This window comes from Diceros bicornis, chromosome 31, assembly GCF_020826845.1.
Source record: "Diceros bicornis minor isolate mBicDic1 chromosome 31, mDicBic1.mat.cur, whole genome shotgun sequence".
Lineage (NCBI taxonomy): Eukaryota > Metazoa > Chordata > Mammalia > Perissodactyla > Rhinocerotidae > Diceros > Diceros bicornis.
This window is the reverse complement of record NC_080770.1, coordinates 11,094,446-11,166,534: the sequence shown is the minus strand read 5'-3', so window position 1 is coordinate 11,166,534 and position 72,089 is coordinate 11,094,446. Positions and strand designations below refer to the sequence as shown.

The 72,089-nt window shown below is 40.7% G+C and overlaps 1 pseudogene; it reads right to left on the bottom strand.

The window, feature by feature from the left end:
• Positions 1-32,665: 32,665 nt before the first annotated feature.
• Positions 32,666-56,491, bottom strand: LOC131395291 (secretoglobin family 1D member 2-like; annotated as a pseudogene).
• Positions 56,492-72,089: the final 15,598 nt, after the last annotated feature.

Genomic DNA, 72,089 nt, shown 5'->3' with positions numbered 1-72,089 from the left:
AGAGAAAAATGAGAGAGCCAATGAGATCAATATTTATATCCTGAGATAACATTCTTCTTTGTAAGAAGTTCACTTAGAAACTCAAATTCAGTGCAGAAACTAGAATCTGGATTCTAGTCAAAAGACTAAAATGAACTTCAATGATATTAGTTTGTTTAAAATATATATAATGAGCATCTATTATCAACAAAGCATGACATTGGATACTTTGTTGGCTGTGAAAGTAAATCATTAATTTAGCCCATGACCTCTGAGTGACATTTTAGTTTCTATGGTTATGTACCAGTGGATACATGCTTTCTCGTCCCAGACTCAGAACCCGTTAGTTTTCTCCTTACCATATCCAGTATCATCTCTGACATTGGTTGAGCTGTCTTATCTCTTAGTAATTAGAAAAACATTTTTTTGTTGATTTTTAAGTATCCTTATTTATTTCTATGCTTTCTTTTCTTCATTCGTTTTAATGAGTATGAAGTTGTCCCAAAATGCATGCAACTTAATAATTGACATATAATTTTATTTTTCTTCACATTTTATCCACATTTTTCTCTCCTTCTGTCCTTTATAATCCAACCCTGGGAGGAAAGTCAGTCTCAGTCAAGGGTGAAGACCATCCACTTCTTGAGCCATTGGAGGCTCCAGGACCATCAATAGCCCCTAATCTTGGGGAAGCACTCTGGTCTTTACGACACTGTTACTACCTAACCTCTCCTTTGTCCAAGCTAGAGGAGTTCATTCAAGGGTATGTTTGTATAAGGGAAATGTGATGGTGGAAATGTTGAAGATGGTTGGAGGGAGACAGCAGGACTTTCAGAAACAGTACAAATTGTCTGTTTTTCTTCAGTGCCAGTGGGGATAGTAGGTCTTCATTCTTCTCTGCTAAATCTATGGCAGCTGACAACTACCAATTATTGATCCCAATCTCACAACTGTCTCCTTTATGCCTCACGATTAAATGACACACAATAGACCTCTAAGAATTCTAATTCTTATTGACCACATACCAATCTCTCAGGATTTCTAGTCTAGAATGTGTACATAGTGCTGTCTGACACACTTTCTTTCCCACACTGCTGTAATACTGTCTCAACCCCCAAGATGGAGCCTGTCTGCGTGTCTGTATAAATCCAGAGATTTCTGCTAGGACTTTAGCCCTCTCTTGCACTTAGGATCTATGGAGTATTTATATCATGAGTAAGATTTGTTGACTTCCCTTCACCCTTTGCACCCCACTCACATAGCCTCCCCTGAATGTCCCCTGGTTTAGGTGGTCATTTTCTGTGCTCCCAAGATTCCTTATACACGTCTCTAGCCAAGCCCTTCAGCATGTCTAAATCCAAGTCCTTGTTTGATATTCAATTGTATTCAATACAATGGTTATGAAGGAACATATTTATGGGTCTGCTTTCACCACAGATCGGGAGAACCTTGGGTGCACGAATTTTAAATCTTTCAATTACAAGTCTAGCATAGTAATGGAATGAGTTTTTCTTAAACTGAACATAAATTTGAACTTCCAGGTGGCATCATTTCATGTAGAATCTGGACTCTCCCTGGATACTTGTAGTATACCATAGACCCCATGATGGAGCCCTTAAGTGAGTGGCATTCCTGGATTCAGGGCTCAAAATGATGAAAATGAAATGAAAAACTCACTAAGGCTTGCATGACTTCAAACCAGTTCACCAGCTATTCTCTTCTTCACAAAACAAGGCTCAGCATTCACGGCAGACGTATAAAATGGCTGTCTCCTTCGATTTTATAGCCAAAGAGCAAGAGATGAAAAATCATGGACAACATTGGATTATGAAACTATGAGACTGAAGGCAATTAAAGCCGAGATTACCAGTGTCCATAGTGGGCGGAGGAATAAAGGGGGGGATGTGTGGTTATGCTGGTAGTTTGTAGGAGGAAAAGGTAGTAACATTTGAAGGAGATAAAGGTAGAGAGAAAATGAAGATGACTCAAAAATGGTTTATTTGGAGAAAATGAGACTCTTGATGGTTCATGGTAAAAGTATCATCTAAATAAAGGACAGTGCTGGGTGTTTAACACACATACTATTATTTGATCTCTATGACTTTCAGATAAGAAGTGTGGTCTCCATTTACTGAGACATAAAATGATGAATTGTCTCTCCCAGGCTGACCTAGTCCATATAGCCCAGAGCTTGAAAATTGTCTACACTTCAAATTCTTTATTTTACTGATTGACTTCTTTGCCCCTCCCTAATGATCTTGGGTAGCCATCAGGCCCCCATAATGGTGTCCTACAGACTGACAAATTCTCCACTGGATATAGAAAGCTGGACTAGGTTTTTGCCTTAAACAATACTGGAATATCTATCTCTGGTGTTGCTACAACTGTCTAATCTCGAATCATCTCCTTCACATCACTATCATCAAATCGAGGCAGCTTTGGGTTACTCAGTACAAAACCAAACGTCAAAAAGAGATTTAGCGGGAGTTACACTTACTTAAAAAGCAAACAAACTGCCTTTCAAAACCACAAGCCCACGATATCACAGTTGCCTGTCAGTCAAAGCACCTGACCACAAAGGAAATCAACACATAAAACACCTGACCTGAGGTTGGATCAAGAACACAGGCTGGGCATGAATTTAATCTCTGTCCATCTTCCTTTAAATCCCAAAATATATAAACAATGATTTTAAAGAACTACAAAAGAACAAAGCAGTATACTTGTGGTGGAGAAAAGTGGTGAAGAAAAGAAAGTGACAACCTTGGATGCGAGTGTTGAAGATTTTCTGACGGAGAACAGAAATGATGAAACCTGCAAAAACAAAACTAAAGAAAACTGAATTCCAAACATGTGCTAGACACATTCTTTAGAGTTAGGAGATTTTGTAGGAAAGAGCAATTGAGGTTTAGAGTAGGACTTGTATATTTATTAACGCTGAAAAGAGGAAAGGATGAGAGTAGAAATGCACAACCACATGCTGGGCGGCTACGTCACTCCATCGGTCCTTCCTCAATTTGCGGTTTTACATCTCCTGAAGACAGCAGTAAAAAATGAGACAAATGATTTTCTGTAGGTGCAATAAGAGAGATGATCAACTGATTAGGCTGAAATAATACAGCATTAAAATCATTATATAGGTCAACTACCATATAAACAAGAGATTAGCCAAATTCCTGAACTATTGGTAAACAGTGCTGATCACATACTTTTGAAGTTGTCAGAATATTTGTCCAGAGAGTGTAAAACAATGAAGTCTTGAAGCTTGTTGATACTTTAATTTTTTCTCTAACAGGCAGTTGATGTGACCCATAGCTCTGTCACTATTGAGCTTTTCTCTTCCTTTTGTAATTCTGCAAACTACACATTATCATATATTTATATATATATTCATTTATGCTATAAATATATTTTTCTAGTGTTTATCCGTTAGTGTCCAATAAAAAAATAGAATATATTCTATATTGAACAGAGTAAATTTCTTACAGGAATTGTTTGAAGGGCTGGAAAAGAAAAAAAGAGAAAATGAAGGATGCCCAACAATTGATAATTGCAGAAAGACACTCCACCACTGGAACTGGAACAGAAAAAAAATAGTGTTGCTCAGACCCCATGACTACAGGTGAGGCTGAGGCTGCTGTTGTTGGAACCGAGCTGCCTGAGCAGGAACCCAGGAGCCCATACATGAGTGCCACTGTGGACACTGCTGTTGCTGGGTTGCTGGTCTACTAGACACACTGTTTCCACAACCACTGCAAGAGGTGATGTCAAAGCTGAGAAAACACGACTTCTGCCCTGTTCCCACTTTCAGTCTCCCATCAGTGCCTTCCATTGGAGAACCCAACAAGGCAGCTGGTGAGAGAGTCTGTGGTATACAAACCGCAGGCTTTCAGTTCTAACAAGTGACAGATGAGTAGGACAAAGCGCCTCTGGAACTAAGAAAATACAGAGCCTATTTGGCACAGCAGTTGTAATCTACAGAGTCTTGGTCTTTTGTTTTAGACATATGAAGGCCATTTGTCTGACCTATAGAAGAGTTAATAGCTGGTCAGCTTGTTGCCTGCAACGCGATAAGACTGAATTAACATAATAAATATATCAACTAAGCAACACACAATGATATTGGTCAATATCTGTGTACAAGAGAAAGCTGGGATGAGAAAAAATCCTGTCAGGCCTCATGCCTTATGCCTGTCATTCAATGAGTGGCAGATGTACAATGAAAGAGATTTCAGGGAAGATGTTTAGACATTGTGTATATAAATATTAGATGGTAACAGACTAAAGAGGGCCAACAACTCAAGAAGCAAAGGCTTTTACTGTCCTCTTCACTACAACAGACTGTGGGGGAAGGAAAGGCTTCCCAATGAGCAAAGTATAGAATTAAACAAAGTAAATATTCTTGAAGATCCTGCAGTGAGGATTGGCTGAGTAGTTTTGTGGTCAATCTCACAAGTCCTGAGGTTATTTGGCCTCCTTCTCCATGCAGTTCTTCCAGAATTCATTAAAACAAAACAAAACAAAACAAAACAAAACTACACTTAACCTCTTGTGAATGCCAAACATAACCCTTTCCTTCTCTAAAGGAAAGATGGAGAAAATCTGCTTATTTTCGTCATTGTAAGTGGCACTTGTGTTTGCAGAAGACACAAATTCCTCCTGTACCAGAGGTACCTTTGACAGGGTTGTGTTTTGCTGTCCTCAATTGTCTTATTCACTTCTGGGGCTTACTTACAATTTGAGGCACATGCCTCCAGGATGCTCCAGCCCACCTGATGGACCGTGAGGATGGTCAAGAAGAGTTGTTAGGATGTGGCCTTCCCTGCTATAAGGAAGGTCTCCCTCTGGAATTGCTTTACGTATGATCAGTTCCCCACGGAGAACAGATATATTGGAACACAGCCTCTCATTGGTCTGTCAGTCTTGACTCCTGCTGAAAAGGAACTTAGGAGGGAGGGAGAAGCCTTGACATTCTGGTGTCTTCTACGTGGTGAAGAAACCCTCCGGAACACTGCCTGGAGATCTCATGGGCCCATGACAGTCTCATATGGGCAATGCTCCTCATTTCATTTGAATGCAGCTTCATCTTTATCTTGACATGGGAGGGCTTGAGGCCACTTAAGACCTGTTTGTTGTAGTTTATTTATTCCCTACATTGTCACTGGCTTTATGTATGAACTTGCCAGAGCTCTAGGGGGGTGGGGGAGTGGGATACATGAGTGTAATTTGATGTTTAAGGCTTTGCATTCCTGTTGGAAAATTCGTTCCATATATTGAAATCTTTGGCCTGAGTCTTTGGGAGTAGAATTGTCCAAAAGAATGTATACTACCGTAAATTCAGTTAAGAGGTTAATGACTACATCTGGGGAAATATATACAGATCTTCTTCTACTATACATATTATCGCAATGTTTCCATAAGTCAATGTTAATTCCAAATACAAAGTTAAAAAGTGTATTAGTGAAGCAAAAAGTATTATGATGAACATATCTTCTGCTTTTTCTGGAGAGAGGGCCTTAGGCCATCTAGAGAGTATACATGGTATAACTGGGTCATGGGAGTACCCATTGCTGGGAGATGTTGTATGAGGTAGATTTGCAGGTAGATTAAGGATCCTCGAAGTCTGTGCTGTGTCTCAACTGGTAACTGGACTGGACTTGAGCATTATGAACAGCACAAATAGGACAGTGCAATGAGAAACTATTATGGAAAATTCAGGAGCAAACCAAGCATTACTGATATATTCCCACCTTCTTCTTCATAGGTTATGACACAGAAAAGTGATTTAGATATCACATGACCATCACTTCATTGCAAGACTGTGAAGGAAACAATCTCTGATGCCCAATGGCCTTTTCCGTATCATAGGCCTCCATCTTCAGCTAAGAGCTTGTAGCAAACACTCTGAGTGTGCATTAGGTGTGGAGCGTTGCTGGCAGGTGGTATTTGGAAGTAGTAAGGAGTGGTTTCATGAGCTCCCATATTTCCCAGAGGAACCTCAGGGCGTAAATCCCATAGGCTCACAGTGCACATAGGCAGGGGAAGAAGCAATGAAATGGCTCGAGAAGTTTGTAAGATGAGGTACATCAGTGATTTGGGTACCAGCAGAGATGCTTGCAGCTTTGGATCAAGACCAGACATATGTATATCAAATTTTGATACTTCTTAAATAAGTGAAGAAAAATGTTATTGATACATCCATCTCTTAGTGACTGGAATGAGGACTTTTTGATTTTACATATGCCTGTATAGTGTGATTTATTGCTAAAATGAGGAAATTTTATTCATAATTTTCATTTTTTTTTTTTTTTTTTGTGAGGAGATCAGCCCTGAGCTAACATCCGCCAATCCTCCTCTTTTTTTGCTGAGGAAGACGGCCCTGGGCTAACATCGGTGCCTATCTTCCTCCACTTTATATGGGACGCTGCCACAGCATGGCTTACCAAGCAGTACTTCGGTGCGTGCCCGGGATCCGAACCAGCGAACCCCGGGCCGCCGCAGCGGAGCACGCGCACTTAACCGCTTGCGCCACCGGGCCGGCCCCACATAATTTTCATTTTTATAGTTATGAACTCTGAAAACACTTGTCATTTGAATTTGTAGTTACAGAAAGAATGAGATTTGTGATAGCAGTGTCACTCAATTCTTTTAATTCCTCTGAGCTGTAGGCTAAAAATGACATGATAATTTATCACTCAAAATTATTTTTAACAATTTATCAGCCATGGATAAATTAGGTCTTCCTTTGACTTTATTCAAAGGAAAGCACTAGAAACCACTTTCTACAGAAAAAAATTTTTGTACCACAAAATAAGACCTTAAATTGTTTCTTTGAAGTCAAGAGATTTCTAAATGCAGGGTGAATGCTCTGTATGTATTAAGATTCTGATGCATAAATCAGATGCCTTCTGTCTTTTGTAAATTGCAAAGAGGGGTTCTGAATTGGGAGGTGGATACAGTTTCATCAGATTCAAGGCTTGAACCCTAGAGAATCCCTGGGATTTCCTCATTTCCTTTGAATGCAGCCTCATATTCATCTTGACATGGGAGGGTTTGAGGCCACTAAAGACCCATTCATTATAGTTTATTTATTCCCTACATTGTCACTGTCACTGGCTTGTCAGGTTCAAGGCTTGAACCCTAGAGAATCCCTGGGATTTCAACCTCAGCCAAAAGGACACAAGTGACCAACACATCCTGTGGGGGCCTGAGTCTAGAGACCCTATGTGCCTTGAGATAAATAATATCTACCCCCACCCACCACCCTCCTATACCCTTAGTTCCAAGAGTCAGTATTCATGATATTAAAACCACAATAACAGTCATGTAGACATGACCAGAAAACAATTAATTGAGTGAAATGTAGTGATCTCACCTTAACTCAGAGAGATATCAATGGAAACAGAGCCAAATTCTGAGGCACACTTTGTTAGCATTTAGGATAAATAAACATTCCTTATTGGCAGAGACAGTTAGATTTACTTTAATACTCTACTTTGAGAATGAGTTGATTAATTTTGTTTGACTTGTTCCTTTTTGTTACATAAGTGTAAGAGCTGACATTTACTGCCAGACACTGTGCTGAGCATTTTCCTGTATCCTTTGATCATTTCACAAATCCTATGAGTAGGTACTATTGTATCACCCTAATTTGACCGATGAACAAACTGAGGCTGAGAGGTAAGCAAGTTGCTGATGTCCCCACAATAGAAAGTTCCACAGCTGAATATGAAATGTGTTTCACAAAACAAGGACTAATTTAAGCCTACGTGTTTCTTGATTTGATGAAAAATACACATTTATTGTAAAAGCATTGCTGATAATGATAATAACAGATAACTGTTATCTTCTATTTCTCAATGAAGAGGATGTATAAAAATACCTACTATGAATAATTGAGAGTGAGTTTAGGATTAATAATATCCTCTTACTTGAAACATGTGCCCACTAGTATTTCACGGTTATTGAGGTGAGATCAGGATCACATTTTGATTTTAGGAGGATTGCTTTGGTGTCACTGAAGATGATGTATTGCAGGAAGATATCCCAGAGCCCAGGAGAACATTTAGGAGACTTTTGAGCAAGCCAGGAAGGACTAGGTCTGGACTGTGATGATGGCTGTGGGGATGGAAAGGAGGGGATGCTCAGAAGTGATGCTGTGGCAGTGGAGGGACAGGATTTAGTGTACTCTTGGATGTCAGGAGGAAAATGACCTGTTGTAAACTCATAAAACACCCCAAGATATACACATCATAATCTCTGAAACTTGTAACGTTATCCTTCCTTGGCAAAAAAGGACTTTGCAGATGTGATAAAGTTGTAGATTTAGAGATGGGTAGATTATCCTGAATTTTCTGGTGTCCTCTAAATGCAACCCCATTATTTTATATGAAGGAGGCAGAGGGAGATTAGACACACTCATAAAAGGAGGAGGCAATGTGACCTCATGGGGCAGAGATTGGAAGGATGTGGGCACAAGACTAAGAATATCATCTGCCATCAAAGCTGAAAGCAGCTATGAGATTTTTCACCTCTACTTTCCACAGGGAGCATAGCCCTCCTGACACAATAATTTTGGTACAGTGGTACAGATTTTGGACTTCTGTCCTCCAAACTTTGAGAAAATAAGCTGATTTAACCCACCAGGTGTGTGGTACTGTGTTACATTAGCCACTGGAAACTAACTGATTATGATGTATCCAAATTTTCTGAGTTAGGTGCCTCATTTGGTGGTGGGTCCATTAGCCAGGATGGAGAGTTAATGGAAGAGGAGTAGGTTGCAGGCTGACAGTGTGTTCAGTTTTATATATTCATTCAGAAATAACTGTGGAGCACTGGAATGAGGTTGTTCAGACTGCAACTGGATGCTTGTTACTGGAGCTCTTGGGAGAATTAGAGGGAGTTAGTGTGAGGTGTTGGTGAGTGGTGTAGACATTGATGAACCATGTGAGTGAGTGTGTAGAGTAAAAAAGCGTTAACTGAAGGTTGAACTCTAGGGATTCACTAAAGCTGAGAGGTGGATGAAAATGAATTACTCTGGACAGTTCATAAGATTGAAACCAAGGTGAAGGGTTGAGAACCCAGCAGGTTGGTTGTGGTTGTGATGAGGACAAATTATGAGTGAGGCTGCCGATTGGGAACCACTTGACTGGCTGGACAGTTAGGTTACAAGTATCACTCAGTAAAGACCAGTAGCAGGAACGTTTTAATTGCTTTTTACCCTCACAATCGTTTTCACTCCTGGCCACATGTGTGGGAAATCTGTAAAGCAGTGCAGGATGATTTGTGACAAATATTTCCTCTTGTGATCCCTGCACCTCAGGTTGCCATGGGTAACTGGATGTTGAGTCTCTGAAATTTACTAGTGACAACACCCAATGGCCACTTCATGATGAAAACCAGCCCAACTCGAAGCCAGAGACTGTTGGATAATGACAAGACAGGTAGAGAAGTGCAGGGCAAGTAGTTTATTGAAGCAAGATATTGAAACCTTTACATTTTCCGGGAAAGAGTAGGTGGCCATTGATTGACAAAGGTACTACTATATAAGATTTGGGAAATCTGTGAAATCTGTGAAACCACACTCAACAAAATTTTCCCCTGAAAAAGAAAAAGAAAGAAAGAAATGGGAGGTCAGTCATGCTGTTCCTGGAGATGACACCTTGACATAGACTGTTCTTCACACCAAGATGTCAATGAAATTTCAACCAACAAAAGCCAAATGGAAGATACCAGTCAGGACCTCAGTGTGCAGTAACTAACCAGACCTGGTACAGTTACAACCAAACACGCAAGTCAGGGAAGAACCATTTCCATAGTCCAGTGAATAAACCCTGAGTTGACCTAAGAGTAGGACTCAGGTTTCTATGGAAAGAGGTGGGTGAAGGGATGGAGAGAGCAGCCCAGGATTTCTTTTCTCTGACGTTGCGGGACAGACTACTCTATTCTTTCACTTCAAAGGGGACACAGGATTGAGACATGGGAAAGGGGTGGGAGAGGACATGGGAAGTACTGCTTTCAGGAGATTCCCAGCCTCAGGGTGTGAAAATTCAACCTGATGGCACATGGACTTCTCAGCACTGAGAATACAGCATCTATGGGCATTTGCAGCTGAACCTCATGACCTAAACCTCATGACCTAAACCCAGTGTAGATGGGTTAAGAGACACCATTAAACATGTAATTTTTTGACACAGACAAAATTTATGTGTTTTACCTTCACGTGTGGCTGCAGGAGACATAACAAGAGGGGTCTCTGCCCATTGGTCATGATGAGGAGTCGTAGGTGAGGAGTAGAAAATTGGATGGAGGTGCAAGGAGTGGGCCTCAGCTCTGCAGAAGCTGACAGAGAACCCAGCCAGCCCGCTCCATCCTGACGGAGGGCAGGGGCTATTTCCCTTTTTCTTACCTGTCTTATCATTTGACACACTCAACACTCCCCATGAGATTCCACAGGGACTGTGTCCACTGGGTGAGGGAACTCGCCCTCAGGAAAGCTCCCAGGCAGGGAGGCAGCAGTGCTTTGGCTCTTCAACATCACTGCATGGGGCCCTCGTGTCTTCCTCCTCAGGACACAATGGTGAACCTGGTGCCCAGAGAGGTGATCTGAGAAAGAGGAACATGCTCAGACACCCTGTGCAGCCTCCGTGTATCTCAGCAATGTTATTATCCACCCTGTGGCCATGGGTTACCCTATCAGAAGTGAACAGAGAGGCAGGTGCCTTCACCATATGTGCCCCCCCCCAAGAGCAGCACCCTGACTTCCTTCCTGGCTTTTTACCTCAGCAGAAGTCTCTATGCACAAAGAAGAAAGCCTTACCAAAGTCTTTGCAATTAGTAGTCTGTCCCCAAAGGAAATCTCATCCATACGTTGCTTCACCTGCAATGTGGCCTCAGCAGCTTCTTGCAGTACCTTATATTTCTGAAGTTGTAACTTGTAGACAGGGTCGATAATGAATAAGAAGGCTAAGATCAGTAGCAAGGAATGGACAGATGGTCACATTGGCTGGAGCAGAAGAAAAAGAAATACAATTAATGTGAGGAAAGACAATTTTTCCTATGGCTCCTGTTACTTGAATTGGATGGGAAATGCAGAGTTTTATGCTCCCATCTCATTATTGTGCTGATGACAATGTGAGACCCTCAAGATCATGATTTCCTCACAGTCACACTGCAAGCAGCAGAGCTAGGACTGGACCAAGTTTCCTGATGTCTAATTCTCTTTTTTTTTCCAGGCTTACATCACTACTTTGCAAAACTCATCTGGTTTCCTGAAATTCACTTTCCCTAGACTTGAAAAACATTGTTTTGCCTGCTAATAGAGTGAAACCTTATTTGTCTTAGATATGGGGCAAGAGAGATTTTTGGTAATAAGATTTCAAATAAATTCTAGATCCAGAATCTTACCAGAGATCGTAGAAGGGAGAATAAATCTGGAGAAGAGTAAGTAAACTATTTATATGATGGAAGATGCTATTTTGAGACCAAATTAAAGAATAAGATTATGTCATTGGATGCAGACATAGCTAAAAAGATAAAAAAAGATAAATCTAATCACTTTGAACACATTTGAAATTTATGCACAAGGTTATGATTGGCTCTTTAATTCTGCAGTGATATACAGAATTCATTAGAGCAGGTGAGAGGTGGGAAAGGTGGTTCATTCCTGATCCCACTGGAATTGTGCTGAGACTTGAAGTAACTACTTCTCCTGATCCGGGATCTCCACTGCCCCAAGTCTTTGCAACCAGTCTGTAGCCTGGGGAATGCCCTACCCTGCCCAGGCATCAAGCTATATAGAGGATAGAGAGAGGGTAAAATCAGAGGCCACACAGGGAAAGAGAAGGAGGTTTAGAAAGCCAGGTGAAAGAGAAAGATGCCAGAAGAATGGGTGAGTATCGAGGACATGAAGATATGCTAGAATTAATCTAGAAAACTAGAAATGGTAGCCTAATGACTGTCTTAGTTCTACTCCAATTCCTGGTAGTACCCCTAGAAAACTAGTAGTACTTGTAGACACACTGAGTGCTGCTTGTTCACAGAGCTCACTTGAAGATTTATTATTCAGAGATTCAGAGAGCACTGGCTCTTCTTGAACTAAGAACTCTCCAAAACTTCTACCATCTGTAACACTTTTGAATCTGAATCTACGAGTTAAAAAGCTGTGGACTCACCTGGCACCTAAAAATCTCTGGAGGGAGGACATCTGATAACTATGAGGTGTCTGCTCAATACCTAGAACTGCACTCCTGACACACTCTATGCCACTCCACTGTCATAGCTACTCTTGATGGTAGGTGTAAAACCCAGTGAGAGGAGGAGACTTGGAGACATTAAGCATTTTGTTCAAGGTCAAAGCACTGGGAAGTGGCAGAGCCACGATTCACAACCAAATCTTTTAAGGTCATGCTGCTTCTCACACAGAGGTCACAGACAAGGAGTGAGGCTTCAGGTGGAAAACTCTTCCATTCTGCTTTCAATGATTTTTTTGTAAAGGTTCCAGAGTATTGTGATTTAATAAAATGAGCCCTGGGCTTTTGGGGGGCTAGTTCACAAGTGGAGGAAAAGGTTTGGAATTTGATTTGCTCATACCCAGAATTAAGTTCATGTAGGTCAGGGAAGGTTACTTTCCAGGGCTGGTGCTGGACTGATTAAAAATGATACTCACCCTCATAGCAGCAAAGGGCCAGAGTGACCAGCAAGACAGACGGGGACAGTCTCATTGTGGTTTATTTGCTCTGAACTTTCAGCTTTAGCAAATGAGGAGCAAATAGGAGCTGGATTCAAGAGCCTGGGGAGCCCAGGGCTGATTGTACGTAGAGAGCCTCGCTGATCCTGCTCACATGGCAGGTGGCAGGTCACAAGGTCTGGCTTCCAGCCCTCCCTTCCTCTCTCAAGGCTGATGCCATCCATTTGTGTCACTTTCCCAGTGCCTCCCTCCTTCCTTAGTGGGGCAGGCTCCAGAAGAGCAGCCCCAAGGGATTCTGCTCTATCTTCCAGAACAGTGTTCAGTCATCTCTGGAAATGTGTCCTGTTTGCCTCTGAGACTTTGATCATTGTATCATTGTTCCTTGTGTCAGTGCAGAGGCACAGGTGGGTTCTGACATCAGGAGGGCAGATCAGGGGACTAGGAATCTAGAGGATCCACTTTGGTTATAGAGACAGGCTGTAGGGAAACGCAATTTGACCCCTCCTCTGCTTGCTGATAGCTGACCATGCCTGGTTCGGGTGCACATTGATCAAGTCTGAACAAGAATTATCCTCTCCCTCAGTTCCCCTTCCATCACCATCATCTTCATACAGAGTTACCTCCAAACACTGTGGAACACATCCCACCCTTGGAAATTTCCTTGGGGAAAACCTTCTCTATCTGTTCTCTCCCTGGCTCATCCCAAGGCCAGAGTCTTTTTTTGGTGGAGTTGACAACAATGCAGAGGTTCACATTCTCAGTCCATGAAGAGCAAGGCTACCATGATGACTAGCCACCCACCTGTCATCTTCGGTTGATGTGATGATTAAATGAACTCAATGCTTTTTTCCCATGGAATCCTGGGGTGTCAGGAGCCAGGCAAGTATTATAGGTATTGAGAGTTTCTCTGCTCTTGGGCTCCAGGCAGGGAAGATGATGGAATGAAGAGACAAGTGAGAAGAGTGGGTGCTCATTTCCCCTCCCCATGAACTGAAGACTTCCATCCAAACCTAGCTTTGCTACCTAGGTCAATTTCATTTTTAACAGAGGTGAAGGAGGCCCCCAGTGAAAGAAATACACTCAGCACCCGCCATTCCACTCTGTGTCATCCTGCTCTGTGTGAGTAGGAAGCATTTTCTTTCATCAGAAATTATCCGCTTAAATGAAAGCATATTTGAGAGGGCTCACAGTCCTGTCCAGAGGTTTTCAGTCTCAATTGTACATTCAAATCACTTGAGAGCTTTAAAAAACATATATTCCCTGGATCCTCTCTCTGGAGATTTTGATTCAGTAAGTCTAAGGTGAAGTTCAGACGCTGAACTCCACTGCTGATTCTGAGCAGCAGCAGGACTGAGAACCACTGATAAAGACCTTCATTAACAAGGGGCATGTTTATGAGTTGTGCTATCAGTGAGCACATTTGAAGGGTTTGGATAAGTCCCAGCAGAGGGCCACAGTGGTACCCACATCAATCACACAGGATGGCGGGAATCCCCATTGGCAGCTCCGCCTCCATCAGCAGGAGATGGAGGCACATGGTGAGGACCACATAGATCTGGGTTCAGATTGTTTGCAGATTGTAAGACAGTTACTCAGTTTATATAAGAGAACCCAGTTGTTTCATGTGGAAAAAGTGGTTAATAAAAGTGCCCCACGATGGTTTTTATAGGATTAATAAATCTGTGTGTGTTTGTATGCAAAATTACAAGTCTGACATGCACTAATTGTCAAAAAATGTTGATTAGTGTTACCTAGACCTCTTTGTCCAACCTCATGGGTTGTCATCTGTTCTTAGTTTAGAGCACTGATGAAAACCACATAATCACTGATTTTCAGATCTAAAAGGACACCTAGATACCCCTCCTCTTTCTGAAGTATGTGAAGGAGGAAACCCGACTACAGACCATGGACATGAATTAGCTAGTCAAACCTCTCTTACAGCACCCTGAGCTGTGAGGAAATCTCCACATGTACCTAACAGAGCTTGTGCTGGCACAGGCTTGGGTTCACAGTATATTACATTAGGGAGGGACATATTTTTATTATCCCAAAAGCTCTTCTCACCTGCTCTGGAATTTTAGTTTACATAGTTCATGATTTTTCATGTTAGCCCTCCTCCTTGTCTAGTTAACGAACTATTTCAGCTCAATATTCTCATCCTTGAGGGATTGGTCCCTGATCCCAATGAATTGGTCAATGTCCCTTTCGTAGGCTCTGCTGGTACATTGCACGTCTTTTGACTCAATTATGAGGTTGTAGATTTACAACTGTATAGTCAATTAATTGATGTGAGCCCCCTGGACCTCAGTTCTATAATGGCAGGGCAATATCTGATATTCTCATCCTGGCTTGACACAACCCCTGGCACAGAGAAGAGGAGGAGCAAGCATTCCTTGCTGGAAACATACACTTGTCATCTTCCGTACAGGTCCCTGGATAGCAAAATCATCTGTATCTAATGACAATAGAGGTATTAAAGAGAGTAGCAACGTTTTTGCTGCTAACTATGGCCAGACACTGTGCAAAAGCAAATTATTATATTTCCTTAAAAAATTAATTATACTGTTAAATGACAAAACATAACAGCGAGAAGTGAAGAAAGATATGAGGTATATCACTGAGAATGAGATCCTACCATAGAAATTAAAGGTCTATAGAATCCAAGGAAGAGCAATGCCTTATGAGCTCTGTATTCTCCAGGAAGGAAGACTTTGTGAGAGGTAATGGCTAAGTTGGATCTTGAAGGGCAAAGTGGATGAGGATAACAAAATGGAGAGTGTGGGGAGGAGGCTGGGCAGAAGCATAGCTATGAAGTTGAGCTCCCCACACTAGAGAATACAGATGCCCACACTCCTGCTGACATCTGTCTGCACTGGGGCTTCACTCACTGTCCACCGTGAGAGGCTACTTCGCACTACTGACCTTTTACCACAAGGGCAAATGCTTTTAGATGTTTCTCTAGCACTAGTTTTCAACCATGGCTTTGCTGTCATTGAAGAATTCTTTTGTGAGTGGATGTGCTGAACATTGCAGGTTGTTTAACAGCAGCCCTGGTCTCTACTCACTTGATGTCAAAAGGACAACACCCACCCTGTGGAGATAGCACAAACATCTCTAGACATTGATATTGCCCACACGGGTGGGTGGAAAGATGGAGTAAATCAGCCCCAGAAGAGAATCACTGCTGTAACAGTGGAAATACTTAATATCAGGTCCCCAAATGCCCCTTGTAATGCCCCTCAAGACCAGAGCTTCACAATTGTGGATGTTGATGGTTAGCACGAAAATGTAGGCATGGAATGGAGGGAAAATTGCTAACAAATAGAGAAGATATTGGTGTAGTTATCTAATGAATCATATCAACTGTCACGTCTGTAAGGGGATTAAATATTTAACCACACATTTTGTGGAAATGTCCAGTTGTGTAAAGTTTAAGGTTTCGGTGAATGAGCCAAGGAGAATTACCTGGGGCTGACCTGATCCTGGTTCCACTTCCAAATCTGGACCACTGACCCAAGTCGTTAGATGGATCTGGGTTACAGTAGATCAAGGTAACGGTTACATCTGGGGAACAAGGAGACCCACGTGGCCCAGTCCCTGATGACAAGGGTTTGATCCCTGCCTTTACTAAAGATCCAAATTTAAGTGAGCATCTTTTTCTAAATAGACCTAATAATAAAACATGTAATATAATCAGTTAATTCTTTGTAAAAATTCAAAATCTGTCCTGAAAAGCAGTTCACAACGATTAGTTAAGCACCTACTGTATCCCTGTCATCACACATAGAGCAGAGGTGCCCACATCATGCCCTCAAGAAGCCTGAAGATGGAGGAAACAGCCACGGAATCAGGTGTGGGATATCAGGAGAGATCTGCACATGGAGAGCTGTGGGGTCCTGGGAAGGGAGAAATCTCTGGAGATTCATGGGCCAGGAAAGGGCACAAGAAGTGGGCTGTCTTTGATGTGGCATTGGGAATGAATAAGGAGTTTCAGCCCCGAGGACAGATGCAAGGAAAGTCACGAAAGGGAACAAAGACCTCAAGCAGAAAATGTGAGGCCTGCACGGAAGTGCATTTGGGGTTCACTTTCTCAGTGTGTGAGTCAAGGTCGCAAGGATCCATCTGAGCCATAAAGGGAAGGTCCATAAGGCTCAAACTAGGCAGGTCCATAGTGTTGAGAACTGTCTCTCAATCCAGAACTCCTGGCTCCTTATTCAGGCTCTGCCACCCACTAGCTGTGTGCCCTTGGTCAAGTTACTTGAACCCTCATGTCTCATTTTCTGCAGCTGGGGAGAAACGATATGCCCACCTCTTGGGGAGGGTGACCACACATCGCAGTTTGCTCAGGAGAATCCTGGTTTATGTTGCTGTCTCAGCATTCTGTCCATTTAGTGACCTCTTTCACCCTCCAGACTACCCCAGTTTGGCCAATAAGTTTCATCATCACCCTACTCATTGGGTAGTGGTTGTGAAGATTAAAAGAGGCTGTCGCCTGTGCCCGCATTGAGTACGTGCTATGAAATTGTTTGCCATTCTTGTTTTATTAAATTTTGAAAACAAGTAAACAAGGATTGGTGGTGGGTATTGAGAAGAAGACTAAGGCAAGAGAATGTAGAATATGTTTGAGAAGAAGTGGTATGTAAATTATATCTCAATAAAACTCTAAGAATGAGTCTGAAAAATATCAAGTAAGCATGGACCAATACAGTGCTTTATTTTCAAACTTAGGACTTTTACCTCATGTCCTAACATTATTTTTTTTTTAAAGATTTTTATTTATTTATTTTTTCCCCCCAAAGCCCCAGCAGATAGTTGTATGTCATAGCTGTACATCCCTCTAGTTGCTGTATGTGGGACGCGGCCTCAGCATGGCCGGAGAAGCGGTGCATCGGTGCACGCCCGGGATCCGAACCCGGGCCGCCAGCAGCAGAGCACGTGCACTTAACCGCTAAGCCACCGGGCCGGCCCTCCTAACATTATTATCTCTAGATTTTTTTCAAATCAAAATGTAAAGTAGAAGCAGTTTTCAGTGGTGCATAATGGTCTATAAAGTTGTCATTCTCCATACAGTTCCTTGGGTAGCAAAACCATCTGGAGCTAATAACGGTGGTGGTAATAAAAAGAGTAGCAACACTTTTAATTGCTAACTATGGCCAGATACTGTGCAAATACAATTTATTATATTTAATCCTTGCTACAAATTTAAAAAAGTATAAAGTATTACAATCTCCATTATACAGCTGAGGCAACTGACTGGTAGGAAGCAGGAAACTTGCTCCATGTTGCACATTTTTAAAACCAGAAAGTCTATCAGAAAGCATTGATAGTCTGTGAATGGCAAAGTAACAAAGTGGTACTTTCAATTGGGATGCCTGGTAGTGGTGACATATTGGATGGAATGGAGGTGCATGCAAGCCAAGTTCTATCTCAGCTTCCTTTCGCCACTAAGTTTCTGATAAAGTGAACTTTTCTTGCCAAGGACTCCTCATCATAGTTCTTTCATTTGTCTCTCTTCAATTGTTTCTTTGTAAAAGATCATATGATGACAACACCAAACACTGGCCTGGATGTGGAGCACCAGAAACTATCCTGCAGGGGCAACATGAAATAGTGTAGTACCTTGAAGGGTGGTTTGGTAGTTTATAATAAAAGTAAGCATGTTCTCACCCTATGATCCAGTAATTGTGCTCTGTGGTACTTACACCCAAAGGAGTTGACAATGTATGTCCACAGGAAAACCTGAACAAGGATGTTTATAGAAGGTTTATTCATAATTGCCAAAAGTTGGAAGCAGCCAAGATGTCCTTCAGTGATTGAAAGAATAAACACTGTGGTACATCAGACAATGGAATATTATTCAGCACTAAGAAGAAATGAGCCTTCAAACCCTCAAAAGACATGGAGGAATTTAAATGCATATTGCTAAGTGAAAAATCCAAAAAGGGCTACACACTATGTGATTCCAGATATATGACATCCTGAAAAAGGTAAAACTATGGAGACAGTAAAAGATCAGTGGTTTCTACAGGTTAGAGAGGAGTGGGGGATGAATATGCAGAGCACAGAACATTTTCAGGGCAGTGAAACTATTCTGTATGATAGAATAACAATAATATTGTCACTATACATTTGTTGAATCCCATAGAATGTACAACACCAAGAATGAACACTAATGTCAACTATTGGCTTTGAGTGATAATGATATGTCAATGTAGGTTCATCATTGGAACAAATGAACCATCTGATGGGGGATGGTGATAGTGGGGCAGGCTGTGCCTATGTGGGGGCATGGGCTATATGGGAACTCTCTGTACTTTCTGCTCCCTTTGCTCTGGACCTAAAACTGCTCCAAAAATAAAGTCTACTAAAAAAAAAGGAGGGACATATGTTGTTAAAATGTCATCTTCAACAAGGGAAAAATATCCATACTGGAAAAAGAAAAATCAATGAATCAGTCACTACTTATAGATAGTTCATCAACAATCAGGGAAATCAGAGACAATCTACGGAAAAAACTACTGGAACTCATAAGCGTTCATCAAGTTAGCAGAACATAAGATTCGCATATAAATGTCAGTCACCATTGATAAATCGGCTATGACCTGTACATAACATAATGGAAATAATGATAAATGGACAATAGTAAAAATAACGACAGCAAAAATATATTGAAATATACATATTGGAAATACACACACCTTTAAAGATACCATCAGGAAACTTTGTTCATGGATAAAGAGAGATCTAAACAAATGAATGCACACACCTAGTTTTCAAGGAAATAACAAAAGCATTTAACAATGTCAAGGGCTCTCAAAGTATTCTACAAATTCAATGCAGCCACCATCAGAACCCTAGTAGGGTAGTTGTAGGTCTGTTTTGAATTCTGAACTGCAGTTTGGACCCTTCTAATTAGCATGTATTCGTTTATTGAGCAGAAAGGAGGAGGCCAACTTTGGGCTCAAACTGCTGGATTTCAGGCTCAGCTGTGGAACATCCTATTGTGGGGGTGTCAGCAAGTAGTTTGCCTCTCAGCCTCAGTTTACTTGTGTGTTAAATTAGGGCGATACAATAGTACCTACTCATAGGATTTGTGGAAGGATCAATGAATACAGGAAAATGGTAAGCACAGTGTCTGGCAGTAAATGTCAGCTCTTACACTTATGCAACAAAAAGGAACAAGTCAAACAAAATTAATCACCTCATTCTCAAATTAAATTATCAAACTGAGTGTAACTGTCTCTGCCAATGAGGAATGTTTACTTATCCTAAAGGCTAACAAAGTGTGCCTCAGAATTTGGATCTGTTTCTATTGAGATTTCTCTCAGTTAAGCTGACATCACTACTTTTTACTCAATTAATTGTTTTCTGGTCATGTCTATGTGACTGTTATTGTGGTTTAAATATCATGAATACTGACTCTTGGAACTCAGGGTGTAGGAGGGTGGTGGGTGGGGACAGACATGATTTATCTCCAGGCACACAGGGTCTCTGGACTCATGTCCTCAGCAGGATGTGTTGGTCACTTGTGTCCTTTTGGCTGAGGCTGAAATCTCAGGGATTCTCTAGGGCTCAGATCTTGAAGTGGATGAACATGTATCCAACCTCTTGTTTCAGAATTCCTCTTTTTCCAGTTTACAAAAGACAGGAAGAATCTGATTCATCCATCAGAATCTCGACACATATAAATCATTCACTCTGCATTTACAAATCTGTACACTTCAAGGAAACCATTTAAGGTCTTGTTTTGTAGTACAAATTTTTTTCTCTGTATCAAGTGGCTTCTACTTACTTGCTTTTAATAAACCCAAAGGAGGACTTAATGTATCCCTGGCTGGTAAGTCATTAAAAATAATTTTGATGGGGCCGGCCCCGTGGCTTAGCAGTTAAGTGTGCGCACTCCGCTACTGGCGGCCCCGGTTCGGATCCGAGGCGCACACCGACGCACTGCTTCTCCGGCCATGCTGAGGCTGTGTCCCACATACAGCAACTAGAAGGATGTGCAACTATGACATACAGCTATCTACTGGGGCTTTGGGGAAAGAAAGGAGGAGGATTGGCAATAGATGTTAGCTCAGAGCCGGTCTTCCTGAGCAAAAAAAAAAGAGGAGAATGAGCTTGGATGTTAGCTCAGGGCTGATCTTCCTCAAAAAAAAAAAAAATAATAATTTTGAGTGATAAATTACCATGCAATTTTTAGCCTAAAGCTCAGATGAATTCAAAGAATTGAGTGACATTGCTATCACAAATCTCATTCTTTCTCTAACTACAAATTCAAGTGACAAGTGTTTTCAGTGTTTACAGCTATAAAAATGAAAGTCATGAATAAAACTTCTTCTTTTTAGCAATAAAAGACAATATCCAAGCATACGTAAAATCAAAGAGTCCTCCTTCCAGTCATTAAGAGATGGATTTATCAATAACATTTATCTTCATGTAGTTAAGCAGTACAAAAATGGAAATAAATCTGTCTGGTCTTTATCCAAAGCTGCAAGAATCTCTACCGGTAGCCAAATCCCTGATGTACCTCATCTTACAAACTCTTCAAAGCCGTTTCATTACTTCCTCCCTTGCCATTGTAAACTGTGAGCCTATGAGATTTATGCCCTGAGGTTCCTCAGGGAAATGTGTGTGCTGATGGAGCCATTCCTTACTACTTCCAAAGATCGCCTGCCAGCAACTTTGACACCTAATGCATGTTCAGATTGTATGCTACAAGCTCTGAGCTGCAGAGGGTAGCCCACGACATGTAAAAGGCCATTGGGTATCAGAGATTGTTTCCTTCACCTTCTTGCCCAGGTGATGGTACTGTGGTGTCTAAACGTCTTTTCTGTGTCATAGCCTAGGAAGAAGAAGATAGGAAAATATCAGAAATGCTGTGTTTACCCCTGCATTTTCCATAACAGTTTCTCACTGTGTGCACTGCCCTATTTGTGGTTGTCACAATTCTGGGAATGCAGTCCAGCTACCAGTTGAGACATAACCTAGATTTTGAGGATCCTTCAATCACCTGTAAATTGACTTCATACACCATTTCCCATCAATGGGCTTCTCCCATAACCACTAGATCATGCACTCACTCTGGGTGGCCTTAGGCCTTCTCTCCTAAGAAGGGAGAAGCTGTGTTCATCACAATACATTTTGCTTCTCTAATACAATTTTTAACTTTATATTTGAAACTAACTTTGAATTACGGAAACATTTCAATAATACATATAGTAGAATAAGACCTGTACGCCTCTACCAAGATGGACTTATTGTTGACGTGTTACTGGGTTTACTTTAGCATACATTTTTTAGGAGAATTCCACTCACCAAGACTCAGGCCAAGGATTTCAATATATGGAAGAAATTATCCAACAGGAATAGAGAGCCTTAAACATCAAATTATTCTCATGTATCCCCCTCAATATCCGGCCCCCCCAACCAGAGCTCTGGCAAGGTCATACATAAAGGGTCAACATGGGTAAAAAATAAACTACAATGAAGAGATCTTTAGTGGTCTCAAACATTCCCATGTAAAGATGAACATGCAGGCTACATTCAAATGAAATGAGGAGCATTGCCCATATGAGACTGTCATGGGCCCATGAGATCTTCAGGCAGTGTTCCAGAGGTTTCTTTCACCACTTAGAAGACACCAGAATGTCAAGGATTCTCTCTCCCTCTTAAATTCCTTTTCAGCAGGAATCAAGACTGATAGACCAATGAGAGGCTGTTTTTCAATATATCTGTTCTACACGAGGAACTGATCATACATAACGCAATTCCAGAAGGAGACCTGCCTTGAAGAAAGGAAGGCCACATCCTAACAACTCTTCCTGACCATCCTCACAATCCGTCAGGTGTGCTGGAGCATCCTGGAGGCTCGTGCATCAAATTGTAAGTCAGCCACATGTGTGAACAAGACGCCTGAGGACAGTAAACCACAACACCATCAAAGGTACCTTCCAAACAGGGGGAGTTTCAGTGCTCCACAGAGGGGTGCCACTTACAATGGTGAAAATAAGCAGATATTCTCCATCTTTACTCTAGAGAAGGAAAGGGTTACGTTTGGCATCCATGACAGGTTGAATGTAGTTTTTTTTATGAATTCTTTTTTTTTTGTGAGGAAAGATCAGCTCTGAGCTAACATCCGTGCTAATCCTCCTCTTTTTGCTGAGGAACACCGGCTCTGAGCTAACATCCATTGCCAATCCTCCTCCTTTTTTTTCCCCCAAAGCCCCCCAGTAGATAGTTGTAGGTCATAGTTGCACATCCTTCTAGTTGCTGTACGTGGGACATGGCCTCAGCACGGCCAGAGAAGCGGTGCGTCGGTGCGTGCCTGGGATCCGAACCTGGGCCGCCAGTAACGGAGTGCGCGCACTTAACCGCTAAGCCATGGGGCCGGCCCTTTTTTATGAATTCTTAAAGAAGTACATGGAGGAGGAGGCCAGGACTTGTGAGAAGGACCAGGAAACTGCTGATCTGATACTCACTGTAGGATCTTCAAGACTATTTACTTTGCTTAATTCTACACTTTGCTCACTGGAGAGACTTTCCCTCCCCAACAGTCTACTGTAGTGAAGAGGACAACAAAATCCTTTGTTCCTTGTGGTTGTTGGCCCTCATTAATATCCATTACCTTCTAATATTTATGTACACAAAGTCTTAGTGTCTTCCCTGAAATCTCTCTCATTGTAGAACTGCCGCTCTTTGGACGCCAGGCATAAGGCATGAGACCTGACAGGAGTTTTTCTTATCTTAGGTTTACCTGGTACACAGGTATTGACCATAAAGTTGTGTGTTGGTTAGTTGATTTATTTATTATGCTGATTAAGTCTTGTTTACCATGTTGTGGGCAACAAAATGACCAGCTATTATAGACCTTTTCTATAGGTCAGAAAAATGGCCTTCAACTGTCTAAAAAAAAAGACTAAGACTCTGTAGATTACAATCACTGTGCCAAATAGAGTCTATATTTTCTTAGTTCCAGAGTTGCTTTGTCCTACTCATCCCTCAGTTGCTGGAACTGAAAGTGTGCAGGTTACATATCCCAGACTCTCTCGCCAGCTGCCTTCTTGTTGGGTTCTCCAATGGAAGGCACTGATGGGAGACTGAAGGTAGGAGGAGGGCAGAAGTCATGTTTTCTCAGCTTTGATGTAACCTCTTGGCAGTGGTTGTGGCAGCAGTGTGGCTAGCAGACCAACAGCCCAGCAACGGCAGTGTCTGTAGTAGTGTCTCATGTATGGGCTCCTGGGTTCCTGCTCAGCCAGCTCAATCCCAACAGCAGCCTCAGCTTCACCTGCAGTCATGGGGTCTGAGCAACACCATTTTTTTTCTATCCCAGTTCCACCAATGATGGTGTCTTTCTGCAATGATTGACCATTGGGCAACCTTTATATTCTATTTTTTGCTTCTAAAGCCTTTCAAACAAACTTATTACCAATTCCTGTATAAATTCACCCCGTTTGATATGCCTGGAATATTTTTTATTTTCTTCATTGGACACTAACTGATAAACACTAGAAAAATCTACTTACAGCATAAATGAATACATATATGACAATGTGTAGTTTGCAGAATTATAAAGGGAAGAGAGAAGCCCAATCATGACAGAGCTATAGGTCCCACCAATCGCCAGTTAGGGAAAAAATTAAAGTATTAACAAGCTTCAAGATGCCCTTGTTTTACTCTCTGGAGAAATATTCTGAGGGCTTCAAAAGCATGTGACCCACACTGTTTACCAATAGTTCAAGAATTTGGCTAATCTTTGGTTTATACACTGTATAATGATTTGCAATGCTGTATTATTTCAGCCTAATCAGTTGATCATCTGTCTTAATGTACCTACAGAAAATCACTTGTCTAATTTTTTACTCTTGTGTTTTGGGGAAGTAAAACCACAAAATAAGGAAAGACCAATGGAGTGACGTAGCCGTCCACCATGTGGTTGTGCATTTCTACTCTCATCCTTTCTTCTTTTCAGCTTTAATAAATATACAAGTCCTACTCTAAACCTCAATTACTCTTTCCCACAAAAATCTCCTTGCTCTAAAGAATTTGTCTCTAACACATGTTTGGAATTCAGTTTTCTTTAGTTTGGTTTTTTTGTAGGTTTAATCTTTTCTGTTCTCCATCAGGAAGTCTTCAACAGTTAATCAAAGTTTCTCACTTTCTTTCTTCCACCACAATGTTGGGTATACAGCTTTGTTCTTTTATAGTTGTTTAAAATCATTGTTCACATATTTTGAGATTTAAAAGGAAGATGGACAGAGATTTAATTCATGCTCAGTCTGTGTTCTTGATCCCACCTCAGGTCAAGTGTTTTATGTGTTGATTTTCTTTGTGGTCAGGTGCTTTGGCTGACAGATAACTGATATCGTGGGCTTGTGGTGGTGAAAGGCAGTTTACTTGCTTAAATGTAACACCCTCTAAATCTAATTTTGACATTTGGTTTTGTACTAAGTAACTGGAAGCTGCCTAGATTTGCTGGTAACAACATGAAGGAGATAATTCTAGAGAAGACAGTTGTAGCAACAGCAGATGAAGATGTTCTAGTATTGTTTAAGGGAAAAACCTAGTCCAGCTTTCTATATCCAGGTTAGAATTTACCAGTCTGTAGGACACCACTAATTGGGGCCTGATGCTTACCCAAGATCAATAGGGAGAGGCAGAGGAGTCAATCACTAAAATAAAGAGTTTGAAGTGTGGACCTAATTTTCCAGCTCTGGGCTAGATGGACTAGGTCCGCCAGGGAGAGCCAATTCATGCTTTTAAGCCTCAGTAAATGTAGACCCACTTTCTACCTGAAAGTCATAGAGATTAAATAACAGCTTGTGTGGAAAACACACAGCACTGTGCTTTATTTAGATTAGACAACATGAACCATCTAGGCAGTCTCATCATTCTCCAGATAAAGCACTTTTGAGTCATCTTCACTTCTCTCTACCTTCGTCCTTCAAATGTTACTACCTTTTCCTCCTACAAGCCACCAACATAACTATATATGTCCTCCTTCATTCCTCCACCTGCTATGGACACTGGTAATCTCGGCTCTACTTGCCTTCTATCTCATATTTCCATAATCTTGTGTTGCCCACAATTGATTTCTTGCTCTATTGAGACAGCAGTTTTATACATCTGCTGTGATAATGCAGAGCCCTTTCTTTGTGAATAAGGGAAAATCTGGTCAGCTGTTTAGAACTCATAAAAGGTTCAGTGCAACTTCCATTTCATTTTAGTGATTTTGAGCATTGCATTCAGGAGTGGCACTTATGGGTTCCCCCATCAGGACAATGGTATTTTGCAACTGTTCCTGGAGAGTCCAGATTCTACATGAAATGGTGCCACCTAGAGGTTCAAACTTATATTGAGCTTAAGAAAAACTCATTCCATTACTGTGCAAACTTGTGATTGGAAGATTTAAAATTCATGCACCCAAGGATCTTTCAATCTTGTGGTGAAAGCAGACCCATAAATATATTTCTTCATCACCATTGTATAGAACACATTTGAATACCATACAAGGACTTGGACGTAGATGTGCTCAAGGGCTTGGCTAGAGATGTGCATAAGGATTCATGGGAGCATAGAAAATGGCCACCTAAACCAGAGGGCATTCAGGTGAGGCTACTTGGAGGGCAGTGCATGAAAAGAAATAATGAAGCATTTAGGATGGAGTAACAGTCAACCTTCAGCTAGTTGACATGAAGTCAAAACAAAGGAAGCCTTTATTGCATTGCATGCTGGTTCCTGTGCAACATGAACTTCTGGGCAAGGGAGTGAAATGGCAACCAGGTAAAACTAAGATTAGGAAATCTGCACCTGATTTTTTTTATATGGAATAGGATCCAGCCTACGTGTGTGTGGGGGGAAGAGGGGTGAAGAGGGTCAACAAATCTTAGCCTGGATGTAAATGCTCCATGTGTTCTAAGTGTAAGAGAGGGCTAAAGTCCTAGCAGGAATCTCTGTATTTATACAGATTCACAGACAGGATCTACCTTGGGGGTTGAGACAGTATTACAGCAGTGTGGGAAAGAAGGTGTGTCAGACAGCACTATGCACACATTGTAGACTAGAAATCCTGAGAGATTGGTATGTGGTCAATAAGAAGTCATTAGAATTCTTAGAGGTCTATCATGTGTCGCTTGTTCATGAGGGGTAAAGGAGACTGTTGTGAGTTAGGGATCAATAATTGGTAATTATCAGGTGCCATAGATTTAGCAGGGAAGAATAAAGAATCTACTTTCCCCAATTGCACTGAGGAAAAAATACACAGGTACTGTGTTTCTGAAAGTCCTGCTGTCTCCCTCTAACCATCTTCAACACTTGCATCATCACTTCTTCCCACATACCAACATGCACTTGAATGAACCCCTCTAGCTTGGCCAAAAGACAGGTCAAGTAGTAACAGTGTCATAGAGACCACTGTGCTTCCCCAGGATTAGGGACTGTGGATGGCCCTGGAGCCTCAAATGGCTCAGGAAAGTGGAAGGTCTTCACCCTGCCTGAAGCTGACTTTCCACCCAGAATTGGAGTGTAAAGGACAGAAGTAGAGAAAAATACGGAGAAAATATGAAGAAAATGTCAATTCTTAACCTCAATTTTGAAACAACTTCATACTCATTATAAGAAACAAAAGACAATATAAAAACAAGCTCATAAGAAAAGAAACAAAAAGGCTTTTCTAATTACTAAATAATATGGTAGCTCAACCAATGTCAAAGATGATACTGGATATGGTAAAGAGAAAACTAATTGGTTCTGAGTCTGGGACCAGAGAGCATGTATCCACTGGTCCATAACCCTAGGAACTAAAATCTTACTTAGAGGTCACAGACTCTATTAGTGATTTACTTTTGCAGCCAACAAAGTCTCAAAAATCATGATTTTTGGTACCAGTTGCTCATTTTATATTTGTTAAATATATTAATATCATTGAAGTTCATTCTAGTGTTTTGAGTGGAATCCAGATTCTACTTTCTGAACTGAATTTGGGCTTCTAAGTGAGTTTCCCTACAAAGAAGAGAATATGCTATCTCAGGACATAAACATTGGACCTCATTGGCGCTCTCATTTTCTCCGTAAGTCAAGGTTAGGACGCTGGTTAAGAACATTCTTTTGGGGGGTCTTAATTGTTATGACTCAATCCAACCAAAGAGTCACTCCATGGTAGATGAGGAGGTTAAGCTAACGATAAAATCAGTGGGCAGATTTGCACAGAATTCAGCAAATACAATGGAATGTATAATGAAATTATTGTTGGACTAGCTAACAGAAGGCAGACAGTGTCTTATGTTGGGTGTACACTCCTAAGAAGGAATCTGAATCAAAAGAAAGCAAGATTGTAGGAGCTCACAAAGTGCCACAAAACATGACATGGTGATTGTGAATCCAGGCTGCAGAGCTCTATTACCCACCTGGTCTACTGACCTTCACGTGACCTTGGCTTAAAATGAGAACAGAAATGATCATCAGTTTTGCAGATGTACCTACAGGCACATAATCCTTCCTTGCAGTTTAATATCAACCTCTTGTGGAATCAGAAAAACTGTAAGACATTGGTAATCTCATTGAACAGTGGAGGAAAATGGATATGAAGGAATATATAAATAAATAAAATGGGAGGGTCCTCAAACGAGTCAATAATGAAGGGAGATCCTGAACTGTGGAGTAGTGTTGACTCAACCTTGGTACGTGGAGTCAAAGATCATAAAAAAATTAAACAAAGTAAAACAGAAAATGATATCTATGTATGAAAATATATGGAGGATGTATAAGTTTCAGACTTGAAAACAAATGGATTAAAAATCATTCCAGTCAGTGCAAAAGAAGGAAGAAAGGCAGGAAAAATCATTAAAGTGCATGACAGATGCACTGTGGATCTGTTAATTGCTGATGGATAAATTGGACAAACATCTTGCTGAAGACAACTAGAAAAGCTAGAGATAACACAAGCAGTGCTATCAAGAGCGTGAAGAATTACTAGACCTATATCTAGGAAAGATATAGGCATTGGGAGGAGATTCCCTCATTTGGGGCTAGTTTTTCTCCCAGAGCATTTGGCAATCCTGCAGGAGAAACTGACAGGCCATCGCATTCAAGGTTGGGTAAAGAATGGAGTCCAAGGTCTGCCTAGGGGGTTGTTGATTTTTAATTGCCTTATATTGAGTTGGAGAAAAATTCAGGAATAAAAATGAAACAAAGGAAGACAGGACCTTGTAAGGGATGATGCTCAATGCAAATGAGATTGAGATGATCACAGAGCTTGGTGCTTCCAGGCATCCTGGTGTGTCCACAGTTGGCTGTAAGAAGACAATGTCAATAGAAGACTATAGAGGAAGATGATATCATCCTAGGATGATATTTCAAGAGATTAAGGATGTGCCTCACAGATCCTGATCCTCTCAATCAAAGCAGAGAGTCAAAGCAGCGAGTCTCTTGGAAGCATAAGAGCATATCCCCCAACCATCTCAGAAAGAGACTGAAGTAGAAAAGTGTTTATCTAAAAGAAATCTGCAAATGTGGCTAAAAAACCAATATACTGAATCACAGAGGAATCCACAGAAGACCCATAAATGTCTCATGATGTTTTATACTTTCTCTTTTGATTTCTTCTTTGATCCAATGGTTGTTGGAGAGTGTGTTCTCTAATTTCCACATATTTACAAACATTACAGTTTTCCCTCTTGGGTGAGAAAGGCACTCCTAGGTTTCTCCTTTACTCATGTGCACAATAATTTTGAAATCAGAAATGTGAAATGTTCCCCATATCAACCAATTATCCCACACCAGCTGGGTGTCCTACAATTTAACTCAATCCTGACGCTGTCTTCCTAGAGACAAGGTCAGATTCCATACGTTAAGGGCTCAGCTCCATAAGACCCTTCCTCTCTTCCTATGCCAATCACAAGTCCAGGTTGTTACCTGCGCTTCCAACCAACCAGCTGTAAGTTCCCACATCTCACACCTAAGGTTCAATTAATTTGCTAGAATGGTTCACAGAACTCAAGAGAACATTTTACTGATTAGGTTACCCATTTTGTATAAAAGGATATAACTCAGGAACAGCCAGATGCAAGAAATGCATAGGGGAAGGGGCCTGGTATTTGGGGAGGGGTGCAGAGCTTCCAGGCTCTCTCCTGGTGTGTCAATCTCCCAGCTTCTCTATATATTCGCCAACATGGAATCTCCCCACACCCTGTACTACTGGGATTTTTAGAGTCTTCACAAAAGCAGGATCGAACATTTATTCAATGACCAGCCTGTCTCTCCTTCCCCAAGGCTGGAGGCGGGGCTGAAAGTTCCAAGTTTCTAAGCATGGCTTGCTCTTCTGGTGACCGGCCACCATCCTGAATTTCTCCAGGAGTCACAAGAAACGACTCATTAGAACAAAAGACACTTCTATCGCTCAGGGATTTCTGAGGGATTTAGGAGCTCGGTGTCAGGAAACAGGATGAAAAACCAAACATTAGAAAAAGATGCTCCTAGTGCTCTTAACACTAAGAAAATTATAAGCGTCTTAGGATCTCTGTGCCAGGATCTAGGGGCAGAGACCAATATGTAGGTCCTATTATTTGACATCTCTAGTATTGATTTCTAATTTGATTCTACTGTGGCGGGAAAAGATATTTGGTATGATTTCAATTGTCTTAAATTTGTTAATACTTGTTTTTAGACCTAACATATGATCACTCCTGGAAAACATTCCCTGTGTACTTCAAAAGAATATGTATTCTGCTGCTGTTGGGTGGAATACTCTGTAATGTCTATTAGGTCTGTTTGACCTATAGTGTTGTTCAAGTCCACAGATTTTCCCCTGATTTTCGTCTGGGTGTTCTATCCATAATTCAGAGTGGGATATTAAAGTCTCCTGCTATTCTTGTACGGCTGTCTATTTCTCCCTTCACTTTTGTCTATGTTTGCGTGATATAGTTAGATGCACTGATATTGGGTGCATAAGTGTATATAATTGTTATAAATTCCTGATGAATTGACCCTTTTATCAGTATATAATGACTTTTGTCTCTTATGACAGTTGTTGCCTTAAAGTCTATTTTCTCTGAAGTCAGTATTGCCAACCCTGCTCTCTTTTGGTTACTACTGGTGTGGAATATCTTTTTCCATTTCTTTATTTTCAACCTATGTGTGTCCTTAAATACAAAATGTCTCTTGTAGACAGCATTTGGATGAATCTATTTTTGTTTATTCATTCAGCCGCACTATGTCTTTTGATTGGAGATTTTTTTTTGTGTGAGGAAGATCAGCCCTGAGCTAACATCCATGTCAATCCTCCTCTTTTTGCTGAGGAATACCGGCTCTGAGCTAACATCTATTGCCAGTCCTCCTCCTTTTTTCCCCCAAAGCCCCAGTAGATAGTTGTATGTCATAGTTGCACATCCTTCTAGTTGCTGTATGTGGGACACCACCTCAGCATGGCCAGAGAAGTGGTGCGTTGGTGCGTGCCAGGGATCTGAACCCAGGCCGCCAGTAGCGGAGCGCACGCACTTAACTGCTAAGCCATGGGGCCAGCCCCCTGATTGGAGATTTTAATCCATTTAGGGTTGAAAATAATTATTGATATTGAACTTATTATTGCTGTTATGTTCATTGTTTTCTCTTTAATTTTCATTGTTTTATCCATATTTACCTCTTTTGTGGTTTTTTGATGTGATTCCTTGATTTTTTGTGGTCACTTCCTATGATTACTTTTCCTTTTTCTTTTATGAATCTGCTATAGGTATTTTGTTTATGGTTACCATGAAGCTTACAAAAGCATATTATAGATATAGAAGTCTATTTGAACCTCATAAGAACTTAATTTCAATAACATACCTAAACTCTTCAAGAAGAATACTTTTCCTTCTACCTCCTCACACTTTATATTACAGACGTCACACTTTAACTCTTTTTAGGTTGTGTATACGTTAACTTATTTTTATATAAATACATTTTTATAGTACTGTTGTCTTTTAAATTTTATACTAGAATTAAAAATGGGTTACACACAACCATGACAGTGCTGCAATATTCAGTATTTGTTTATATATTTATCTTTACCCACGATTTTATACTTTCATATGCTTTTAAGTTGCTGTTTAACATCTTTTTATTTCTACATGAAAAATTCTGCAGCATTATTTGTAAGGTAGATTGAGTGGTGATGAAAAGCCTCAGCTTTTATTTGTCTGGGAATGTCTTTATCTATCCTTCTTGTCTCATAAGGGTTTTTAACTTTATTCTAAGAGTAGTGTTAAGGAACTGAATGCTTGAAGCAGGGCCTTGAAAAGGGCTGTCCTCCAATACATATTGGTTTTAAAGCTTTTTGTTTTTAAATTGGCAGTTCATCTCGTATATTTTCCCATCCTCAGACATATGATCATTAAGGTGTGTCTACTCTTCTATCACACAGCGGTTGAAATTATATGTACACAGCAGCAAAATTGGTTGTGCATATTGTTACTAAGCTTCTTATGATAGTTTCTTAAAAGGAGAATTGCTGAATCATTCCCTTCAATTTTAAAGATAGTTTTGATGGGTATAGTATCCTTGATTGGCTGTATTTTCTTTCAGCACTTTGAATCTTTCATCCCACTCTCTTCTGGTCTGCAACGTTTCTGCTGAAACATCAACTGATAGTCCTATGGGGCCTCCTTGTATGTGATGAGTTGCTTTTCAACTGCTAGTTTCAAAATTCTCTTCATCTTTGACAATTTGATTATAATGTGTCTCAGTGTAGATTTCTTTCAGTCAATCCTAACAGGGTTCTTTGGGCTTCATGAGTCTGGATTTCCATTTCTCTCCCCAGATTTGGGATGATATTGACAACTGTTTATTTAATAATGTTTCTACCTAGAGTACTCTGAGTCCTGAGCCTACACACTCTCATTCAGCACTCTGAATGAGATCACTAACTGACGCCAGAGGCTAGGGGTCAGTCTCTGGAGTGATGACCTTGTCAGCATTCATGCTTTCCATGGATCTCTTCACATAATCAGTGCTGGGCTCAAGATTCGTTTACCACCAGTGTCCCTTGAGCTGAGACACTGCTTCAAACTCTGACTCCACAAACTTCATCCAGTCTTGATTCAGGTCCTCAGATCCATCTATGCCCATGAAAAGAAATTTTCATTCAACTGGGGAATTCCCAGTGGGATATATGTTCCCCTAAACAACGTGCACAGGTAATCTCCATCAGCCAAAATACTGAGCATTGCTGTGCATGTTCACTTTTTTCCATTTGAGTCTTGACAAAGTTGGGCTTTCCACTGGGAAAGTCAAAAGTCATCCATCATGGGCCCTCCAAGCCTATTGATGTCTCTCTGTCTTCCCCACCTGAGCCACTTTGGACTTGTTTCTGCCTCCCCACCACTGAGTCAACACTCCAGTGGTCAGTGATGAATTTCCCAGTAGTCTTCAGGTGGGCACTGGGCTAGGAAGCTTATACCTCAAAGACTTTTTTCATACTTTCTCATCACCCTCAAGCTACTTTGAACCCTTTCTCTGGAATGTTCATTCCTTCAGCAGTTTTAGGAGTTTTCAGCTACATTGCCTCCCTGGTGGTAGGGTCTCTTTTCAACTGCATGGATCTGACATATTTGACTATGAGCTCTTCCTTGGAGCCAACCTCCTGTTCCTGGGCCCTCAGATGCCTGCCACTTGGCACGGGCATTCTGGAACTGCTGCTTCCCTTTGCACCCATCTCCAATATTTCTTTCAGCACTCCAATCTGACTGACAGTCTGGCAGTTGCTCTGTCAGAACAATCCACCATCATTCACTTCAACTCTGCATAGTAATGCAGGCACAAACCCCCTCTGACTGACACTCTTGACCTGTATTGTTAGATGAGTTATGCATGCAGGAAACACATGACTATTTATACAGGTGGCCTCACTCCCCTGGGGCAGCTCAGTGGTGTCCTGCGGCAGACACAGGCCAAAGTGGTCCAAGTGTTGAGACTAAGGAGGGGAAGGGTCTTCTCTGGCCTGCCAGATGCAGAGGTTTACATCCAATTCTGCACTCCTGGGAAAGTACCTCCTTGGAGCTGTCATTTCTCAGAAGCCTGAAGCCTTTCCTCCCTGCCAAGTTGGTGACCAGTCAACTAGAGACTGGGAATTTCAGTGTCTACAGTCATGTTTCTCCTTCTAACTCTCCACCACAGGGCCATCTACTTCTCCTTCAGAATGTCCATTCCTCACTGGAAAAATGTACACACCCCTCATGGCATGAGCCAGGGCTCATCTCTGAGTAGATGCGAACTTCTGCATATCCTGTGGTCCATCTCCAGTTCCTGAATCCAAATCTGGGGAGCAGAGATACCCAGTGCCACCTCCCTCCCCAGCTTGGATGCACCAAAAGCACCAAGAAATAAGCATGGCCTATGAGTTCTTAGTAAACAATAATGTGTGTGTGCCTGCATGTGAGCATACACATGTGTGATATATGAGGCTCTCTAAAGCCTCCATTTTAATCAGATAACAAAATAAGAACTTTAGGTCTTGCAGATACTTTATTGAAATGAAAACGTAAATGAGGTTTCAACAACTGTCCTACAGTTTGTAGATCAAAAGACACAAAAGTGGGGCCGGCCCGGTGGCGCAAGCGGTTAAGTGCGCGCGCTCCGCTGCGGCGGCCCGGGGTTCGCTGGTTCGGATCCCGGGCGCGCACCGATGCACTGCTTGGCAAGCCATGCTGTGGCGGCGTCCCATATAAAGTGGAGGAAGATGGGCACAGATGTTAGCCCAGGGCCGTCTTCCTCAGCAAAAAAAGAGGAGGATTGGCGGATGTTAGCACAGGGCTGATCTCCTCACAAAAAAAAAAAAAAAAAAAAAAAGACACAAAAGTAAGAAAAGTGGTGGTTTATAGCAATTGACACTTGGTTTCTGATCATTCTCTGTAGTCCTCTGAGCCAACGGTGTTGTGAAAAGTTAATAGAGAGCACACCCAAAACTATCATATATTGATTGCTGGAAAACAAACATGGAGACATCACATAGATTTTCAATTCTCTCTTACTAAGTAAAATCTTGTAAAACAAACACTTCTCATTCTTTTCCTGGGTTTGTCCTCACACATCTGACATCTAAGAAAGTCAGTGCTGGAAGTAAAATCAGGATTTTCTCATCATCTATACTAAGACATTTATTGATGTTAAAAAGGTGCTGGTGTTTCCAGATCTTTTCTCCACCGGGGGTCACTTTAATAACTTTTTCTTCATGTTTCTCTTTCTTTGAAATAACTTATCCAATAAATATGCTGTGTGTGTCATCAATTTTCAATGTAGAATTGTTGAATCTCAGCTGAAATCCAAGACAATGTAAAGACTTTGAGTTCCCATATGGCCTTACATGTCAGAAATACAGAGAACACTCTGATGTGTCCCCCACTACTTTTGTGATCTACAAAATATTGAAGATATGCTCTCTGAGTGATTAGTCTAATCCAGGTTTTTAAAGACAAAAATCCCATGTTCCTTTATTGTAGGGGTTGTTTACTTTTTAAAATTTTGTTTATGGTAAATAGACATAACGTGAAATTGACCACTTTTACCCCTGGAAATCGCTATTCTGCCTTATGTTTCTATGAGTTTGGTTGCTCTAGAAATCTGACATAAGTGCAGTATGCAATGTTTGTCTTTTTGTTTCTGGCTTGTTTCATTTATCACAATGCCATCAAGGTTCATCCAGTTGTACACTGTGTCAGAATCTCCTTAGTGATGTACACGTTTATCTTTATGCTTTTGGCAACATTTCTACATTGTCTATCCTGGAATGTTTTAAACGGTATTCAAGATAGGGAATAAATGCTGGAAAAAACCTCAAACAATATCCATTATAATTAAAAGAATTACTCATTGTTAAACTACAGATTTTTTTTTCTAAACAATTCCATCACCCATGGCGGATTCATACCCATGATCTGCACTTGTCATTCATGGAGTCTTTAATTAATGGTCAAGATCACTTATGCTAACAAATTTTGGTTACTTGAAAGGACATTTTAAATTCTTTAAATGAGATGAATGCAATCTTCCTCAAATGGAATATTCTAGACTCTATCAAAGAATTCTTAAGAACATTTTTTATTTGTTTCTGTGAAGAAGGGGATATTTTTTGCTGGTCACTCCTGCAAGTGAAGGACTTCTTGAGAATCAGATGTTTTTCACCTTGATAGAAAATGTATGTGAGTGTGCATGTGTGTTCTGTATTTCGCATGTGCATATGTGTGTGTGCGTGTATGTGTGTGTGTGTGTGTGTATGTGTGCACTGTGTTCCTGTGTATGTGTGTATGCATGGGCATGTGTGTGTACTGGAAATCTGAGGTGTAGGTAAGCCTTCACCTGAGCATTGTTTCCCACTTTTGTCTTTTTCATTTATCATTCATTAAAGATTCCACAAAGTGAAGAGGCTAATCAGCACTGGGGCCTTGATGGCTTTCTTGATGTCAAAGTATTCACACTCACCCACAGTTAAATTCACCGAAATAAAATAAGGCATGTTCACCGTTGCTTTGGCATAATTGGTGACAAACTTACAGCCTGCTTCTCCCTGTCCAGTGGTTTCAAAGCACTTAAGAAAAAAAACACTACCACCACCACTCTGACATTGTTCAGAGTTTCATTTGACTGGTTGAGAAAACACTGCTTCAATTCAACTACAGTCTGCAGTGAATTTATTCAATAAGAACTCTTCAACAACTGCTAGATACTCAGTCGTGGACACTGCAGGATCAATTGTCTTTTCAACCACATCCTCGAGAACTGGGCAGCCAGAACCTTGGATGAAAGCATGCAAAAGTGAGCTCAGGGCCGGCCCCGTGGCTTAGCGGTTAAGTGTGCATGCTCCGCTACTGGCGGTCCGGTTTCGGATCCAGGCGTGCACCGAGGCACCACTTCTCCGGCCATGCTGAGGCGGCGTGCCACATACAGCAACTAGAAGGATGTGCAACTACGACATACAACTATCTACTGGGGTTTTGGGGAAAAAAAAAGGAGGAGGATTGGCAATAGATGTTATCTCAGAGCCGGTCTTCCTCAGCAAAAAAAAACAGAAGAGGATTAGCATGGATGTTAGCTCAGGGCTGATCTTCCTCACACACAAAAAACAAAAAACAAAAACAAAAACAAAAATGAGCTCAGTTATGGAGGTATGGACCCCTTTTTGGGTGTATCTACGTTTTTCATCTTCTTACATCCCAGAAGACACATACATTCAGAGAGATTATGGAAAATGGTCTTGAATTCTTAATTCTAGGAGAGTAAACTCAGCATCTGGGATTTCCTTTAAGCCTTAAAACATCTGCCTCCCCCCACTTCCTGCCTTCACAGCACAGAGAAGCCAAACACTATGAAACCAAGAAAAAGGAGGGCACTGGAGAAATGAGATGTCCTATACAGGGGTTTGGGGACCAGGAATTCTTCCACAGGGGCCCTGACAACAACTTTTAGCCCAAGGCCTGCCCTCCCTGTCAGTACTCACCTGCATAGCAGTAGAGGGGGAGGGCCACCAGCATGAGGACCGTCACCAGCTTCACGGCGGAGGCAGCTGTTGTTGGTTGGTCCTTGATGGGACAGGGATGAAAGGGCTCACTCTGGAGAGGAGCACCTAGAACTCCTCCTTTTATTCTTCTAGGTGCCACCTTAATCCATCCCATTAATGAGGCAATGAGTCACGGGATAAACCTGACACCGGACCAGGAAACGAAGCAAGAATCAGACAGAACCCAGCCAGCCTGAGCTCTGTTTGTAGAAACCAAGGAAGCAGAGCTTTCTGGATCCCAAAAAATTCTGGAACTGCAATAATGATACAAGACTTTAGGTACAATTAATTTAAAAGTGCTTTCTAAATAGTAAAGCTAATGACACCATTGTGAGCCTGTTATCATCTTGTGCTTTTTATTATTATTGTGGTCATCAATATCTCCTCCTCATGTCTCTCCTCTTCTTCCTCCTCTCCTTTCTCTTCTCCTTCTCCTTCTTCTTCAAGGTACAACAGCTTCATATCCTGTATCTCTGTTCCTGCTGGTTTACCAAACACCTGGGTTTGGGGCAATATCATATACCTCCTCCCAGTGGCAGACTTCCATCGCCTATAGACACTTTTTCACTCAGGTCATTGAAATTTGGGAAATATTAATGTCTCATCTTCTCTGAATGTTGTTTTTACAAAGAATATCTGACAACTCAATTTCATGAATTCATTCTATTATAAATCCATGAATTAATTTTCTTTGAGTGTTTATTAATTTTCTTTTAGTGTTTTCTTTTTAATGTGGGGGCTTTATAAAGAGGAAGTGGTAAAAGACTTCCTTAAATGGTATTAAATGCAAAACTTTCAGAATCAGAAAACGGAGTTTTGATTCTCAGATATAGCACCTATTAGCTTTTTTCTTTTTTTTTTTTTTAGTTATTTTATTGAGGTCACAATAGTTTATAACCGTGAAAATTGAGTTATACATTATTATTTATAAGTCACCATATATATATGCCCCTTTACCCCTTATGCCAACCACCCCCCTCTTCTCCTCTGGTAACCACTAATCTGTTCTCTTTGTCCATGTGTTTGTATATCTTCCACATATGAGTGAAATCATCTGGTGTTTGTCTTTCTCTGTTTGGCTTATTTCACTTAACATAATACTCTCAAGGTCTATCCATGTTGTTGTAAATGGGACAATTTTGTCTTTTATTATGGCTGAGTAGTATTCCACTGTATATATGTACCACATCTTCTTTATCTAGTCATCAGTCAATGAGCATTTGGGTTGCTTCCACGTCTTGGCTATTGTGAGCAATGCTGCAATGAACATAGGGGTGCATAAGTCTCTTTGAATTGTTGATTTCAAGTTCTTTTGATAAATATGCAGCAGTGGGATAGCTGGGTTGTATAGTATTTCTATTTTTAATTTTTTGAGAAATCTCCATACTGTTTCCCATAGTGGCTGTACCAGTTTGCATTCCCACCAGCAGTGTATAAATGTTCCCCTTTCTCCACATCCTCTCTAAAACTTGTTAATGTTTGTCTTGATAATTATAGCCATTCTAACAGGTGTAAGGTGATATCTCATTGCAGTTTTGATTTGCATTTCCTAATGGTTAATGATGTCAAACATCTTTTCCTGTGCCTGTTGGCCATCTGTATATCTTCGTTGGAAAAATGTCTGTTCATATCTTCTGCCCATTTTTTGATCAGGTTGTCTTTTTTTTGTTGTTGAGTTATATGAGTTCTGTATATATTTTGGAGATGAACCTCTTCTCGGATATATGATTTGCAAATATTTCCTCCCAGTTGGTGGGCTGTCTTTTCATTTTGCTCCTGGTTTCCTTTGGCTTGCAGAAGCTCTTTAGTCTGATAAAGCCCCATTTGTTTATTTTTTCTTTTCTTTCCCTGGCCTGAGTAGACACAGTATTTGAAAGGATGCTTCTAAGACGGATGTCGAAGAGTGTACTGTATATATTTTCTTCTAAGAGTTTTATGGTTTATCTTGTCAAATGCTTTCTCTATGTCTATTGAGATGATCATGTGGTTTTTATTCCTCATTTTGTTAATGTGGTATATCACATTGATTGATTTGCAGATGTTGAACCATCACTGTCTCCCTGGTATAAATCCCACTTGATCATGGTGTATGACCCTTTTAATGTATTGCTGTATTTGGTATGCCAATATTTTGTTGAGGATTTTTGCATCTATGTTCATCAGTGATATTGACCTGTAATTTTCCTTCTTTGTGTTGTCCTTGTCTGGCTTTGGGATCAGGGTGATGTTGGCCTCATAGAATAAGTTAGGAAGTGTTCCATCATCTCCAATTTTTTTGGAATAGTTTGAGGAGGATAGGTATTAAATCTTCTTTGAATGTTTGGTAGAATTCTCCAGAGAAGCCATCTTGTCCTGAACTTTTATTTTTTGGGAGGTTTTTCATTACTGTTCAATCTTTCTACTTGTGATTGGTCTATTCAGACTCTCGATTTCTTCTTGATTCAGTTTTGGGAGGTTGTATCTGTCTTCTAGATTGTACAATTTGTTGGCATATAGTTTTTCATATTATTCTCTTATAATCCTTTGTATTTCTGTGATATCTGTTGTAATTTCTCCTCTTTCATTTCTAATTTTATTAATTTAGTCCTTCTCTCTTTTTTCCTTAGTGAGTCTGGCTATGGGGTTTGTCAATTTTGTTTATCTTCTCAAAGAACCAGCTCTTAGTTTCATTGATCCTTTCTACTGTTTTTTTTTTTTTTTTTTTTTTTGGTTTCAGTTTCATTTATTTCTACTCTAATTTTTATTATTTCCCTCCTTCTTATGACTTTGGGCTTTGTTTGTTCTTCTTTTTCTAGTTCTCTTAGGTGTAGTTTAACATCACTTATTTGAGATTTTTCTTGTTTGTAAAGGTGGGTCTGTATGGCTATGAATTTCCCTCTTAGGTCTGCTTTTGCTGCATCCCATATGAGTTGGTAGAGTGTATTTTCGTTTTCATTTGTCTCCAGATATTTTTTGTTTCTCCTTTAATTTCTTTATTGATTCATTGGTTGTTCAGTAGCATGTTGTTTAGTCTTCCTGTGTTTGTCATAGTCCCAGCTTTTTTCTTGTTAATATCCAGTTTTATAGCATTATGGTCAGAAAAAATGCTTGATAAGATTTCAAACTTCTTAAATTTATTGAGGCTTGCCTTGTTTCCCCACATATGGTCTGTCTTTGAGAATGTTCCATGTGAACTTGAGAAGAATGTGTATTCTGTTATTTTGGATGGACTGTTCTATATTTATCTAATCAGTCCATCTGGACTAGTTTTTCATTTAATTCCACTATTTCCCTGTTGACTTTCTTTCTGGATGATCTCTCCATTGACGTCAGTGGAGTGCTGAGGATCTCTACAATTATTGTGTTGCTGTTAATTTCTCCTTTTAGATTAATAGTTGCTTTACGTACTTTGGTGCTCCTATGTTAGATGGGTACATGTGTGTAAGTGTTATGTCCTCTTGGTGGAGTGACTCTTTTATAATTATATACTGCCCCTCTGTCTCTCATTGCCTTATTTATCTTGAAGTCTACTTTGTCTTATATAAGCATGGCAACATCTGCTTTCTTTTGTTTGTTGTTAGCTTGGATTATCATCTTCCATCCCTTCACTCTGAGCCTGTGTTTTTCTTTACAGCTGAGATGTGTTTCTTGGAGGCAACATATTGTTGGGTCTTCTTTTTTAATCCATCCAGCCACTCTGTTTTTTTTTTTTTTTTTTTTTTGGTGAGGAAGATTATCCCTGGGTTAACATCTGTTGCCAATCCTCCTCTTTTTGCTGAGGAAGATTGGCCCTGGGCTAACATCCATGACCATCTTCCTCTCCTTTATATGTGAGAAGCCTGCCCCATCATGGCTTGATGAGTAGTGCATAGATCTTCGCCCAGGATCTGAACCTGTGAACCCTGGGCCACTGAAGGGGAGTGTGCAGACTTAAGCACTATGCCACTGGGCTGGCCCCTCACTCTGTGTCTTTTGATTGGAGAATTCAATCTGTTTACATTTAGAGTGATTATTGACATATGATGGCTTAATACTGCCATTTAATCACTTGTTTTCAGGTTGTTCTGTATTTCTCTTCTTTCTCGTCCTGTGTATTTCTGACTGCCAATTCAGTTTGGTGTTTCTCTATGATGGTTTTCTCATTGCTTATCATTTGTGTCTCTGTTCTGATTTTTTGTTTAGTGGTTACCATGAGGTTTGTATAAAAGAACTCATAAACGAGATAGTCCATTTTCTGATAGCCTCTTATTTCCTTATTTTAAGCAGTTTCCATCCCCTTCCTCTTCCCTAAGTTACTGTTGTCACAATTTATTCTGTTTTGTGTTGTGAGTTTGTGATTAAAGTGAAGTGATTATAGTTATTTTTGATGCTTTACTTCCCTTTATCTTTAATGTTATAGTTAAGTGTTTGCTAACCTGTTCTGATAGATAGAGAGCTGCAATTTTCTGATTTTGTCTATTTATCTCCCTGCTCAAGGCTTTGTGAACCCTTTCTCTTTTTTTTCATGTATGAGGGCTTTCTTGATCAAATCTTGTAGGGGGGGTTCTCATGGCAATGAACTCCCTCAGCTTTTGTTTATCTGGGAAAGGTTTTACTTCTCCATTGTACCTGAAGGATAGTTTCATTGGATAGAGTTTTCTTGGTTGAAAGGTTTTGTTTTTCAGAATTTTGAATATATCATTCCATTCTCTCCTAGCCTATAACATTTCTGCTGAGAAATCCACTGAAAGCCAGATAGGGGTTCCTTTGCAGGTTATTATCTTCTGCCTTATTGCCCTTAATATTTTTTCTTTGTCATTGACATTGCCAGTTTTACTAATACATGCTTAGGAGAAGGTCTTTTTACATGGATGTAATTAGGAGTTCTATTAGCTTCATTTACTTGTAATTCCAGCTCCTTCGCCAGGCTTGGGAAGTTCTTAGCTATTATTTCTTTGAACAAGCTCTCTGCTCCTTTCTCCCTCTCTTCTCCCTCTGCAATACCTATAATCCTTATGTTGCATTTCCTAGTTGAGTTGGATATTTCTCAGAGAAGTTCTTCACTTTAGTCTTGGTTTTAGTTCTTCATTTTCGTCATTTTTAGTCTAAGTTCTCTCTCCTCCTTTCTGTATTTCTGTCCTCTATTTTACTAATTCTGTCCTCCATAATATCAGATCTGGTTTTTAAGGATTCCAGATTTTTCTTTATCTCATTCACTGTGTTTTTCATCTCAAACATTTCTTATTTTTTTTTCATAGTTTCCATCTCTTTTGTGAAGAATTCCCTCTGTTCATTAATTTTATTCCTGAGATCAATGACCTGTCTTTCTGAGTTTTCTTGTAACTCATTGAGTTTCTTTATGATAACTATTTCAAATTCTCTGTCATTTAGATTGTAGATTTCTGTGACTTCAGGATTGATTTCTGAGTACTTGTCATTTTCCTTCTAGTCTGGAGTGTAAATATACTTCTTCATGCTGTTTGATGGGGTGGACTTTTGCCTTTGCATAGTGGTAGTATCTGATCACAGATTCCACCTGCCACCCCTGGGGGGTGGTGCAGGAGCTGTGTTTTCTGAGCCTGTCGTGACCCCTGGCAGATGTACTTGTCTGTTGAAAGCTGTGTGAGCAGGGCTCATCTGCCTTTGCCTGCTGGCCACTGCTGGTTTACACACATAAACAGGTGCTCTGGCAGGGATCCACCACTCAGGCCTACTGGCCAAGCTGGTGAGCCAGGCAGGAGTGGGGGAAGGGGCGCTTTCTTTCTTGTGCATGATACCATGTACTCGCACTCTGCACTCACTCTCTCCTCACAGCTCAGTGTGGCTGCCCCCATGATTGCTTCACCTCCTTGGTTCCCACAGGCTGAGAGGCAACTCTGAGAGCATGAGCATTCCCGTAGAGGGCTGCCTTTTCCCCCTTCCCCTCTCAGAGTCATGTGCCAGCTGCTGTGTGAAAGCCTATAACCTAGATTGCTGCTGCTCAGGAGAGGAGATCTGTTTACCTCCTTCCGCTGCCTCCAGGGGAGTCCAGCACACACACCTTCAGATGTATGGCTGTGCGGATCTCTGAGGTGTCTATTGTGTTGTGTGAATGTCCTCTGTTGGTTTATGAATGTCCTTGTCATTGTATCTTAGGGGGGAGAGACTAAGCACCACTCTGCCATGATGCTGACATCAATCCTCTCAGTTAACTCAATTTAATAAATTCATTCTATTATAAATCTATGAATTAACTTTCTTTCAGTTTTTGTTAGCTTTTTAAGGTTTTTCTTCTACTAATTGAAAGATGATAGGAAGAAGTATAATAACCGATTGCTTAGGGGAGGCAGTGCTGAGTGGTGGAATGGTGATGAGATCTGTGCTTATGCAGGTGTGGGTTTGAATCTTGAATGTAACACCTAATCATGAAGTGTCCTTGGGTGAGTTAAAGTGCTGGTCATTCCTCATTTCTACAATAGGCATAAATGATTCTGTGCCTGGTTTTGTAATGACATTCTATGTAAAGAGCCTATCACAGGGCTTAAATCAGAGTAGTCATGAATAAATGAGAGGTTTCATCCATCCATCAATCCATCCATCCATCCATCCATCCACCCATCCATCCATTGTTCAACAGTAACCATGAGCTTCTCCTATGACTGGGCCCTGTGCTCTGTGCCACATATTGGGTTGTAGGAACACGTTAGAGGAGGACCTGGCTCTGTGGAGCTCACCTCTTACCAGGGAGGCAACAAACAAGCCTACAATTGAGTGAGTGACATCGGACAGTGACTGTGTGAAGAACAACAACACAACCCCCAGGGGCAGTGTCCTGCACAGAGGTTCAGGCAAAGCTATAGGAAGAGAGACTTTTAAGCTTGGACGAGTGGACAATGATGTCCTGGGGAAGAGCTAGGGAAGAGTGTTCTAGGCAGAGGAACAGCAAGTATAGTGGCCTTAGAGCAGATGGTACTTGGCAAGTGAGGGAAAGTGTGCCTCTTCATGTCAAGAGAGGGACAGGACAGCCTCATAGGATAGAAAAGCCACATCAGGTTAAGCAGGGATGATATGAAGGTTAGAGGAACAAGAGAAAGAAAGTTGGCTTAGGTTAAAAAAAAAGAAATGGATCAGAAAGCCAGAGAGATGAGTCAATAGTTAATTACCTGTGATGCATTATTTGCTGTCCAGATTATTTAGGACTCATATCTTTCCATCTTCACCAGAGCATACCTTACCAAGAACAAAATTGATTTGGCAAGATGCTAGAAACATAGAAGGTGATGTTCTCAAGTGTGTACTTTCACACAGTTGACATTTGCTGGTGATTTTCATTCCTAAGGCAAGTGAAGAACTTTAATAATGGAATGGGATAAGGTTTCTTTCACTAGGACTTAATGGGGACTCTGCCTGGGGCCCCAGTTGTTCAGGACCTGCCTTGTCACCTAGTGGGACACTAGACCCTTCAGAGGTTTCTTACTCAGCAGAAAAAGAAAATTCCCACCCACATCAATACAGAGGTGTGTTTTCTTTAGCTCCATGTTTTCTCCGTTCAACTGAGGATAATCATTCTCAGGTGACTCAAATAACAATAACATGGCCCAGAAAAAACTCTTTTGCAAACCAGCATTTACAGGGAGATATAGGAGTAACCAAAAAGTTAGTATGCTTGTGTTGTTGGCTTGATTTTTTTCTCTTCCTAAAACGAACATTGACTCAGGTTCCCAAATTAAGTTCAGCAACTAAGGAGTGAAATGGCCTTCAGTTTCAGTGTTTGTGGGATATTTATTGATCATCTAGTATGACAAACCATGGAGCAAATTTAAGTTATTCAGATTCTACCTGGAATGACCTAGTTTCTTGGGGGAGAGATAAAGTATGCAGTAAGAGAGAATTATATTTGGCCTGTCCTCAGGCTCATAGCAGCCCTAAGATAAACTCACACTAATATTTTGGTCATTTGAGGCCTTGCCATCCTTAATAAAACAACAACATTCAGTGAGAACAATTATTTCTCAGTGACTCATACACTGGCACAAAAGCCTACAAAAGAGTTATTTTGAAACTGAGATAATCTTTAAGTGTTTTTAATGTAAGTTACTGATATCAGCCATACAGTATTTGGGGTAAGAGCTGCTACATTTCTTTTTTTCACTCATTCTGTAAAACTGGTTCTGCTCCTCACCTCTAGGGCTGTTGGGGCATTAATCTCAAGCATGTTCTTTGGAGGTGAACCTCTTCTTCCTTAATATCATGCCAAAGTCTAGACCAGGGGTGGAGAGGTATTTATTTAGGACAGAAATTGTAGGAAAAGCTCTGTTCCCTAAGATATCTTGATGGCAGTGAAGAGTCCATTGTTCATAGTATCCAGGCCATTCCTAGACCAGGTGCCTCCCTTGCCTTGCTCCCAGCCTGGTGTGGAGATTTCACAGCTGTGTCTCTCTGTACATTGGGAACAGTCCTAGGATTGTCGTGAGGTTAGAATGAGTTACAAAATGAAAGTCGTCAGAACAGGGCTGGGCACAGAGTAGGTGTTATCCACATGTCAACTGCCAGGGATTAATTTTATAAAAATTGGAAATGTGCTATGATAAACCTTGAAGGGCTACTGGGACTTTATAGGCCACTGAAGATTCTGCTTCTACTTTACATTCTTAAAAGATCTAGAGATTATCATATTCAGATCTGAGGTCAAAGTCCTAAGTTTGAAAATAAAGCACTGTATTTGATTCATGCTTACTTGATATTTTTCTGACTCCTTCTTAAAAGAGTCTTATTGAGATATAATTTACCATCGCTTCTTCTCAAATGTAGTCTACATTCTGCTGGCCTAGTCATCTTCTCAATAGCCAGCACTAATGCATGATTACTTGTTTTCAAAATTCAATAAAACGTGAGTTGCAAACAATTACATAGAACTTACTCTATGCAGGGCACTGGTGAAAACCTCTTTTAATCTTCACAACAACAATCCAATGAATAGGGTGATGAGAAACTTATTGGCCATACTGGGGTATTTTGGAGAGTGAAAGAAGAAACTAAATGGACGGAATGCTGGGATAGCAACACAAACCAGGATTCTTATGAGCAAAATGAGATGTGCGGTCACCCTCCCTATGAGGTGGGCATATTTCTCCCCAGCTGCAGACAATGAGACAAGAGAGGTCAAGTAAGTTGACAAAGGGCACACAGCTAGTGGGTAGCAGAGCCTGGATAAGGAACCAGGTGTTCTGATTTGAGAAACAGCTTCCAACACTATTGACCTCTTGAGTTTGAGCCTCATAGATCTTCACGTTATGTCTCAGATGGATCCTTCTGACCTTGACTCCCACAACTGCCTTATTTGAACTCCTGATTGATTTCTGTGCAGGCCCCACAGTTTTCTGCTTGAGGCCTTTGCTCACTGTGAACTCCCCTCTCCCGCTGTCCTTGACTCAGCCCCACTGAATTGAAACTCCTTATTCATTCTCGATGCCGCATCAAAGATAGCCCACTTCTTGTGGCATTTCATGGCCCCTGAATCTCTGAGGATCTTTCTTTGTATATAACTCTCTCCTGACATCTCTAGAACCCTGACCCTATGGCCCTTTCCTCCACGTTCATGCTGCTTGAGGGCATGGCTTGTGCACCTCTGGTCTTTATGCGACAATAGTCAACATGTAGTTGCTTAATTAATTGTTATATAACTGCTTCTGAGGACAGATTTCAAATTTTTACAAAGACTTTTTGATTATATTTCACATTTTATTATTTTATCTATTTAGAAAGAGAAGCTCATTTAATTTTTTGTGTGTGTGTGTGAGGAGGACTAGCCCTGAGCTAACATCCGATGCCAATCCTCCCCTTGTTTTAAGGAAGAGTGGCCCTGAGCTAATATCCGTGCCCATCTTCCTCTACCTTATATAGGATGCCGCCACAGCGTGTGTTACTAAGCAGTGTGTTGGTGTGCGCCCGGGATCCGAACCTGCGAACCCCGGGCCGCGGAAGCCGAGCGCGGGCACTTAACCACTTGCGCCACCGGGCTGGCCCCATAAATTTGAATCTTTAGTAAAGGCAGGGATCAAACCCAATGCTAAAACCAGACATCAGCTGGATTTGGAAGGTGAGCAAGGATCAGGTGTCATCCCTGAGTAATTCTCTTTGGCTCATTCACCAAAATCCTGAGCTTTACACAACTTGACATTTCCACAAAATATGTACCTATATATTTAAGCCCCCATACGTGTGACGCTTCATCAGTTCATTAGGTTACTACATCAATATCTTCTCTATTTGTTAGTATTTTCCCTCTACTGCATGCCCACATTTTCTTGCTAACCATCGGCATCCAGATTTGTGAACCTCTGGTGCTTAGGGGAGTTACAAGGGGCATGTGGGGGACGTGAAATAAAGTATTTCCTCTGCTAGAGCAGTGATTCTCATCTGGGCCTCATTTATTCCCTCCTTCCACCCACCTCTGTGGACATTGTCAGGGTCTAGGGATGTTTGCGGTGTCCCCACAGGGTGAGTGGTTTGCTGTTGGCATCAAGTGGATAGAGACCAGGGAGGCTTCTAAACAACCTGTGACGCTCAGGACATCCATTCAAAGAGGAATTCTTCAGCCTCTGAAGTCAGTAAAGCCATGGTTGAGAAACCCTGTCACAGAGAAATATCTAAAAGCATTTGCCCTTATGGTGAAAGGTCAGTAGTACTAGGTAGCCTCACACCCAGTGGAGAGTGAGTGGAGCTCCAGTGCAGACAGATGCCGGCAGGAGTGTGGGCATCTATATCCTCTAGTGTGCGGGGCTCAGTTTCATGGCCATGCCTCTGCCTGGATGCTCGCTACATTTTTGCTGTTCTGTCATCCTCATCCACTTTGTCGTTCAAGATCCAACTCAGTCATCACCTCTTCACAAAGTCTTCCTTCCTGGAGAACGCATAGCCTGTAAGCGCTTTGTTCTTCCTTGAATTTCTATAGACCTTTAATTTCTATGGTAGAATCTCATTCTCAGTGATGTACTCCTTATCTTTCTTCACTCTTATGTCTCACGTCTTGTCGTTTAACAAGATAATTAATTCCTAAAGGAAATCTATTGACTCTTTCAATAAAATGCATCAGGTTTCTCCTAAATTAGATGGAGTGTACATTCCAAGTTAACCTCGGATAATTTGCAGCATCATAACCCATTTTCTGTCAAATTTTCTCCTGCCCACTTTTCTGTCCTTTTTCTTCTATCCTGTCCTTCCTTTTCAACTGTCTTACAACTTCCAATATTTTCAAAATTTTTATTTAAAAATAAGGGATATAAGAGCATTGTTCAAAAAGGAAAATATTGGAAAACAGCTCCAATGAGAGCACTAGACCCCTGTTCATTCCCTTCCACACCACGTTGTCTCACACTCACCTACAACCTCTTTCACTGTGTCACCTGATATTGATATGTTCTAAATAGTGCTTTTTACGGTTCTCTCCTGATTTATCCATAACAAAACATGTTATATCCTGTGTTTTGGACTCCATGCCTTATCTTTCTTCGTCTACTCTTTCTTTCTGATAATACATATCCTCTGACATCATCTGAGAAAAAGCTCATTGGACATAAAACTTTTGAAGATTTGCACTTCTGTAGTATCTTTATTTGTCTTCATACTTAAATAAATAGTTGACTGAATAGAATTATATTTGTATGCAACTATAGGTTGGAGCCTCTGAATTTTTAGTATTATTCTCGTGTCTTCCAGTCTTGTGTTGATTTGATTTTTATTCCCCATCCTTGGACATGACCTGGTGTTTCTTTCTGAAAGAAAGTCCTTTCTTTAGGGTGATGTTCTAAAAAGTCACAAAAACATGTTTTGATGTGGGGAGTGAGTGGCCTATTCAATTTCATATTCTTCATTTCTATGGAATATTCTTGGGTATTTCTTTGTGGGTTTACTTCCCACCATGATTTCTCTCATACTATAATCCTATTAGTTGGACATCCTGGATGGATAGTTTGAAATTCTTTTCTTCTTATCATATTTTTCTATCTTTTCCACTACATACACACTACATTTTTTTCAGCTATTTTACTTTATCTTCCAACTTCTTTATTATTTTGTCCAGGTGCCATATTTCTAATTTTTAAGAGCTCTTTTTTGTACTATAAATGTTTATGAAGCCTTAATGAGATAAGAGATCTTAGTAATCTGGGCTTCTGGAGTCCCATGAAGGTTTCCCATAAGAGAAAGCATCTGTGTGGCTCAGAGAACCTGGACCAATTCTAAAGGAATATGAGTCAATCCAGAACTTTCTTGTCTTCCTCTGTCTCTCCTTTTCTTATGCCCTGACAATGTCAGAAACTATGTTTAGTAGCTGGGAGAGAAAACACAGAAGTAAAGGAGGGAATCTTCATTACTATACAGGCCTGAGTATCCTAATTTCTGAGTGAAAAATTGAGCTTCCCTTCGTAGGAAATGGAGAGCCATTGAATGTTTGCTTTAAGTGAGCTTGTGACAAAATCAGAGCTTTGTGTGCAGAATGTTGACCTTGTCATAGAGAGTGAGATGGCTGCAGGGAGAAGACACTTGAGGAGGAGAGCCCAGACAGAGCACGATAGGATTTGTTCCAGGGGAAGAACGAGAGGCCTCGAGGGATAAAGTCAGGACTCTGCATGAGTCAATCCTTTGTACTTGGTTAAACTCAATTTGTCAGTTTGAACCAATGTTTCTTTAAAATTAGTCATATCTTCAACAGAGAAAATCCCAGGAGGCAAATCAAACAGAGTTGACACCAGATGTAATTAGACTTTGAGGTGCCAACAGCTCTGGGAGAGCATGTCCAAGGGTGTTGAAATATAGGCCCTGCTCCCATCACATCATCTTTCTGATGCATTGCAGAGAGCTCAGCTTGTGGAGTCTTTGTGTGTTTGGTGTAATACACATAACACAAAATTTACCATTTTAACCATATTTAAGTAGACGATTCAGTTGTATTAAGTACATTCACAATGTCATCACCACTACCCATTTCCAGAAGCATGTCATAATCCCAAACAGAAAGTCTGTTCCCATTACACAGTAACTAAACCTCTAAGCGTCTCTCCTCCTGACCCCAGCCCTTGGATTCTTGCGTTATCCCACCTCACACTCTTAAACAGCAGCTCATGAAGAAAATTCTCCTGTATGAGACCCTAGGTTTATTGGCTTTATAACCGTGAAACTCACGAACTACCTGTAACTGTCAGATGTGAAGGACTATAGAAGTGGCCAAGGGAAGGTCTAAAGGTGACCACCTTGGTGATGCTGGGGGTTCTTAACTATTGTGGAGAGTCTGGTTCTCCTCCCTGTTCATCTGGTGGCTGCCCCTGTAGGAGATTGAGGTAAGAAAATGGTGACCGCACGGGTTCTGTTTGCAGAGATACCAATGTGTTTCTCCTGGACTAGGGCCTGGGCATCACTTGCTTTTGGAATCTCTCAGCTGATTCTAACACAGAGCCAGCATTGAGGAACACTGTGTAGGACATTCTTCATTCCCACAGTCAGTGGTGGGGACATCTTTTACCTTCCTGGAGAATAGTAAGGACTACGTGAGACAGAAGAGGTAAACCTTCCAGGATAATGTCTAGACAACAGGGGTGTTCGATGCATGTAAACTCTTAGTGTTTTAGAAGTTATAATAATTATTGATAGAATTTTTTATATTATTAATTTATTCAATATGTTCTTGAAACAACTCTGTGATATAAATATTATATCACAGAAAGACAAAGTGATAACAGAGGGAGGTGTGTGTCTGTGTGTGCATGTGTGTATGTGTGTGTGTCTGTGTCTGTGTGCAAGTCTGATAGTGTGTCTCTGTGTTTGTGCATGTGTGTGTGTGTGTCTATGACTGTGTGTTTGTCTGCATCTGTGTGTCTCTGTGGGTATGTGTGTAAAAATGTGTATCTATGTGTGTGTTGTTGACTGTAAAATGTCTTTCTGCGTATAAAGTTTATTTGGGGATATGGGACTCAGAGAGGACTTCACAGAGGATGAGATGTGAAATATCCTACAGGTGAGATGTCAGCTGTCCTGTGCAGGGAAGGATACAGAGGCAAAGGGGACACCACAGGCCTGGTGCATGGGTGTGACTCAATGTGATGCATAATCAAATGGCATGTAGACCACTAGGGCTGAGCACAGAATCCTTGGTGAGCAGGGAGACGAGGTCAGAAGGGCCAGGAATGGGGTCTTGGAAGTCCTGGTGTGCAATACCAACAGTGGGACTGGATCCTCCAGCGGTGATTCCAATCTGGGTTTCTCAGGGTGTTGCAAGAGCTCCATGAATCCTGGTGTCCATCCAGCATAGTATGTAGACTGAATACGTAATGTATTTCACAAAATAGAGACTGACTTAAATGTGTATATTTCCTGATGTGAATAAAAATACACATTTATTGTAAAAACACTGCTGATAATTGATAATAGTAGATAACTATGTTCTATTTTCTCAGTCAGAGTTTGTATAAATACAGCTAGTATATTTTGAGTGTAGATTTCAGACTAAAAATAAGTCATCTTATTGAAACATTTAGAAACACGTGTCCACTAGTAAGTAATTCAGGGTTACAGAAATGAGATCAGATTTACATTTTAATTTTACAAGGGTCACTTTGGCCTCAATGAAGATGATGTACTGCAGGAAGTTATCTCAGAGCCCAGCAGACCATTTAGGAAACTTGCGCACAAGCAAGGAAGGACTAGGACTGGACTGATGATGGCTGTGGGGATGGAAAGGAGGGGATGCTCAGAAGTGATGCTGTAGCAGTGAATAGGGCAGAACTTTGTGGATTCTTAGATGTCAGGAGGGAGATGAGTTGTAATAGGCTCACCAAGCTCCAAAAATATCCACATCCTTATCCCTGAAACTTGTAACGTTATCCTTCCCTGGCGAAAAAGGACTTTGCAGATGTGATAAAGTTACAGATTTTGAGATGGGGAAATCATTCTAAATTTTCTGATGTCCTCTAAATGCAATCCCATGTATTTTGTGTGAAGGAGGCAGAGAAAGATTTTACACACTCAGAAAAGGAGAAGACTGTGTGAACTCACGGGGCAGAGATTGGAGTGATGTGGGCACAACTCAAGGAATGCCGTCAGCTATCAAAGCTGGATGCAGCCATGAATAGATTTCCACCTAGACCTTCAGAGAGAGTGTGACCCTCCTGACACAATGCTTTTGGCAGAGTGTTACAGATTTTGGATATTTGTCCTCCAAACTTTGAGAAAATAAGTTGATTTAAGCCACCAAGTGTGTGGTAGCGTGTTACAACAGCCACTGCAAACTAACCCAGAGTCTATGATGTATCCAAGTTTTCTGAGTCAGGTGCCGCGTTGGGTGGTGGGTCCATTAGCCAGAATGGGGGACACGTGGAAGAGGAGAAGGTTGTGGACACACAGTGAGTTCAATTTTATATATTCCTTCAGAAATAACTGTGGAGTGCCTGAATGGAGTTGTCCAGATGGCAGCTGGATACTTGTTTCTGGATATCCGGGAAAATTTGCGGGAGGAAGTATTAGCTTGAGGTCTTGATGAGTGGCATAGATATCGATAAGCCATGTGAGTGAGTGTGCAAATTAAAAATGAGTTAAATGAAATTGAACCCTGGATTTTCACTATAAATTGAGGGGTTGGTGAAAACAAGTTACACTGGACAGTCCATAGGATTGAAACCACAGTGTGGGGAAGCAGGTTGGTTGTGGTTATGATGAGGACAAAATATTAGTGACGCTGCTAGTTGGAAACCACATGACTAGGCAGTTAGGCCACAGGATCCCTCAATACAGGACGAGTAGCAGGAAGATTTTAGTTGCTTTTTACCCTGAATCTTCATTTTCACTCATGGCCACAAAAATGAGAAATCTGTAAAGTAATGCAGGATGAATCATGACTGAATATATCCTCCCGTGATCCCTACACCTCAGGCTGCCGTGGATAACTGGATGTTGGGTCTCTGAAATTTACTACTGACAACACTCAATGGCTACTTCATGATGAAAACCAACCCAACTTGATGCCAGAGACTGTTGGATAATGACAAGACAAGTAGAGAAGTGCAGGGCAAGTGATTTATTGAAGCAAGATGTTGAAACTTGCACATTTTCCAATGAAGTTCAGGTGACAATTGTAAGGCAGAGGTACTGCTATAGATGATTTGATACAGCATTGTAAGCACACTTCAACACTACTTTCCCCTGAAATAGAAAAAGAAAGAAAGAGGAGGTCAGTCGTGCTGCTCCTGGAGATGACACAGTAACACACACCAATGTTCCCACCAAGATATCAATGAAATTTCATCTAACAAAAGACGAATGGAAGACACCAGGTAGGACCCCAGTGTGCAGGTAAATTAAGTAGACCTGGTACAGTTACAACCAACCATGCATGTCATGAAAACACCATTTCCATAGTCCAGCAAATAAACCCCCAGGTGACCCAAGAGTAGGACTCAAGTTTCTATGGAAGGAGAGGGGGGTGAAGGGTTGGACAGCGGAGCCCGTGATTTTTTTCTTCTGATGTCGCAGGACAGAGGACTCTACTTTTTCACTCTAAAGGGAACAGAGGCTTGGGAGATCAGGAGAGAGGAGGGACAGGACATGGGAAGTACCGCTTTCAGGAGATTCCCACCCTAGAGTGTGAAAATTCAACCTGATGGCACATGTAATTCTCAGCACTGAGAATCTAGCTTCCATGGGCGTTTGCAGCTGAAGCTCATGACCAAAACCTGGTGGTAGATGGGCTGAGACACCTTTAACTATCTGATTCTGGATAAAGACATAATTTAAGTGTTTCACCGTCACATGTGGCTGCAGGAGACCAAACAAGGAGAGTCTCTGCCCACTGGCTATGATGAGGAGGAGAGTCGTAGGTGAGGAGTGGAAAAGTGGATGGAGGTGAAAGGAGTGGGCCTGGGCTCTGCAGAAGCTGGCAGAGAACCCAGCCAGCACCCTCTCTATCCTGACAGATAGAGATATCCAGACAGATAGGGCTAGTTCTCTCCCCCTGCATGTCTCCTCATCGAACATGATGAGGAGACTCCCCATGAGATTCCACAGGGACTGTGTCCACTGCGTGAGGGAACTCACCGTCAGGAAAGTTCCCTGGCAGGGAGGCAGCAGTGCTTTGGCCCTTCAACATCACTGCATGGGGCCCCAGGTGTCCTCCTCCTCAGGACACTATGGGGAGCCTGGCACCCAGGGAGGTGACTTGAGAAGGAGGAACATGCCCAGACGTTACTTGCAGTCTTGGTATAGCTCAGCAGGTGTAATGTTATCATCCACCCGGTGGCCATGGGTCACCCTATCAGAGGTGAGCAGTGAGACAGGTGCCTCCACCACCCGTGCCCCGCAAGAGCAGCACCCTGACCTTCTTCCTGGCTGTTCATCTTATCATAAGCCTCTATGCACAAAGAAGAAAGAAATTACCAGTGCTTTTGAAATTTGCAATCTGCTCCCAAAGGAGATCTCATCTGTGAATCTCTTCACTTCCAACTTGGCTTCATAAGCTTCTGGAGGTGTGGGAAATTTCTTAAGTCATAACTTATAGAGGGGTTCATTAAAGAAGAAGAGGGATGTGAAATCAGAAAGAATGGATATACAGACAACTGCATTGGCTAGAGAAGAAGAAAAAGAAATACAATTGACATAAGGAAAGTTGAAGTTTCCTACGGCTCTGATATTAGAACTAGAACAGGAAACCCAGGGATTTTATGTTCCCATCTCATCAGTGTGCTGACAACAGTGTGAGACCCTCAGGGTCATGATTTCCTCATGGTGACACTGCAAGTGGCAGAACTAGGACTGGACAACAGGTGTCCTGATGCCTGATTCAATTTTTACGTGTTGTAAAGTACACCTACAACTTTCCAAGACTCTCCTGATTTGCTGAAATTCAGACTTCCTAGATTTCAAAAAAATTCAGTTTTGCCTGTCAAGGCAGTGATACCTTATTTTGTCTTGAGTATTGGGGGAGAAGAGACTTTACTAATCAATTTTTTCAAGTGAATGGTAGACGCAGATTTTACCAGAGATCAGAGAAGGGAGAAGAAATCTGGAGATGAGTAAGTAAACTATTTATACATTGGAAGATGCTATTTTGAGACTAAATAATAGGATTATGGCATTAGACGCAGACATAAATAAAAAGCTACAAAAAATTAAAGCTAATCAGTTTGAACACATTTGAAGCTTATACACAGAATTATGATTGGCTCTTTTATTCCACAGCGATGTACAGATTTCCTTGGAGAGAGTGAGAGGTGGGAAGGGTGGCTCATTCCTGACCCCACTGGAATTGTGCTGAGACTTGAGGTAACCACTTTTCCTGGTCTGGATTCTCCATTCCCCAGAATCTTTGCAACCACCCTGCATCCTGGGGCATGCCCTACGAGGCTCTGATCTGACCTCTGGTCAAACATCAAACTATGCAGAGAATTTGGAGAGGGTAAAATCAGAGGCCACACAGGGAAAGTGAAGAACATTTAGAACGTCAGATGAAAGAGAAAGACTCAACAAGACTTGGGTCAGTATCGAGAGTGAAAACGTGCAAAAGTATTGTTGAATAAATCTCTAGAATTAATCTAGAAAAATAGAAATTGTAGCCCCAATGATTGTACTAGTTCTACTACAATTCCTGGTAGCACTCCTGGAAAACTAGTAGTACTTGTAGACACACTGAATGCTGCTTATTCACAGAGCCCATTTGAAGATTTATTATTCAGAGATTCAGAGAACACTGCCTCTTCTTGAACTGAGAACTCTCCAAAAACCATTCCAGCTGTAACATTTTATGAGTCTGAATCTATGATTTAAAAAACTGTGGATTCAATAGGCACCTAAAAATCTCTAGAAAGAGGACATCTGATAACTATGAGATGTCTGCTCGATACCTAGAACTGGACTCCTGACACGCTCCATCCCACTCCACTGTCATAGCTACTCTTGTTGGTAGCTGTAAAACCCGGTGACAAGAGGAGACTTGGAGAGATTACTCGTTTTGCTCAAGGTCAAAGCACTGGTCAGTGGCAGAGCCATGCTTCACATCCAAATCTTATGTCATGCAGATTCTGAAACACAGATCACAGATAAGGAGTGAGGCTTCAGGTGGAAAACTCTTAAAATATGCCAGCAATGATTTTTTGTAGAAGTTTCAGAGTATTGGGATTTGATAGAATGAACCATGGGCTTTTGAGGGTCTAGTTCACAGGTAGAGAAAAAGGTTTGCATTTTGATTTGTCCATACTCCAATTAAGTTCACCTAGTTCAGACAAGGTTGCTTACCAGAGCTGGTGCTGGACTGATTAGAAATGATACTCACCTTCATAGCAGCAAAGGGCCAGAGTGACTAGCAAGATAGACAGAGACAGCCTCATGGTGGTTTATTTGCTTTGAGCTTTCAGCTTTAGCAAATGATAAGCTTTTAGGAGCTGAACTCAGGAGCCTGGGGAGCCCAGGGCTATTTGTATCTGGAGAGCTTCACTGATCCTGCCCACATGGCACATGGCAGGTCACAAGGTCTGGTTTCCAGCCCTCTCATCTTCACTGAGGCCTGATGCCATCCATCTGTGTCACATTCTCCAATGTCTTGATCAAAGTTCCCATTTATAGACATTGCTGGCACCATGCATCTCTTTTTGTTGCAATTTCAGACAATTTGTAGCTTTACAAATGAATAATGAGTTAACTGATGGGATCCCCCTCGAATTTAGCTCCTTTATTTCAGGGCAGTGTCCAGTTTTGCGCATCTTTACCTGCCACAGTGCCTGGCACAGAGAAGAAGAAAGGCAAATATTCCTTGAATAAATGAATTAATGTGAAGTAAAGAAATCCCCTCTCATGCTACCACATGGATGAACCTTGAGGACAGCACACTGAGTGAAATAAGCCAGTCACAAAAAGGCAAATACTGTATGACTCCACTTGTATGAGGATCTAGAGTAGTTAAATTCGTAGAAACAGAGAGTAGATGGTGGTTGCCAGGGGCTAGGGGGAGGGAGAATGTAACGTTCAATAAAAATTGAGTCATCAAAATAACAGTGAGCTGATAATACCTGGAAACGCACTGTTATCTTCCACACAGGTCCTTCGAGTTGCAAAACTTTCTGTAGCTAATAATAGTGATAACAAAAACAGTAGCAATATTTTTTGATTGCTAATTATGGCCAGAGGCTGTGTGAAAACAATTTAACATATTCTATCATTTCTACAAATTTACAAGCTACTATATTTCCCATTTCAAAGTTGAGTCAACTAACGTGCAGAAAGTAAGACATTTACTCAAACTTGCATAGTTTGGAAGCTCGTAGGTTGAGCTCAGGCATGGATGGTATGTGAATGTAAACAAAATGGCACTTTCAGTTGGGATGCCTGGTAGTGGTGGCATGTCAGTTGGAATGGAGGTGGATGATAGTTAAATTCTATCTCAGCAGTTTGCATCTCAGTTTCTGACTCAATTGAATTCTTCTAGTTGATGCCTCCTCATCCTAGTTCCTTCATCTGCTTCTCTTCAATTCTTTTTCTTTTCTTTTTTAAAAAAAGATCATTTATGACAATACCAAATGCTGATGAGGACATGGAGCAACAGAAACTGTCAATCATTGCTGATGGGAATGCAAAATGGTACAGCCACTTTGGAAGATAGTTTGGCAGTTTCTTACAAAATGAAACATACTCTTAGCATACGATCCAGCAATTGCACTCCCTGGTATTTACACAAAGGAGTGGAAAATCTATGTCCACACAAAAACCTGCACATGAAGTTATAACAACTTTATTCATAATTGCGAAAACTTGGGAACAATCAAGACGTCCTTCAATAGGTAAATGGATAAAGACTGTGTTACATCCAGACAATGGAATATAGGTCTAAAATTCAATGGAATTCAGCTCCAAAAAAAATGAGCTCTAAGCCATGAAAAGACATGGAGGAAACTTAAATGCATACTACTAAGTGAAAGAAGCCGACCTGAAAATCTACATACTATATGATTCCAACCTTTTGACGTCTTGGAAAAAGCAAAATTATGGAGACAGTCAAAGATCAGAGGTTCTATGGTTCAGGGAAGAGAGAGAGATGAATAGGAAGAACACAAATGATTTTCAGCGTAGTGCCACTACTCTGTATGACACCATAATGCTGGATACATGTCATCATACACCTGTCAAAACCCATAGAATGTACAACCTAAGAGTAAACCCTAATGTAAATTATGGCTGAGTGATGATGTTGTGTCAGTATAGGTTCACCAGTTGTAACACATGTACCATCAGGTGTGGGATGTTGATACTGGGGGATGCTGTGCATGTATGGAGGTAAGGGGTGTATGGGAACTCTCTGCACTCTCTGTTCAATTTTTCTGTGAACCTAAAACTGCTCTAAAAAAATAAAGACTAGGTAAAAAATGAAGAGAAATATCTTGTTAAAAATATTGTCTTCAAACAAGAAAAACAATTAGATGAATAAATTAAATAAACGAATTTTTCACTATATATAGATAACTGATCAACTATCAGGAAAATCTCAGATAATCCACTAAAAAGAAACTATTAGAGGGGCCAGCCTGGTGGCGTAGTGGTTAAGTTTACGCATCCCGCTTCGGCGGCCCAAGGATCCGGGGCGTGAACCTACTCACTGCTCATCAAGCCATGTTGTGGCAGCATCCCACATACAAAATAGAGGAAGATGGGCACAGATGTTAGCTCAAGGCCAATCTTCCTCAGCAAAAAAGACAAAAAAAACTGTTAGACCTGATGAAAGTTCATTATGTAGCTGAATACAAGATCAGCTTATAAACATCAATCATTTTCCTATAAACTTGCTATTACCATCTGTGACATAATGGAAAAAATGATCTGTTGGCAATATGAACAACAGTAGCAACAATAACATATTGAAATACACAAAAATGGAAATATGCAAACCCTTAAGGATAAAATCGTGAAACCTTACTCACAGATATAAAAAGGAATCTAAAAAAACTGCAGCACACACCTTGCTCATGAAGGAAATATTAGAAAATTTTAAAAAGTCAACTATTCTCAAATGATTCTACAAGTTCACTCCAGCCCACGGCAGAATCTTAAACGGACAGTCTTACCCTTTGTTTTGAGTTCTGAACTGCTGTTTGGATCTTTCAAAATTAGAATGTATTCATTTACTGATCAGTGGGGAAGAGCCCAACTTTATGGCCAGACTATCTGGTTCAGGCTCAGCTCTGGTACTTTCTCCTTATAGGGACATCAGCAAGGTGCTGACTCTCTCAGCCTCAGTTTCTTCATCTGTAAAATAAGTGTGATAATAATAGCGCTTACCGTATAGGATTTGTGTTAGAAAATATAAAATAGTACAGGAAAAATGCTCAGCAGAATGTCTGGCAGTAAATGTCAGCTATTACACTTATGTAACAAATAGGAAAAAATTTAAGTAATAAGTCAAACAAAATAAATTACCTCATTCCCAAAGTCAATAACCAAATTGAATCTAACCGACTCTGCCTGTGAGGAGTGTTTATGTATCCTAAATGCTAACAGAGTGTTCATCAGAATTTGCCTCTGATTCCGCTGGAATTTCTCTTGGTTAAGAAGAGATCATTACTTACAATCACTTAATTTATTGTTTTGTGGTCACCCCTAAGTGACTGTTATTGTGATTTTAAAATCATAAAAGTTTAATATTGGAACTCAGGTTATAGGAGGGTGGTAGGTGGGGATAGGTATTACCTATACACAAGACACAACGTGGTCTCTGGGCTCATGTCCTCCACAGGATGCACCGGTCACCTGTGTCCTTTTAGCTGAGGTTGAAACCCCAGGAATTCTCTAGGGCCTAAGTCTCTAATTGGTTAACATGTACACGGGGGACAGAAACACTTAAGACGTGACTTCTGGATGGTAATGTCCACATATACTTTTACGATATATGTACCATGTGGTTACACTGGTTCTCATCTTCCACCTCCCCTCGCATACACATTCTTGTTCCAGTTTACAAAGACAGGAGGCATATACATCATCCATCAGACCTTACACAGTATTGACTCTACATGTGCAAATCTCTAGACTCCAAAAAAAAAAATGTAAAAACCCATTTTCTATAGAAAGTGGTTTCTGCTTCCCTGCTTTGAATAAAATCCAAGGAAGACCTAATTTAGCCATGGCTTATAAACGATTAGAATTAATTTTGAGTGATAGATCACAATGTCATTTTTAGCCCATACCCCAGAGGAATTCAAAGAATCTACTGACATTGATGCCACAAACTCATTCTTTTCACATGTGCATATTCATGTGACAAGTATTTTCAGAATTTACATCTATAAAGTTGAAAACATGAATAAAATTGCCTCATTTACCAATAAATGATATTATCCATGGATATATAAAACCTGAAAAGGTTTTACTCGTTCATTAAGAGATGGATTTATCAATATAATTTTTCTTCACATATTTAAGAAGCATCAAAAATTGAAATCTGTATGTCTGTTCTTTAACCAAAACTGCAAGCATCTCTGCGGGTACCCAAATAACCCCTATCTAAGAGTTTTGTATCCTAGAAGCCATTTCCTTACTTCTTCCCCTGCCATCCTGCAGTGCTGTGCCTACATGATTTATGCCCTGAGGATCTCAGGGAAATGTGTGAGCTGATGGAGCCACTCCTTACTACTCCCAAAGACCACGTGCCAGCAATCCTCAACACCTAATGCATGCTTGGACTGTTTGCTACAAGCTCTGAACTGCAAAGGGAGGCCCATGATGTGGAAAAGGCATTTGGGCATCAGAGATTTTTTTCCTTCACCTTGTTCAGCAACTCTTCCCACGAAGTGATGGTCCTGTGATGTCTAAATCTCTTTTCTGTGTCATGACCTAGGAAGAAGAAGGTGGAAAAATATCATAAATCCTTGGTTTGCTCCTGAATTTTCTATAACAGTTTCTCACTGTGTGTCCTGCCTTACTTGTGCATTTCAAAATGTTGGGAATCCAGTCCAGGTGCCATTTCAGATGCAACCTGGAGTTGAAGACCCTTCATCCAACCACACATTGACTTCGTACACTGTGGTCCATCAATGGCAACTCCCATGATCCACCTGTATCATGCACTCTCCCTGGATGGCCTGATTCTTCCTTCCAAGAAAGCAGAAGTTTGTTCATCACAATGAATTTTGCCTCAGTACTACAATTTTTAACTTTGTATTTGAAAATAACTTCAAACTTACAGAAATGTTGCAATGATATTTACACTAGAAGGACACACGTACAAATTTACCCAGATCCACCTATTATTGACTTGTTACTACATTTGCTCCAGTATAGTCTCTTTGGGGGAATTCTGTTCAAAAAAAGACTAAGACCAGAGGTCTTAACTTATAAGACAAGTTTTCCAACAGATATGCAAATGCATAAACATCAAATTACAACCATATATCCCACGCCAATCCCAGATCTCTGGCAAGGTCACACACAAATCTAGTGGCAAATCAAGGACTTAATAAATGTAAGGAACAAGTCTAAGTGGCATAATGAACTCAGGCTGCACTAGAGTTACTGTGGAGCACTGCAAAAATGAAATTTTTTCATGGATCTGTGAGATTTCCTGGGTGTGCTCCAATGATTTTCTTTCACCAGTAGTAGACACTTGAATGTCAAGGACTGTCCTTCTGTCCTAAGCTTCTTTCCAGCAGAAGTAAGGCTGCCAGACCAAGGTGAGGCATTGTTCTAAAACATCTGTTCTACCTGGGGAACTGATCTTACATAAAGGGATTCCAGAGGGAGACCTGCCTTGCAGCAATGAAGCTAGGTCATCAGAACTCTTCTTCATCATCCTCATAGTCTCTAAGGTGTGCTGGACCATCTTTGAGGTACATGCATCTCATTGTAAATCAGCTACACATGTGAACAAGACACTGGAGGACAGCAAGTCACAACTACATCAATGGTACTACCCAAACAGGGAGGGATGTGATTCTTCTGCAAACACAGGTGTCACTTAGGACAATGAAAATAAGCATATTTTCTCCCAGAGAAGAAAGGTTTACGCTGTGGCAGCCACGACAGTTTGAATGAAGTAGTTTATGAATTCTGGAAGAACTGCATGGAGAAGGAGGCCAAATAACCTCAGGACTTGTGAGGTGGACCAGGAAACTGATGAACTGATACTCACTGTAGGATCCCCAAGACTATTTACTTTGCTTAACTCTATACTCTGCTCACCTTAAAGACCTTTCTTCTTGAACAGTTGTTTGTAGTGATGTGGGCAATAAAAGCTTTCTGTTCCTTGTAGATATTGGCCTTCATTAATCTCCATTATCATCTAATATTCATGTACACATAGCCTTAGAATCTTCCTCCAAATCTCTCTCATTTTATATCTGCCACTCTTTGGGTGTAAGCATAAGATCTTACAGGAATTATTCTTATCCCAGCATTAACTAGTACATGGGTATTGAGCAATACAGTTTATGTGTTATATGTTAGTTGGTTTATTTATTGTGCTATTTAAATTGTGTTTGTCATGTTGTAAGCAACAAACTTACCAGCTACTGACTTTTCTATGAGTCAGACAAATATCCTCCATTGGGGTGAAAGATAAAATCAAAACTTTGTAGATTAAATCACTGTGTGCTAGACAGGGTCTGTATTTTCTCATTTCCAGCGTTGCATTGTCCTACTCGTTTCTCAATTGCTAGAATTGAAGGCCTGTGGGTTACATATCCCAGACTCTCTTGTCAGCTGCTGTCTTTATGGGTTCTCCAATGGAAGGCACTGATGGGAGATTGGAAGGTGAGAAGAGGGCAGAGGGCGTGTTTTCTCAGATTTTCAGGTCATCTCTTGCAGTGGTTGTAGAAGCAGTGTATATAGTACCCACAGAAGCCCAATAATGGCTATGCTTAATGAATTATGGGAGCATGTAAAATGATCACCTAACCAGGGAGCATTCAGAGAAGCTTCTTGGATGTTATGACATAAAGATAAACAAAGAAAGCATCTATGCTGGAGTAACAGTCAACCTTCAATGACTTTGCAAAGAGTCAGAACAGAGAAAGACATAATCTCATTGCATGCTGGGAACTGAGCAACTAGGACTTCTGAGCAATGGGGTGAAACTGCAGCCAGGTGACACCCCAGTTGGCTGTAGCTATTTGCAAGTGCTCTGGACCATTCTTTCCACAACAATACCTGAGTTTCTTGAACACACATAGAAGAATCCTCTCTGCAAGTGATCTCAAATTGTCTTTGGGGATTTCTTATTCCATTCCTCATTTGTCTTCCTTCCCTGGAAAGGAGGAGCAAGGATCAGAGTCCCAGTTTTTATTGAATCTCTAGGAACAATGAGTATTAAGAGAGAGAGATGAATCATCCAAAGTTAGAGAATGCAACTGCCCAGTTTTTCCCACCATAACTGCTTCTGCACATTGGTTCTATTAATTCACTACTGATTGAGCACCAGATCTGTCCTTACTCAGGGCAACAAAGAAAGAAAAGAAAATACCAATCTTCTTCTCTCAAGATGTGCAGAGTGGGGATGATTTAAGCAAGCAAAAAGAGAGGAACTTGTTAAAATTAGATCAATTTCATTAACATGAATGAGATTTAAACCAACACTGAACCATTTGTTTGGAAGGGAAGGGTCACAAGATCTTTAATAAAATGGTCTCCCTCTCAGCCAGGCAAACCCACTGGGAATGGAGGAGAATGTTCAATCCATGCTTTACTGAGGTTCAAATGTGGTGACGGTTTGGTGGTTTCTTTAGTCCGTTCAAATTCTCCAAGCAAAGCCTTGGAGCATGTCTCATGGACCCTCAGGCCTTAGATTAAAGACTGTGAGAGCAATCAGAAATTTCAAGCCATTTAAACTCCTATTGCTTCACATCTTGAGTGTTTTGATACCAAAATTGTGTCTGCCTCCTTCTCTGCCTATGTCACATTCCTTGGTAAATGCCAGGAGAGACAACAAGGAGAGGGGCTTGGAGGCAAGTGTGAGTGACTGGTCTAATACAGGTCAGGAAGGTCAACCTTGGGTTCCTAAACAAGGTGTCAGTTGGTTGAGGCTTGAAGGATGAACAGGAGTTGACTAGGTTATCAAGGTGGGCATCTGTGGAACAGGTGACATTCCTGGGAGAGGGCTGGGTAATGTCTCCCTTCCAGTAGTAATGACCAAGGCTGTGCATCCTTGTTCTATATAACTGAATTCACCTTTCTTCTTATTTTTTTCTTATTTCAGTGGTTTAAAAAGTAATGGTTTATTGTTATTACATCTCAGTCCAATGTAGTGGGTCAAGAAAGGGGAGATACTCCATGATGTGTTACAGTTCTGAAGGTGGGGCAGTGGGCATGTTCCCACAGGATGTGGGCAATGAAGAAATGCACTGACTGTGGAGAACTTACGAATGATAGTAACATGTAATAAACACCAAGTGCTTTTAATTCTCACCATGAGCTAGTTTTTCCGAACAACATCATTGATATCATCCTCCTCCCAGATTGACATTCTAAGTAATTGTTACATAGACCTGGAGCAGATTGCTCCAAGTGCCCTGTCCATGACACAACCTGGCCAAATGTGGTCATTCAGGGACCCAAGTTTCTTCCATTGTGTGCCTCCAGAACCTCTAAGAGCCTTAGGTCTCCACTAGATTCCTGATCCAGTGGCAGGTATTCTGGAAAAGTCAAAACTATGGAGAAAACTATGCAATCATTGCCAGGGGTTGGGGAGAGGAAGTGATGAATAGGAGGAGTACAGGGGTATTTTTAGGTCAGTGAAACCCTTCTGGGCTATAACGGTGGGTACACGTCATTATTCACAAAAGGTATAGAATGTACAACACCAAGAATGAACCCTAACATAATCTATGGACTTTGGGTGACAATGGTGTGTCAATATAGCTTCATCAATTGTAACAAATGTACCACTCTGGTGGGGGATGTTGATGGTGGGAGAGGCTATGCGTGTGTATGAGTAGAAAGTATATGGGAACTCGCTGTACTTTCTGTTGAATTTTGCTGTGAACCTAAAAATGCTCTAAAAAAATAGTCTATTAAAGAAAAAAGAGGACAACATGTTAAAAATATTCTCTTCAAACAAGGAAAAATCCATATAAAAAATGAGTCAATGAATTAGTCACTATTTATAGATAGTTGGTCAACTATCAGTGAAATCTAAGAGAATCTACTGAAAGAAACTGTTAGAAATGATAAGAATTCATACAGTTAACTTAATATAGGATCAGTACATAAAAATCGATTCCTTTCCTATAAACCAGTTATTATCATTACATGATATCATGGAACAAAACGATACCATTGGCAATAGGAACAAGAGCAGCTGCATAATATTGAAACATACCTATTGGAAATACACAAACTTTTAAGGGCAAAATCGTGAAACTTTACTCACAGATATAAAAGTGAATCTAAATAAAGAGGTGTACCTCTTGTTCCTGAATTAAATAATAAAAAATTTTAAAGATGTCAACTATTCTCCACTAATTCTACAAATTCAAGGCTATTACTATCAGAATCCTAATAAGATATTTTTGTGCTCTGTTTTGAATTCTAAAGTTCTGTTTGGATGATTGAAAATTAGGATGGTTTTACTTATTGAGTAATGGGGATGAACCTGACTTTGGGACCAGATGACTTAGGTTCAAGCTCAACTCTGGCATTTTCTACTTGTGATCTTCAGCAAGGTACTGATCCTCTCACTCTCAGTTTCTTCATCTGTAAAGTAAAGGTGATAATAATAGTGCCTACCTCCTAGGATTTGTGTCAGGAGAAATAAATTAATATAGGAAAAATACTCAGCAGTGTCTTGTAGTAAATGTCAGCTATCACACTTATGTAAGAAAAAAAAAAGAGGAACAAATATAAATAAGTCAAACAAAATTAATCACTTCATTTCCAAAGTCAAGCATCAGAGAATATGACTGACTCTGCCAACAAAACATGTTGATTTGCTCTAAATGCTAACAAATTTGGCTTGTTAGAACAAATTCAGAAGAACAAATCTTCTGAATTTGGCTCTGGTTCCATTGGAAGTTCTCTCAGTTAAGAGGAGATCATTACTTTTTTCAACAACTTAATTTATTGTTTTATGGTCACCTTTAGTGACTGTTGTTATAATTTTAAAATCCTAAACACTCAATATTGGGACACAAGGTAGATGAGGGTGGTAGGTGAAGATAGGTATTATTTATCCCAAAGGCACACAAAGTCTCTGGACTCCTGTCCTCAGCAGGATGCTCTGGTCACACGCGTTCCTTCTGGCTCAGGTTGTAATCCTAGGACTTCTCTAGGCCTTGGCACTTGTTCCTGTAAACACATCCCGGGGGGTAAAAACTTTTAAGGGATCGCTTCTAGTTCATGATATCCACACATACTTTTACCATATACATACATGTGGTCACAGTGACTCTCCCTTCCCACCTCCACTTTCATAATCACTCGTGCTCCAATTTACCAAAGGCAGAAGACATACTGTCATCCATCTTCATATGGAGCATTCGTTCTGCATGTACAAATCTCCAAAAAGAGACTTTTAAAAAAATGTAAAGTATTTCATGGTACACAAAATTTTTTCCATAGTAAGTGGTTTCTCATTTCTTGTTTTGATAAAATCATAGGAGGACCTAATTTAACTGGGGCTGATAAATTATTAAATATAATTTTAAATGATTAATTACAATGATACATTTAGCCTATAGCTCAAAGGAATTCAAAGAAGTGAATGATATCACATATTCTTTTCTCATCTGCACATTCATGTGACAATTATTTTCAGAATTTACATCTTTAAAGATACAAACATGAATAAAGTGGCCTCATTTTAGCAATATATTATCCATGGATATACAAAATCAAAGAAGGACCTCTTTCTGCTCATTGAGATGCATTTAAAAATAACATTTTACATCATTTATTTAAGAATATCAAAAATTTATGTGTACATATATATATACGTCGGGTCTTTATCCAAAGTAGTAAGCATCTTTACTGGTACAAAAATACCAATGTACATTATGTTTCAAACTCCTCAAAGCCATTTACTGTTTCTTCCTTGTATTGTGCACTGCTGAGTTCTACGAGATTTATGCCCTGAAATTCCTCAATGAAATATGTGATCTCATGTACACTACTTACCATTCCCAAAGACCACCTGCCAGCAATCCTTGATACCTAATGCATGCTGAGACTGTTTGCTACAAGCTTTGAGGTACAAAGGGAGGCCCACAACATGGAAAAGGCCATTGGGCATCAGAGATTGTTTCCTTCACTTGTTCAACCACTCTTGCCATGAAGTGATAGTCCTCTGACGTCTAAATCTCTTTTCTGTGTCATAACCTAGAAAGAAGGTAGAAAAAGATCAGAAATGCTTAGTTTGCTCTTGAATTTTCATTGTGTGCACTGCTCTATTTGTGCTGTTCGTAATGCTGGGAATCCAGTCCAGTTACCAGTTGAGCCACAACCTAGAGTTTGAGGATCTTTCATCCACCTGTAAATTGGGTTCATACACTATCTCCCATCAATGGGTACTCCCACATCCCAGCTACATCATGACACTCTCTAGATGGCCTAAGACCTTCTCTCCCAAGAAGGCAGAAGCTGTGTTCATCACAATACATTTTGCCACAGAAACACAATTTTTAACTTCATGTTTAGAAATAACCTCAAACACACAGAAACATTGCAATGATGTTTACGCTACAAGAAGACCTGTCTACCTTCACCCAGATCTTCTTATTGTTGATGTGTTACTCCATTTACTTTAGTCTATAGCCTCTTTCAGGGAATTCTACTCAACAGTGACTCAAGCCAAAAGTCTCAATTTATGGGACAAATATTCCAACAAGTTGCAAGCAGCAAATTACAACTATATACCCTATCCTAACTCCAGAGCTCTGCAAAGTCACACACAAATCTAGCAGAAAACAAGGACTAAGAAACCTACAATGAACAGGCCTAGCATGATCTAAAGCCCTCTAAGTGTCACAATGAACATCAGGCTGCCTTCGAATGACTGTGGGGCTCTGTCCATATGAAGTTGTCGTGGGCCCATGAGATGTCCAGGTCGTACTGCAACAATTTTCTTCCACCACTAGAAGAAACTTGAATGTCAAGGACTCTCCCTTCATCCGAAACTCGTTTTCAGCTGATGTCAAGGCTGCCAGACAAGGTGAGGCTCTTGTCAATACATCTGTTCTTCCTGGGGAACTGATTTTAATAAAGCAACTCCTGAGGGAGAACTGCCTTGCAGCAAGGAAGGCCACACCCTAACAACTCTTCTTGACCATTCCCGTGGTCAGTCAGGTGTGCTGGAGCATCCTCAGGGTACATGCTCCTCATTGTAAGTCAGCCCCACGTGTGAGCAGGACACTTGAGGACAGTAAGTCACGACCTCACCAAAGGTACCTTCCACACAGGGGGTGTTTGAGTCCTCTGCATATACTTAGGTTAGTGGCACTCAGGTGCTAATTAGGATAATGAAAATAAACAGATTTCTCCAACTACATATGTCCTAGGGAGGAAAGTAGTCACCCTGTGGCATCAACAACAGGTTTATGTTTATGGATTCAGGAAGAACTGCATGGAGGAGGAGGCCAAATAAACTCAGGACCTGTGAGATGGACCAGGAAGCTGAGGAGCTTGTATTCACTGTAGGGGTTTCAAGACTATTTCCTTATTAACTTATTTAAGTTTGCTTATCATGTCATGGGCAATTAAGCTACCAGCTATTGACTCTTCTAAAGATGAGACAAATGGCCTCCAACTGGCTGAAATTAGAAGAAGATTCTGTAGAGTAAATTACTGTGCCAGAAAGGGTCTATATTTCCTTCGATCCAGTGTTGCTTTGTCGTACTCTTCTCTTTATGGCTAGAACTGAAAGCCTGTGAGTTTTATATCCCAGACTCTCTTGCCAGTTGCCTCATGTTAGGTTCTCCAATGGGAGTTTGAAGGTGGGAAGGGGAAGAAGTCATGATCCTCAGCCTTTGACATCATCTCTTGCAGTGGTTGTGGCGGCAGTGTGTATATACCCACAACAGCCCACCAGCAGCAGTGTCTGTAGTGGTGTCTCATGTATGGGCTCCTGGGTTCTTGCTCAGACAGCTTGGTTCCAACAACAGCAGCGTCAGCTTCACCTGCAGTCATGGGATCTGGGGGACACCATTTTGCTTTTATTCATCCAGTTCTAGAGGTGGTAATGTCTTCCTGCAATTTTCAATCAATGGGCATCTTTTCTATTTCATGTTTTTTGCTTTTTCAGACCTTAAAACACTTTTATTACCAATTCCTGGATGAAATCCTCCCTGTTTGAGAGTAGGAAGGTGGTTGTGAGAGACTAGATGGTGAGGGACATGGGGAGATGTTGTTCAAAGAGGACAAACTTCTGATTATAAAACGAGTAAGGTCTGGGGAACTTATCATGATGTACAACATGGTAACTATAGTATATATACTTGAAAGTTGCTAAGATGGCAAATCTTAAATGTTCTCGCAACACATACACAAAAAAGGTAATTATGTCAGGCGATGGAGATTTTAACTAATTTATTGTTGTAATCATTTCACAATATATACATGTATAATATTTTGTTGTACACCTTCAACTTACACAATGTTATCTGCCCATTATTTTTCAACAAAGCTGAAATAAATAAATAGGAAAAAAGAAAAAAAGAAGGAATTCTCCCAGTTCAACATGCCTAGAATGTATTCTCTTTCCTTTATTGTATACTAACTGATAAACACTGAAAAAGACGATTCATAGCTAAAATAATTATATGCATGAAAATATGTAACTTACACAATTACAAAGGGAAGAGAGGAACCCCCTCATGGACAGGACTATGGGTCACATTGACTGACAGTTGAGGAAGAAGTTCAAGTGTCAACAAACTGTAAGGCCCCATTGTTTTACATTTTCCAAACACTCTCATATCTTCAAAAGCATGTGATCAACATCTCACCAATACTTCAGAAATTCTGCTAATCTACGGCTCATTGTTAACTGATACTACATACTATATTGTGATGTATCATTCCATCCTCATCAGATGACCTTGTCTCTTAACATACCTAAAGAAAATCAGTTGTGTAACTTTTTACTTCTGTCTTCTATGGTGAAACACCACATGTTGAGCAAAGACAGAGGGAACTGGAGTGAGGTAGCTGTCCAGTTCTACTTATGTGTTTCTATTCTCATCTTTTCTTATTTTCAGCTTAAATAATTACTCAAGCCGTATGCTAAACCTTGATTCCTCTTTTGCACACAAACCTCCTCACTCTAAAGGAGTTGTCTCCAGCACATGCTTGGACTTCAGTTTCCTCTGGATTTATTTCTCAGTAGATTTCATTCTATCTGCTATCTACCAGAAAATCTTCAACACTTCTAATCAAAAGTTGCCACTTTCTTTTTCCACCACACTGTTGAGTTTATGGCTTTGCTCTTCTGTTGTTGTTTGACTATCATTTTTTTTTATTTGGGGGGATTTTAAAGGAAGATGGGCAGAGATTCAACTCATGCTCAGTCTGTGTTCTTGATCCAATCTCAGGTGATGGATTTGATTTCCATCGTGGTCAGGTGCTTTGACTGACAGATAACTGGGATGATCATGGGCTTGTGGTGAACGGAAATAATGTTTTTAAAGCAAATATAAGTCCCTCTAATTCTCCTTTTGACATTGGTTCCTGTACTGAGAAACCCTAATTTCCTATATTTGATGGTAGTGATTAAGATAAAGGTAATTCTGTGGGAAGGGAGTTCTAGCAACAGCAGGGAAATAGTCCCAGTATCTTTTAAAGGAGACAACAAGTACAGCTTTGCATATACCAGATTTGAATTGTCTCTCTGTAGGACACCACTACTTGTGTGCACTGATGCCCTACCAAGATCAATGGGGAAGAGGCAGGGAGACAGATCAGTAACATGAAGGATTTGAGATGTGGATCTCATCTTCCAACTCTATGCTATGTGGACTATGTAAGTTTAGCAGATTAATTTAATCTTTCTAAGTTTCAGTAAATGTGGCTTCTTTACAAGAAAATCATAGGAATTAAATAATAGTACACATGTAAAACACTCGGCCCTGTGTCTGATTCAGATTATCCTTTTAACAGGAACCATACATCCAGAATGTGTCATTCCTCTCCAAATAAGGCACTTTTGAATCTTCTTTACTTTCTCTCTAGCTTCATCATCCAAATCTTCCTTCCTTTTCCTTCCACACACCTCCAGCATGATCCTTTATCTGCCCCTTCTATTACATCTGCCCTCAGGAGTCAACCCTTAGGCTCTACTTCATTTGTGTCTCATAATTTCATTAGCTTATGTTGCCCTCAATTTCTCCTCTCCTGCTCTAGAGCTGGTCAGTTGTTTTGAACTAAAACAAATCCTAGTGAAACTTTCATTTCATTTCAGTCATTGACGATTGCATCCAGGGATAGAACTTCAAGGCTCCTCCTAGTGGCCAATGGTATATTGCAAGTGTTCAGGGAAATGCCAGATTCTACATGAAATGGTGCCACCTGGGGTGTCAAACGATCTAGTTGTGTTCAGTTTAAGAAAATCTCACTGGACATTTCCTATTATATGCCAATCCCCATGGGTTGACCTGGTGGTGCCACTCCTTGCTCTATGATAAATTTAATAGGTCTAAGATATGAATAATTAGAATCCACAAAGGGAAAAAGTAAAATAATGGGCTAATAAAAGGTTGAAATGATAATCCATGAGAAAATTCCAAAATTATGAAAGACATCAAGTGCCAGAGAAAAAAAGGTCTACAGAGTGACATCAGCAGCATGGCAGAGTGAGCTGTTCCTTTGTCTCTCCCCCTTCAAACTACAACTAAATGGACATTCGTTGATCAGCAGACTACAACTAAATGGACATTCATTATCAGCAGAGCATACCCACACAGCACATCAGGACACCTGAGAGACCCAGGCAGCTATACATCTGAAGGTGGATGGACTATCCCT